The 63970-nt window shown below is 36.4% G+C and overlaps 2 protein-coding genes across 3 annotated transcripts; one reads left to right on the forward strand and one right to left on the reverse strand.

The window, feature by feature from the left end:
- Positions 1–17683: 17683 nt before the first annotated feature.
- Positions 17684–27850, forward strand: LOC142617775 (ferric reduction oxidase 2-like). 2 transcript variants are annotated; one of them, XM_075790730.1, is made up of 8 exons: positions 17684–17958; positions 18064–18166; positions 18363–18557; positions 18687–18921; positions 25333–25660; positions 26038–26281; positions 26625–27313; positions 27501–27850. In XM_075790730.1, the coding sequence occupies exons 1-8, from the start codon at positions 17754–17756 to the stop codon at positions 27638–27640; spliced, it is 2139 nt and encodes a 712-aa protein (XP_075646845.1). In that variant the 5' UTR covers positions 17684–17753; the 3' UTR covers positions 27641–27850. The 2 variants fall into 2 exon arrangements, with proteins under 2 accessions (XP_075646845.1, XP_075646846.1); XM_075790731.1 differs by having other exon boundaries at positions 18366–18557; positions 27501–27849.
- Positions 27851–28598: 748 nt separating this feature from the next.
- LOC142615814 (uncharacterized) lies at positions 28599–43123 on the reverse strand. The gene is made up of 23 exons (XM_075788658.1): positions 42703–43123; positions 42411–42518; positions 40966–41114; positions 40115–40196; positions 39542–39957; positions 38102–38534; positions 37790–38013; positions 36452–36647; positions 36154–36299; positions 35906–36080; positions 35726–35779; positions 34782–34961; positions 33893–34005; positions 33178–33357; positions 32572–32629; positions 32043–32102; positions 31860–31901; positions 31622–31749; positions 31384–31516; positions 31222–31299; positions 30118–30234; positions 29192–29254; positions 28599–29095 (listed from the first exon to the last, which is right to left on the reverse strand). The coding sequence occupies exons 1-23, from the start codon at positions 42847–42849 to the stop codon at positions 29012–29014; spliced, it is 3366 nt and encodes a 1121-aa protein (XP_075644773.1). The 5' UTR covers positions 42850–43123; the 3' UTR covers positions 28599–29011.
- Between the last annotated feature and the right edge of the window lie 20847 nt (positions 43124–63970).

The raw sequence follows: 63970 nt of genomic DNA on the forward strand, positions 1-63970 counted from the left end.
GTCATAATATAGGTTCCGTTTCGACCTCCAACCTCTCGGTTCCTAGGGTCTTTAATGTTCCTGACCTTTCTTACAATTTATTTTCTGTGGGACAATTAGCTAAGTTGGGTTATTGCATTATCTTTGATTATTCTGGGTGTATTATGCAGGATTTGAGGACGGGACAGGAGCTTGGGACTGGTCCCAGAGTTGGGCGTATGTCTCAAGCTGGACTCATTGATAGCAAAACTGTTGACACTCTAGTTGAGCTTAATGCGCATCTAACTCCCTCAAGGGGGAAACCATTGTCTAATCCCTCTCTTTACAGACGCTTGGTTAGCAGCCTAGTTTATCTCACTGTCACTTATCCAAACATTTTCTATGTTATTCACCAGGTGAGCCAGTATCTATCTGCTTCACCATCAACTCACTATGCTACTGTTTAGCGTATTTTTCGATACCTAATTCCATGGTCTTTTCTACTCTACTCAGTCTCCTCTTGTTCCCCATGCATTTTTTGATGCTGATTAGGCAGGAGATCCCACTAATTGTAGATCTACCACTAGTTATTGCTTTCTTCTTGATTCTTCTTTAATTTCTTGGCGAAGCAAGAAACAAACTCATGTGGCCCACTCCAGTACTAAAGCAGAATATCGTGCCCTTGTTGATACCACATCTGAACTCCTTTGGCTACAATGGCTTCTCAAAGACTTAAGTGTGTCCACATCCTCTACTACTCCTCTTTATTGTGACAACCGGAGTGTCATTCATATTACTCACAATGATGTCTTCCATGAATAGACTAAATATATCGAATTTGATTGTCATTTTATCCGTTATCATCTTGTTTATGGTGCTCTCAAGCCAATCTCAGTCTCCTCTAAAGATCAACTTGCAAACATCTTCACTAAGGCTGCGTTTGTTTCAACGGTAAATAACTTTCGGAAAATATTTTCAGCATTTGCAGGTGTTTGGCAACACCTGAAATTTTGGTCAAACGGAAAATCAAAACCATTGACCGGAAAATAAACCCTCCCCACCCGTAAAACGTTTTCCATGTCTATTTTACCTGCAAATTGAAATTTTTCAAAAAACAAAGACACAGAGCACGAAGAGAGAGAGAGAGCACGAAGAAACAAAGACACAGAGCATGAAGAGAGAGAGAGAGCACCCAGCCCGCGCCGGTGAGATCGCGCCCCAACCCACGCCGGCGAGATCACGCCCCAACTCGCGCCGGCGAGATCGCACCTTCGCCTTCGCCATCGTCATCGCCGCGCCGGCGCGATCTCCCCTTCGCCATCGCCATCACCAGGCCGCGCGATCTTGCCTTCGCCGTCGCCATCGTCGCGCCGCGCAATCTCGCCTTCACCATCTCCATCGCCGCGCGATCTCGCCTTCGCCATCGTCGCGCCGCGCCGGCGCGATCTCCCCTTCGCCATCGCCAGTCGCCTCTCTCTCTCTCTCTGTCTTCGTTCTTCTCTGACCGGATTTGGTTTTTGATGATTTGTATTGAGAAAAATTGATGATGAGCTTTTTTTATTTTTGGGTTTTGTTGTGCTTCATTGAGAAAATTTGATGAGTTTTTTTTTTTTTTTTTGGGTTTTGTTGTTCTATATCAGGAAATGATATTTGTTTGGAAGTTGAGAAAATGTAAGCAACAAATAGAAAATGCATTTTCTATAATATTTTCAAGATCACAACCAAACACCTGAAAATATTTTTCAAAGTATTTTTTTAAATGTTACCAAACACCTAAAAATATTTTATTTTCCCGAAAATATTTTCAGCTGAAATTGTTTTACACCCGGAAAATATTTTACACCCAACCAAACGCAGCCTAAGTCACATCTTAAGAGATGCCTTCGTACTTTGGTTGACAACCTCAAGCTGGTCTCATATCCACCTTGAGTTTGAAGGGGGTTATTAACGTGTATCTGGACTTTAGGCCCACCTTGTTTACTTGTATTGCACACTTACTTGTACTGCACACTTTGCCGCCTATATAAAGGCACTCATATATATTCTATAACTTGAGAAATACAATATACTTATTCAGTATTTCTAACAAAGAATATAATAAAGCTAATAATGCACCTCTCCACCTGGCTAATGACTATATTTTGTATAATTTTGAAACCAAAATTCTCAGGGGTTAAGATTACCTCACGATGTATTTTCGAACTCCCTCTAATTTACATTTATATAGATATAATACGTGTTAAATATTAGCATTGATTTGTGTATATATATAAATATATATATATATATATATATATATATATATATATCATATTGTAAATGTCAAAGTAGATGCAGAAGATAAAGCATAAAATAGGAACACAAGAATACAAGAGTTACGTGGTTCAGCCTTGTTGGCCTACGTTCATATAGGAAACCTTTAAAGGCTACATCATAGTACAAAATGTATATTATAATGAATTATAAATGAGCATATATAGGAGGCCAAACCAAGGTAGACGATTTCGTACCGTACTGGCCGGTACCGCTGGAATGTTCCGTTTTGGCACCTTAATCAGTTCTAAAACAAGGCTGAACTGTACCACTCCAAATATCGGGGTGTACCAGCTCATTTAGGCGGATTTCGAAGCTTTTCGGTGGTATTTGCATTTTCGGCCGATACAAATTTAAATGAGTTTTTAAAATAAAATAAAAAACTTTATACTTACAGCAACTAGTGGCCATCATTGAAGCATCAGCTTACCAGATCATCAAAAAAATCATCTTCTTCTTCGATTTAGCCGCTTAGATCTTCTTTTGAGCCACTGTAATCTCCTTTCGTCTGCTCTGCTTGTCTTCTTTCTTTACACAATACACAAGCTTGGAATGTTTTAAATTTTACATTGACGTTGTACTTGCACTAGTCAAGTTGTGGTGCTGCTCACCCTATTTTCTCTTGGTTTCTCCACCAAAAGCTTAAAAGGCTTTTATTTTATTTGCTATTTTCAAAGCCCACGTGACTCCTTGGTTCTTATCTCTTCTCTTTAATGCTTATTAAGCTCTCTTTTTTAGCTGAATGCTTATTTTGCTCTTTCAAATTTTCAATTACTTTTTATTTTTTTGGTCAATTGCTTAGATGGGCAAGTGTCAACTCCTAGTGGCATTTAGCCATTTAGTTTTAATTTACTCTATTTAATAAATTGCATGGATCATAGATGGAAATTTAGCTATTCTTAAAATGTATTAACAAATTCTATAAGTCCCAAACAACATAAAAGGTATAGGCTTTAAGAAAATTATTATTATTAGCGGCAACTCCGAACCAGTATCAAAATATTTAATTCCAATAACCAAAGCGAAACAGCTTCTGGTACGGTATTGACTCTCTTGGGCTAAACCCTAGACTACTAGTACAAGTAAGAGACTTGTCTTACGTATATTGTAAGTGAGTTGCCTATTACATTGAGCTAACAGGGTAGCATGTATGACCAATGGAGGACAACAAGCCTAACAGGGCAATGCATGTGACCGATGAAGGAGCTGCACATGAGGAATTTGTTACGGGGCATGGGATGGTCTCTGGAAGTCAAGGCCGCGAAAAGGGGCTCGTGTGGTAGCTTTTGGTGACCAGTTTTCAAAGTTTTGGTCTCAAGAGGCCAAGGATCATGTCTTGCACAATATTGTGCGGTTCGTTTCATCAAGCGAAGGTTCAATTTGCACAAATCTTAAAAGTTAAGACATGGCTTTGCTTGGTTGTTGGATCTTTGGGACTCACTGACAAGGCAACGATGGTTCTGTGGGAGGCTATCTGTGTTAGGCTGTTCAAGGATATACCGGCACTGACAGAACTAGTCTAACTACACCGCCCTGCCCCGCTCAAGGCTCTGCCGAAGGTTTCCGACACGGTGGTCGACAGTAGATCTTCAGTACCGACGTCGGACCGGATCGAACCAACCCAAGCATGTTTTATATATATATATATATATATATATATATATATATATATATATATATATATATATATCATAATGTTCTAAGAAGAGGCCTAACGTTCTAATCCATGAACAGGGTCATTCTTATCAACAAAAAAAAATTGAATTAAAAAATAAGTTAACGAGTGTGAACTTTCTCAGTCAAAAAACATGTGTCAAGAGGAATAGTCTAAGTGGTCTTGTCTAGTAACTCTAATGTCTTCCCACTTGCATTTTTTGAAAAAAAAATATTAAAAAAATAATGATGTATGGCCATATGGGTTACAGTCTTGCCACTTGCATTTTTTGAAAAATTAAAAAAATAAAAAATAAAAAACAATGTCTGTCACTGTTTGAGTCACTGATGGAGTCAGTCACTATGCAAGATTTTATTTTTCTCTTTTGATCTCAGCCACACACATCTTTTATCTTGAGTTGTCTCCTACTCAGCTACTCTCGTTTCTCCTCTTTAGACTTCTGCTCCTCTTAAGTCTCACCTCTCAGACTCAGAACTCAGTCACTCATCAGTCATCAACCACCTTCATTTCTCTTCCAAACCCTAATCCCGCCGAACAAACATTAGTTTTTCCCTCTCAATCTCAAGATCTCAGGCTCTCATCTAACCACTTTTCTCTTCTTTTTTGCTCTCAACCACATAATGTTTCTTCCAAACCCTAATCCCGCTGAACAATTAGTAGTGTTTCCCTCTCAATCTCAGATTTTCAGGCTCCTACCAACCATTTTTCTCTTCTCTTTTGCACTCAGCCACATAATTTTTTTCCATACCCTAATCCCACCGAACAAACATTAGTTTTTCCCTCTGAAATTCTCAATCTTAGGCTCCGACCTAACCTTCCACTATTTAAGAACACAAGCTGTCAGTCTCACTCTCAAGACCCATCTCTAATTCTCAGTCTCATTCTCTCACAAAGAAAAACTTTCCTCTCAAGGTCTCACGAAATTCTTAATACCTAAGTCAGTCAGTCTCCTTCTCATCTCCGTTCTCCACTGTTGCTCTACCACTATGTAATTCTATCTTTGGTAACCATAACCCCTACTTTGTTTTTATTTTATTTTATGGTCACTAAATGTTTCTTGTTGATTCTAATTTTTTTTTTTTTTTTTTTGGTTATTTTCTTGTAATTTCAAGGGTAATGTAAGAGATTCAGCTTCAGCCTAGTGAAGGAATAAATCTCAAAGGCTTAAATAGTTCTTGGGTATTTTCTCATACTATTTATATTTGTTCTGAGTTCACTATTTTTTCTTTTCTTTTTTTCTTTTTCTTTTTTTTGTTTTAAGGGATATTTTTAATTTTGTTTTCAGTTCACATGTTGTGTCGAACTTTCATGTTTGTGTTTGATTTTGCTTTTAGTTTTAGTGTTTTTTTTTAAGGTTCACTCATGTTGTTTGCTTTTTGGTTTTGTTTCTAGAGTTCAAAGACTGTAAATTTATTTTTTGATCATCCTGTTGATTGATCATACTGTTGTGATTTTAGTTTTGTATATATATATATATATATATATATATATATATATATATATATATATATATATATATTTCTTTTTAAGGTTCACTCATGTTGTTTGTTGTTTGATTTTGTTTCTAGGGTTCAAAGATTGTAAATTTATTTGTTGATCATCCTATTGATTGATTATACTGTTGTGATTTTAGTTTATTATATCATGCTAATATGTTTTGATTTTAGTTGATTATCTTGTTGTTGTGATTTTAGCACTGAGAAAGTTGCTTGTATAGTTTTTGTTTACTAATATTTTATTGAAATTAGTGTATGACAGTGGGTTTAAGTTAAAGGTTGCTTGCATAATTTATTTGTTGTTGATTCCTTAATTACTATGTATATGTAATTGTTATTTATATTGATGTAATTAGATCATGGCTGCTTGTGCTTCTTCTTCCACCCCCTACTAAGCCTACTCCTAGTTCATATACTGAGGCTAATCAACCAAATACACAACCTCCCATTCCACCATCAAGTGTTGCACCCCCTCAAACACAAATAGAAACTCAACAAGCTACTTTAATGGTGGTAAAGAGTCTTCTAAGATATGGGATCATTTCTCTAAAATAGAGAGATGTGACCCCCTTTTACCCTAAGTCACAATGCAACTATTGTCAAAGGAGTTATAATTGTCACCCCAAAAAGAAATGAAATCTTTGCCATGTGGTCCCATATAAAATTTGGTTGTAAGAAGTACCCTTATAGGCATGATAAAGGCCAAACCACTTTGAGTTACCAAAGTAAAAACAAAACAAAACAAAAAAAAAAGGGGGAGGGAGAGGGTGGTAATGAGCTAATGTTGAGGAAGTTTAGTGTGGAAAGACTAAGGATGGCCTTGACTAGGATAATAATTGTTGATGAACTACCTTTTAGGTTTTTCAAGCATGGCAAGTTCATTGATTTTATGGCAGAGGTAGAGCCAAGGTTTGAAGTTCCCTCTCGTGTTACTGTTGCAAGGGATTGTCTTAGACTTTACATTAGGGAGAAGGAAAGTTTGAGAAAGGTTTTAATGGCTGGTCAAAGAGTGTGTTCGACAACTAATACTTTGACTTCAATCCAAAACCTTAATTGCCTTTGTTTAAGTGCACATTATATTGATATTGATTGGATTTATCATAAAAAGATTTTGAATTTCTGCCTAGTACTCAATCATAAGGGCGAGACCATTGGTAGGGTGGTTGAGTCTTGTTTGCTTCAATGGGAGATTGATCATATTTTTACAATTACTGTTGATAATGCAAGCTTAAATGATATGGCCATAGAATATCTTAGGAGGAAAACAAAGAATAGGTTGGGTAGCCTCTTGGGTTGTGAGTTCCTTCATATGCGTTGTTGTGCCCATATTTTAAATTTAATTGTGCAAGATGGGTTCAAGGACCTTAATGAGTCAATTTTTAAGGTTCGTAATGTAATGGGGTATGTGAAATCTTCTCATAATAGATTTGAGAAGTTTAAGGCATGTGTTGAAAAAGAAAAAATTCAAAGCAAAAGTTTGTTGTGCCTTGATGTGTCTACTAGGTGGAATTCAACTTACTTGATGTTAGAAAGTGCACAAAATTTTGTGGTTGCATTTGAAAGGATGGAGGAAGATGATGGGCATTTCCTTCATTATTTTGAGAATCTATCTAGTGGTCCCCCTCGGTTTTTAGATTAGGAAAATGTAAGACTTTTTACAAAGTTTCTTAGTATGTTCTATGAGGCAACTTTAAGATTTTCTATTCCTTGTTTGTGACTACTAATGTGTATTTCCATGAGCTTGTTACTCTCAATACTAGTTAAATCAATTGTGTAATGGTAGGGGTAATCCTTTGCTAAAGGAAATGGCACAAAGAATGAAATTGAAGTATGATAAGTGTGGGGGGTAAAAGCTCTTGAATAAACGTTTGGGCTTTGGGCCTGATTAACTGGTACCAGTTTGTTTTGATCAGGGCCTCTAGGCCCACAAGTCAGTCTGCACTGTAGAAGTCTGAGGAGTTGTCTGAGGAGAAATGTCTTCTCGGACAGGCCCAGCAATGACCCTGGGACTTGCTAAATGGGTTAGAGGCAGAATTCTGGAAGAACTGATGGGTAAGAGAGTGATCCAAGCACCCTTTAGAAGCAGGAACATGTGAGAAATATCTAAGGAAAAAGATGCTACCACCACATTAAAGGCCTTGTATCTACCTCCCTGGCCGCATTAATGGGGAAATGACCTCTGAATAGTAGAATCCAGTCTTCATGCTATTATTTGAAGACTTCAAGAAGGTGGTGGATGGGACAAGTATCTAGGGGGAAGATTTGTATGACACGTGGATGAACCAGTGAAGAAGAAGAAGTATATAAGGAGACGAGAGAGGAAAGAGAAGGGGACCGGCTACTGAGTTGACAAATAAGAACTAAGAATTGTAACATTTGGCAGAGAAAGGGAAGTAATATACAAACTCGCCCTTGGCTTACGTCCGATGAAGTTTCTTTGTCATACTTATTTACCATTTGCATAGATTGTGGCACGCTAGCCTGTTAATTAAACTTCCAACATCCCAAACCTAGGTTTCAAACCCATACTCTACAAATTTCATTGTATAAAGCTCATTGGGCCTGAGCCCAATACTTGTTTTTGGGTCCGGGTACAATTGTGCACTTACAATAAGTATTGGGGAAGTGTTGATAGGATAAATCTAATGTTGTTTGTGGCTGTTGTGGTTGATCCTAGATATAAATTGAAATATGTGAAGTTTGGTTTAAGCAATGGTATGACAAGAAGAAGGCTGATGAGTTAGGATTGAGAGTTAGGGAAGCTTTGAATAAATTGTACAAGCACTATAGTGGAGCAATGGGGACCCCATGTGGTGCTAGTGCTAGTGGGACTAGTGAGTCTAGTAGTAGTAATGTTGTTTCCATGTCCTCCATGCTAAGTGGCTTTGGTAGTGCAGAAGAGAGGATGAAGAGGTACAATAACATATAAAAACAGCACTTAGCAGATAAGGATAGTCTAGAATGCAAATCTGAATTGGACTGATACTTGTTAGAAGCTAGTGTAGATCTGGAGACAAAAGGCTTTGATATTCTTGATTGGTAGAGGGTGAATTCTTCAAGATATAGGATCCTTTCTCGAGTTGTCCGTGATGTTTTGCCAATTCTCGTCTCTACCATTGCATCAAAATCTGCATTTAGCACAAGGGGTCGTGTTTTGGATCTTTTTTGTAGCTCATTGTCTCCTAATACTATTGAAGCTTTGATTTGTACACAAAATTGGTTGAGGTCCAAGGATTCAACTAAATCAATTAACCTACGAGTGGCAATGGATGAAGTGGAAAACTATGAACTTGAATCGTGTAATGTGTTTATGTTCTTTTCTAATTTTTTTCTTCTTTTGTTATTTATAAATTCTCTTGTATATATATATTTTTTTTGTTATTTATTTATTTGTGAGTTATTATTTATATACAATTTCTTTCTTTCTTTCTTTTTCCTTTTAGAGCTTGCACCAAAACCCACTGTGGGTACAATAACATATAAAAACAGTACTTAGCAAATAAGGATAGTGTAGAGTGCATATCTGAATTGGACTAATACTTGTTAGAAGCTAGTCTAGATCTGGAGACGAAAGGCTTTGATATTCTTGATTGGTGGAGGGTGAATTCTTCAAGATATAGGATCCTTTGTCAAGTTGTCCGTGATGTTTTGGCAATTCTCGTCTCTACCATTGCATCAGAATTTGCATTTAGCACAGGAGGTTGTGTTTTGGATCCTTTTTGTAGCTCATTGCCTCCCAATACTGTTGAAGCTTTGATTTGTACACAAAATTGGTTGAGGTCCAAGGATTCAACTGAACTAATTAACCTACGAGAGGCAATGATATGATCACACCGAAAGGGGGGATACTCTCTGATATGATCCTAGGATTAACTAGTATTGTGGGGAATGCTGGATGCCTAACACTATGTGCTGGAAGCCTCTCAAATTTGTGAGTAACTTACAATTGAACTGACTAATATGTATTATAAATGAACTATTAAGCTATTGAGAAATTATAAGAAAAGTATGATGATAAGAAAAGTATGTTGAATGTGTTACAAGTCTGATGAGAAGTGTATGATCAAGTATTTTATAGTCTATTTAAATATAAGGTTACTGAATTATGTTTAAGTTCCTTATTATGTTCTTTTATTATTATATGAAAGGAAAATGAAGTATTTTCATCTTAAAGTTTATAAGTTATTTTAAGAACAATAGGGATAATATGAAAGCTATTTTATCAAAGCTGACATATCCATAAAATATTTTATTTACATGCATTTTTATTAAAGGCCCATGGAGCTTAAAACCTTACTAGGCTTCATAACTCACTTTATTATATTTCAGTGCACAGGTTCTTTCTTAGAAGCAACAAGATTATTAGAGGTGGCAAGGATTTTGTGATTCTCGTTTGTTAGAATGTATAGTTTTTTGTTGTACAGTAGTTTAGTTCTTTTATTGTATAGGAGGAATCAAAATGAACTTGATCTTTGAGCACAGATGTAATTTAGAACCTTAATTTGTTTTGAACCCCAGTTGTATGTCTTTGGGGTTAGGTTTGTAAATAAGAGCTTGCTAAACGTTTAGCTATGTAATATTTACACAAATATCTGAAGTTTCAGCCAAGTGGTAATCTTGCAAAGTTCAAATGAAATGAAGTGTAAAGGTTTTTATCATTTTTGTATATTATGACTTTTATGAAAGAAAATAAGCAGGAATAAAAGAAACAATTCTTGATAAGCACCTTCAGTTTAGGTTGGTTCCTGTTAGTACTAAGGTAAACTTGATATTAACATGCCGGTCATGCTCTAAATTCTGAAGTACAGGTTTGGGTCATGACAATTTGCATTTACCTTCCTTTTGCTTTGTTTCCATCAAAAACATAATGGATGGTTTTTGTGATTGGAAAATCTTGGAGCATAGAGAAACTACAAAGGCATTGCCTAGACCCCTACAGTTCCATGCCAAAATCCTCATGGTTGCTACGGAGGCCTTTCATGGGCTACCTCCAATAGCCCCAAGCTGGACAGAAGTTGTAGAATTTGGGAAAACATGGAGCTTGCTTGTTGCTACCGAGAGTGTGGTTTGGTCCAAATGAAGTTTGGTTCCCTGTATTGGCTACAATTGTCTAGGATTATGATTCTAATTATAAACTCATTATTTTTCAACGCCAATGTGTTGTAGAGATTTTACTATGTTAGACACTGCCTCTGCTTGGTTATAAAATTCCCCTTGAGTTTCAATACTAGAAATCCCCTGGTGATGGTTGATTCTTCTTCGGCATGGACTACTTATACCTTGTACTTCATCACATCTCTACCGTTTGGATGAAGACTTTTTTGGCAGTCGGTATTGCAGCTTGTTGAAGGACAACTTGGGGTCGTACAACATAATCTCTATGCTTGTTTGCTAGGTTCTGAAATTAAAGTTTGTGTTACAAGTTTGCTGGTTGACCAAAGTAGCTTTAAAATGATTCCTAAGATCATTTGGTTGCCTAATGGAAAGTCCATGTAGCTGCATGAACCTTTGTGCTAGCCCTTGAAATTAATTTAGAAAGGAGGCAGGGCTTTGGGTTTTGCAGCAAAGGGAAAGAAAGACTGATACTACTATTTGTGGAGTGATCTCCCAAATGTGTGTGCTAAGCTCTAGGTTGCCCACAGTGCTGTTTGTATGCTGGCAAGTAAGGTTATAGGCCTTGCTTGTGTTCTCATGTTGAGCCTCCCTAGGAATCATTCTAGTGAGAGTAGCCTCAGTAACTTGTAAATCCTTATTGTCATGAGCTGTTCCACTACTTTCTCCTGTTTGAAAATTTGAAAATTTTGATTCTTCTAATGAAGTCTCAACCATGGTGACTTTAGGGATTTCTGCAAAAATCGTCCCAAAGTCAAAACTTGAGAACTCTTCTCTTGTAAACCTTGGATAGCTTAAGTAGGATGCCTCCTAATCCATGAAGACTAGCTCTGCATTAGTCAACCCACAAAAACCTTCTTTTACTTCCACCAAGCCGATATTTGAGCCTTTAGGTAGCATTTGGATGGTCATTCTCATCATCAATATCAGCAAGGAAAATTATTTCTCAAAGGCTGTCATTTGTGGGACTCTTAAGGATTTTGAGTATCCAAGTTACTTAAGTCTCTTACCATGAACCTGTCAAAACTCGCGGGACCAAGCGTAGTCCTCTGACTTTGAAAATGGTTCCTAATATTTTCACCTAGATAAGGTTGATTGTTGTTTTGGAGTGGCTGATTTTTGGGTTGTTAATGGCGGTTGGTTTGATGTTGGTTGTTTGGTGGTTAAGGAACACCAGGTTGTTGGTTGTTAGGGAGGTCTAATGGGCTAGGTTATGACTTAGCTCTTATGTCTCTAAGTAGCTCTTCCACGTCCATCAAGTCCATATGACATTGGCTATAAGAATGTCCAATCAAACCACATTTTTTGCAAAAACGCCTTAGAATGAACCTAGCAACTAGAAGGAACCATGGATCAATTCTCACTAGCAATCTTAAGAAACGGATGTTTCGAGGGAAGGTGAGCTGCCAATCTATATAAACATATTCTCCAATTAAATCATCCATAAAATGTGCCAATTTAGTGTCATGATACTCCAATGGTTGATTGTTCACTTGAACCCAAGTTGTAAAGAAATTTAGCTAGATTCTATTTAGAGCTAGATTGGGAGTCCACTGCTCCACTACAAACAAAGCACCATCAACAGACCAAGGTCCCTCACGGATGATATATTCCTAGTCTGTTGGATATTCAAAGTGGATAATGTAAAAACTCTTTTGTATGTCTACTATTCAAATGCTACCTCTAAGTCTCCAGGCAGAGTTTAGAATGGACTGCATTCTTCTTACAAAGAAACGAATTCTATCAAGAAGATATTTCACCAAACATTGCCTCTAGAAAGCTCTATTCCTCTCTAGGGAATCTCTGTCTACTTGAATGATAGGTCCCCTACGAAATATGGTATTAGTAAGGATGTCATCATTGTTGAGGTTTTGTGTGTCACCCATTTCTTCATCATCTTGCCAAGCTTCAGAGTTGTTGGTATCACTCCATCCGACTTCTCTGTTGTTCTAACTTGGCTCTATAGGTTTAAAGTAGACGTGTGAGGGATAGATTTTTGGGGTGGTATGTGGGGTGAGTTGTTTGTTAGGGATTTAAAGGTTTTATCTGAGTGTTTGTAATCCAATGTATACTATTATTCAAGATGTTCAGAGATGGGTGAACCTTTGAAGTATTTTGTGGGGTGAAAATCATCTATATGAGGGTGGTGGAATGATTGCTGTTGAAATTTCATTGGTTGTTTCAACAGTGGTTTAGTGGAGTTTGCCTGACTAATGGGATAAGACTAAAACAGTTGGATTGGGGAGCAAGGATCGCGATTATGCATGTGTGGAGAAAGAGACACTGTACCCAGTTTGATTAGCTATCAAAATGGATGTTTAAGTTCCCCATACACAGCTATCTTTGGGTTTCGGGAGTTTAGAGGGTAATAATATAGAGGGGGATCTTACCTAGAGTAGGCATGGGTTTAAAGCCGCTTGAAAAGGGGAGAAAAATAGTAGGCAAATAAAATCTATAAAACTTGGTTTTGTCTGTAGAGATTATCCAAATCACTCTAGGCCAATAGCAAAGCATAGAAGGTGATGATGGACACTTGAATACACGAGCTCAAAGAAGAAAAAAAGTTTTTTAGGGTTTGTGATAAGAAGAACTACAACTGAAAAAGGGGTTTTAGGGTTTTGGATTTCAATGATTATCAATTAGGTGGATTAAGAATGTACGTTTGTCTATAAGTTTGCAATAAATATACCTTTTATACGTAGATCTATAATATTTTACTAAAAAAAAGTTTTAACATTCATTGTACTCTACTCTAGATAATGACTAAATTCAAAACGCAAACTCTTTTGTATTTTTCAACTTTGACAAGAAAATTAAATTAACTACCAACTCATCATTTTTAGCATTTAACACTCTTTTCTTCACTCTTCATTGTATCAAGACATTTATCAAGTGCCACATTAGAGATAAGGACTAATTAAAATTTAAAAGATAAGAACTCTTCATTTTCTTGGATCCATTATTTCAAAACTTTCCTCTCTCTACAAATTACAAAAATTTTCTTGTTTCCATTCACCATTTTCACATCTTGCACTTCTGCTACTTTCTATATACCTACCCATAGCCTTTCATCTTCATGGCAAAACTCAAGGTATTTTCTACCTTTTATTTTATTCTCTCCTTCTTATTCTTAGTTTTGTCATCTACTTGAATATCAAATAAGTATTTTAGTATTTGCTACAACAAGTTGGACCAAACTATTTGCGTTGCCTTTGAATCACAGGTGATTTATTATTTTCTTACTCACAAAAGCATGAAAATGGTAGGCTCATCATAATCATAAAGATGATCATAAGTTAAGATATTGACAAAAAATTGAAATACTGCTTTCATAGATTCCAATACCATTTGTCGCTTTTGAAATCTAAACTATTTATAGGATTCTAACCACAAAACCTCAACATATAATCTATGATGCAAAAAATAAGTTTGGTATCCCATATGGTAGAAACTAGAGACGTCTAAGTAAACTTTTTGTTAGATGCACACCAAAAAATTTTTTAAAGCCTTCTTGTAGTATTTTATGGCTTGGCTTAAAGTAGAATTTCATTAGAAAAATCAATTGTATGTTCATTCAATCAAATCCATGAGCAACAAGGGTATGTCATATGTGATATTTTTACTATAAATGTTATTTCACTTAGCTTTTTAATTATGTATGTACTACTTTTCTTAATTTTTAGTTCTTGATTTATATTGTTTTTTTTTTTTAATATTGCATCTAATAATGTTCTTGTTTTACTTATTAAAGTAAATTTATGTTTATTTTGATGTTCATTTCTATGTATCATGTTCAAGCTTTCCCTGCTTACTCAATTTCTATTGACGTAGATAGTGATGATCAGAATCCTATAGAAACCACGTTTTTTGTTTTAGCTTGAGACCAACATAATTTAATTATAATTTTATGCAAAACTTGAGACCGACATACTTTTAGGAAAAATTTTCTCATGCATCCCACAAGTTTCTAATTAGTTATTTTAATAGTTCAAGAAATACAGCATTATATTAAAGATTATCAAGTGTTTATGACTCCATAATTATTTTCCTTCTATATCCATGGTAATGAAGCCTAAGCCTTTAGTTGAATTTGTCAAAAGCTATGTAACTTGATTAGCACTTCCTTATACATATTGTAACTATCTTTAAAAAAATAAAAATAAAATAAAATAACCATTCTTTAGCCGACGAAAATTGCTATTTTGTATCTTGATGGTGAAAACCGCGATTTTAACTCAAATTAAGAGCATAGTGCCCTCAAATTCTATGATGGCCTATTATGATGCCGATTTCAGGCTAGATTAGTTTTGGAAATTTCAAAATAAAACTTTATAAATATATATATATGACCATTTTTGCCATGTAAATTTGTTTGTTCAAAAAAATGGGATTGTTATGCTTATGAAATAAGATGTCTACAACATACATATGGGTATATTTATGACTTAAATTACATCTTTTACTATATTCCAATTAGGTTGAAAGAACAACTATATGTGTCTTAAATTATCTCTTTTACTATATTCCAATTATAGTACGTAATACATATGATAACAAAAAAAAAATTATGATATTATAAATAAATAAATAAAAACTAATTTAGCATTTAATATATTTAGTATTTTTTTTTCCAATTTTTAACTATATCGTCAAGAAAGATATATAACTAATGAATGAAGAGATGATGTTTAATATATTTCTTCAGTCAGTTAACCAAATAAATTACAAAAGTATTTATTGTCTCATTTTCTTATAATTTTAAAATTCATTCAAATTGCAAGAAAAAAAATTCAAGTTCTTTATGAAATGATTTTTATAACTTTATTATATTTGTAAAAAGACAATATTATAGTATATAATGATATATCTTAACAAAATAAATTATTATTATTGTCAATAAAACATTAAAGTTCAAACAAGTTGAAATATTTTTATACATACATAAAAGGAGAAATGTTTTATATGTTATTTATATAAAAAAAAAAAAAAAGTTTTATCTTTTAGAATAATTTTATCTTGTAAAGGAAATTGGGTTTTTTTTATCTCTCTCTCTCATATAGTTTCTTACAAAATATGCAATATAGTAATAAATAATATTAGTCACATAGGTTCAAATCTGAAGTAGAACAAATTCTCAAAAAAAAAAAATTATTATAAAATCAGAAGTAGAGCATGTGGCAGGCTTGTGTGGAAAGTGTTCCCCTTAGATCAACCACAAGCAGGGGGCACGCAGGCACGTTCTAAACACACGCACACCTACATAAAGATCCAAACAAACACGAGCCCACATGCATTTAGTCAAGTCGATGTCATTTAAAACCAAACCTAAGTTTCAAGTAAAACTAACTTAAACTTGTACCTGTGAACAACTATAGTCGCTTGTTATTGTAAAATTTATTCCAAGTATTCTTACAATATGTATGCTCAACACATCTATTGGATTTAACATCTAACGGTTTCCACACTATTTCACGTTAAGAATAAAATGTGGATATTTGATTGGTATATGACCATTTTACATCTGAAAGCAGCGGAACAATAGTTAGCCTTCTTTTGGCTTTTTACCATGCTTACTCAAATTACAGACGTATTTTGTGTTTTTCTTAAAATAAATTTTAGACCGAATTTTCTTATATTCGATAGTTACAAGGAACAAAATGAGATTTAAATCATAAATATATCATTAATTGAAAATGCCAAAATGTGCCAACTAGCTGAACTATATGGCTTTTGACAATTGCGGGCCAATTTAATTGCTCCAAAATTAGCTCATCCTACTTTATGACTCCAAAGTCCAAACTGCATACTAACTATAGGCCCCTTTTGGTACAGAAAAAGGCCTAGCCACCAGGCCCACCACGTTTGTTAGGCCCCTTTTGGTACGGAAAAAGGCCTAGCCACCACGTTTGTGCGTACTATAAAACTGGTAAGGTCAACAATGCCATGTACTGTGCCTTCACTAGTTTGAATTGGAGGGGGGCCATTACTATTACGTCATGCTAGCTGGTCTTTCTTTTTTCCCTTTGTATTTGGCAAAACATTTAGTACAACAATTGTTGAAAAATCAATAGTGAAGTAAAAAATAGTGAGTCGATATGTGCAACCTTGTATGCTACAACTTTGGTATACCAAATTATAAATAGTGAAGTAAAAAAATAGTGAGTCCATATGTGTGAAAAGAATAAGTTGAAAAAGCTGCGTTAATTCTTAATTAATTGTTGTAGTCTTAGAATTTTTTTTTATTTTTTTTTATGAGGGGTCATGCTGTTTTTAATTCTGGAGAGTTTGAGTGGCTTTCTTGTATCTGCAATTTCTACGACGTATTATTGGCATGGACTTTCGTTAAGTAATCTCAAAATATTTATTTATCCTTTCAAAAAACACAATTATTTAATCTTATCTGTATGCATTATATAACTATTTCTCCGATTTAGAAGAGTAACGACTTTTTCACTTCAAGCAATTTGATTATGACACTATGAACTCCAAGTTTGGATTAAAAACACAAAAGATTATGATACTATTTCCAGTCCTTAATTAACTACTGCATGACCCTTGCAATCATCCCGTGCCCATCATTCATAATACATATATTTTTTATATTGTTGTAATCATCCCATGCCCTGCCATAATGTTTGATATTGAAAAGGATCAAATTATCAATTTCATTAGCATATTAAATATATATATATATATAAATTAAATATATACTTAATGCTAAGTCACTTAAAATTTTATATTGACACTGTCCACGTACAATTAAAGGATTTTGCGATAAAACGAACTCCTTCACTGAAAATGTAAAGGATTTTGTTCCTATTCGATCTTTGGTACCTTTGTTTTTTCTTTTTCTTTTTCTTTTTCTTTTTTTTTTTTTTTTTGTAATTCTATAGGGCCATCTTTTTCTCGTTTATTTTTTTTGAGAAACAATAATAGCGCCTTATTTGGTCCACTAGTGTTAAAAAATGTGCCATTCATTAATTCTAGCTCTGTAACAAGTAACAAGAGACGTGAACCATGCTTCTTTTCCTTGTACATTCACGCAAACATGATAAAGCTAACTTTCGCATCTAATATTATATCATTTGCAAATTCTTCCCTATAAATATGATAAATTCCTCTCAGAATATCATCGATATATAGAAGAATCTCGGAAGAGTTACTGATTTGTGAACGTGTAATTGTCTGCGAGAGAGAAGATGGATGCAAATCATGTGGTTAAAAAATGTTCTTCTTCCAATGAAAAAATCAGCACAGTTCAGGCAGCCCTAAGGCTGCTATTGGTGGCAGTGTTTTTGGGGTCTCTTCTGATGTGGATCATGGCGCCTACAAACACCTTTAAGCAAAGTTGGTTGCCGAGTATCCAAGCAAAGCTTAACTCAACATATTTGGAGCCCAAACAAGGTTGCTCCATTTGCATTATTCTTTTCTCTTTCGTTGCTTTTGTGTTCACGTTGTATATAATGTTGTTTTCTCAAATCATTTATTTATACTCTTCATGTGTTACAGGTGCAAGACTTCTGATTTACACTCTTCCCATTCTGTTTGTTGCTGCCATGGGCTGTTTCTACCTGCATATGGGAAAGAAATTGAAATATGATAAAATGGCAAGGTAGTTTATAGCTTTCTATGTACATTTTATAGACTAAATGGTTAAATTTACTATTTTTTAACCGTTTAAACTCTTAAGATAATTGATATTTTTTCAACTACTTTTTTTATAATATCACTAATAATCAATTTCATTTCTTATGTAATCAAATTGTTTTTTACAAGAATGAAAACTTGGATCTTACCTTTTTTAACAGCAGCTGCAGAAATCCTCGGTTTGCCTCATGGAAAAAGCCGGTGCTCATAAAAGGCCCTCTGGGGATTGTTTCCAGAGTAGAGCTAGCTTTTCTCATCATGTTCATTGCACTGCTATCATGGACTTTTGCAACTTACATTAGCAATTATTTTGCTAAAATCAACCCAAATTCAGCAGCAGAACAAGGCGAAAAAGTGTAAGAATTTCTTAACAAATTATCAAATCCAATGCTCGATGCGAACTCTCATTTCAAACGATATCATCATCATAAAAAGTCGAACTAATAATTTAAAAAAATGTTAAAGCTTGTTGGTGCTTTTGGCAGATGGCAGTCTAAACTGGATTCTGCAGCCTTAACCCTAGGCCTCGTTGGGAACATATGTTTAGCATTTCTGTTTTTCCCGGTGACTCGCGGTTCATCTTTGCTGCCACTCTTTGGCCTCACCTCTGAGAACAGTATCAAGTACCATATATGGCTTGGAAACATCACCATGACTCTCTTCACAGCTCATGGTATTTGTTTCTTCATCTATTGGGCCGTTACCAATGAACTCTCCCAGGTAATTAAGAATTTATTCATGAAGCATTCTTGTATCTCTTTTTTTTTTTTTTAATTACTAAAGATGTACACTTTTTTTATGGTGTGTTTGGAAATTTTGAGAGAGAGAGAGGAGAGCAGAGGGTATGAGATTGAAGGAGATGTAAGGGAAGAAAGAATAGTTTTGTCTTTCTCTTGTTGGAATATTTTAAAAATTAGGTAAAATGAGTGGAGTAGATGTACATCTCTCTCTCTCTTTTTTAATTAAGAAGAAAATGATAAAATTATCAAATAAATTGACACTCATATCCTTGTTTTGATCAATTTAAAAATCTATAAATATAAAGGGTCATGTTAACGAGTGTTCTTAGAATAATTGTTAAGAAACTATATTAGAAAATTTTTTAAACAATTTTTATAGGATATATAAAAAGTTATCAACGAAATTAATTGTTTTATCATTTTTTCATAAAATATTATTATAAATAGGTCTTAAACTAATATCCTTAAGATATTCGTTAACATTTTTCATATATAAATTATAAAATCATAATGACAAAACTGTCAAATTAAAAAAAAATTAATTGCAAGAAAACCCTTCTCCCTCCAAACAGAGTGACGAAATCATTTTATCTCATTCCTTCGAGTCTCTTCTCTAGTTCTTTTCCCCCCACCAACCTTTAAGAAAGGCATCAACTTTTTTTCCTTTTTTTTTCTTTTTGATATAAATAGGAAAGAGGCATTGGGTTGGGATAATTAGGTTTTCCCGTTAAGGGCTCTTGACAAGAAAGGTGTAAGAAGGCATCAACTTTTTTTCCTTTTTTTTTTCTTTTTGATATAAATAGGAAAGAGGCATTGGGTTGGGAAAATTAGGTTTTCCCGTTAAGGGCTCTTGACAAGAAAGGTGTAATCTTTCTACTCTTTCGCCAAATCTTTTTTCAAATCTTATACAAAGAATTTACTCTTTTCCAATTATTTTTTGTATTTGATAGAAATATAGAATCACAGAAAAGCTCTTTTTGGGATGGAGGGAGGATAATGGTTTTAAGAAACTGAAAGCTGTCATGGTTTGGAATGGATATAGAGGAAACTTACCATTTCTCTTTCTTTTCTTTTCTTTTTTTTATGCACACTATGTACATACAATGTACATACTTTCACCTTAGGTGTTCACAATTTTTAAAAATGTCCATATTTAACATATGATGACATATTATATGTATGTGTATACCCACGTCTTGAGAGATACTTGTAATCTATAAATGAACCAAATTGTTTATAAATAACTTAAGTTTAGCTCAGGAAAACACTTGTTTATATTTATTTGATTAGAAATCAATCTAAACTCAAATCCAAGTTAATGCTTGACTATTAAATGAGCTAAACTCAAATATAATAATATGTTCATAAACAAGCTTATGATTAGAGTTTCGATTTAGCTTTATATAGTACTATATCTTTATATACAAATTTGTTTAAAAATATACTTATATAGACTTGAAATTAAATTATATAAATTTATAAATAGATTCATATGATATCAAAAAAAAAATTTCTTTTTTTGCTATTTAATGATTGTAAATGCAGTATATTTATAATAAATTCTAATAAATTTGTGAATGACCAAATATTTTAGTTATAGTTTTACTATATATATAGGAACTAATTAAATAACTTAATCAAGCAGTTCATAAGCAATTTCGAATTTGATTGATAAGAAAATGTACCAAACCTAAATTTAAAATCTAGTTTGATAAAGAACTAAAACTTAGCTCGTATTCAGAAGAAAATTAAATGAATAACATTGAACTTCTAATATACAAGTATACAACTCGACTTGACTTGTTTACTACCATACTTTCAGGCAAATTATTTTTGTTATCTAATTGTGAAAGTAATTTTTTCTTTTTTTTCTTTTTTTTTCTTTTTCTGGGATTGTGAGTATAATTAATTATACAACAAGAATATATGACTCCATGTCAAAATCTTAATCTTCCTCTTGCCTTGAAAGACTATTAGCACTAGAAGTAACAAAAATAGAAAGAGTGTCAATGTTTCTAGGAGATGAACGCGTAGGTATGATTTTGTTCATGAACCGAAAGTAGCAGATGCAGAATCTAAAAATGGTGGTGTTCACTTCATATCACATGGAAATCGTGGTGCTCTCCTCCGGTAGTGGTTGGCCCCACTCTTCAAGTTCTGTGGTTGTTCTCCTATGTAGATTAATATTGGGTATGCAGAGAGAAGATTGTGACTATTTCAAAGTTTGAGAAGGTTGAACTTATGTTGATCACTAAAAGAGGTTCATCGTGAATGGAACTAGGTTGACTTCATGGATGGGAGAGAGCTGAGTGGCACATTTTCAAAAAGATAGTGAGTGCGGTATTACTAGTTCGTGTACGTACGGTAGAGAGTTACTTTTTCTTTCCTTTTTTTGTACTTTGTCGGCTGTTCTTTACGCGGGATTTTTTGAGGAGGATTATCACTAACATTTTTAGAAATGAAAACTAGATAGTTAACGAACTAGAAATGAAATGTTTTTATCGGAAGGCAAATGTTTTTATTTCAATTTCAAATTTTTCTTATATCTTTTTATTAGATACTGGTCTCTGAGTACACGCATAAACTCGTACTCATATACTCTTCTATTATTTTGAATAATAGTTAATAATTTACATTTATTATAATTTAAAATTTTTTTTTTCAAATAAATAAAAAAGATAAATTTTAGAGATAAGGAATAACTGTAATTTCTTTTTTGAATTTGAAAGAAAAAAAATTTTAATAATTTGTATATATTATAATTTAGAAATTTTTAATTTTTCAAACGAATAAAAATGATAAATTTTATAAATAAGCAGTAAATGTAATTTCTTTTTTGAATGTGAAGGAAAAAAAAATTCTAAATTTTAGGAATTTTCTTTTTAAATTCAAAATGAAATTTATTATTTGACATTTATAACCTTATTTCTAAATGAAATTACCCTTCATTAATGAGAGTATTTTGAACCACATAAAAATCCATTTAAAAGAGAGGAATCCTCTTATATATAGTATAGATAAGTTTTAAAAATATAATACTTTGATTGCATATTCTCATTATATTCTCTATGCTTGCAAAATTTCATGAAAATCAAATATCAATAGCTAATTATCAATTAAATGTTTAGATTTTAAACTTTTGTGGTCTAAAATTATGCATGTTTATTAATCAAATAATAAATAATATCTAATTTGAAAGAAATTTGACATATATGTTAAGAACATAAAGAATATGCAATTTAATAATTAAATTTTTAAAATTCACATCTAATAAAAAGACATTAGAAGAGTCTGAAATATTTCTCTCAAAATTAGTTTCAAGAGAAACATTTTATGTGTGTGTGTGTGTGTGTGTGGATGTATGTATATATATATATATATATATATAGACACACAATCAGTCCTATGCATGACTCTGGTGGTAAAGATATCTTCATACCACTTGTAGTCTCCTAGGGTTTTACATCTAAGGTTACTTAGCTGCTCGTAAATCCTAAATGTAATATTGTTGGGCTTTCCTATGAAGTGTTTCATGATTGTATAGATTAGGGTATTGACTCCATCAGGAACTCCTTGTTCAACTTCATCGATGATGGGGGTTCCTTCCTCATCTTTTTGAACTACATGCTTGATGTCTTCCTTAGACATTTCAGTTAGGCAGTTATTCCACCACTGTAGGAGTTTTCCTGTGAATCCTAAAGCCATCATCTCAACGACTTCCTTATGAGGACAGTGTTCATCCAGGTAGTTGTTGGCTACCATAGTCATATGTTGGATTTTGTTTAGGATTTCCTGTTCTGATATATATATTTCATCTGCTAATATATTATTATTATTGTCTTTGAACATAAGACTACCTATTCTGTTATTTAAAACATAATACTGACTATTAAAATTCAAGGTTTAAACTAAATAATAGAGTAAAATTTTAAATAAATAAAAAAGTACAAAATTGTTAGACTTCAAAAATATATATGTGACAACATAATATGAGGTCATCCAAAAGTCTAAATATTTGGGTTTCATATATATTATAAATTATAAATACTAAAGTTATTATAAACATTAGGAAAATAGTATACAAATTAAAGTGATAATAAACATGATTGATATTAGTGCAACACAAAAAATTAAATATTTTAATTACTATTAAGTTATAGGTATTAACTAAATTTTTAATATTTAGGTAATAAAATTGATAATGTCCGAAATGATCAACATTAAAAATAAATAAATAAACGTTCGCTACAGCTCCACAATATAGTCAACGTATTGTTAGGCGTTTCGAATGTGATGTTGATTTAGTGTAAGAGATGCTACTTGGTATCAGCCTAATTGTTAGGAATTTGGCAGCCTTTCCTGCAAATGTTGGTGGGGAATACTGAATAGGGATAACATGGGATTGAGATCAGGTTGTTATTGCATCCTATCCAAATCCAAAAACGTGTTGTGCAGTTGGGAGGAGTCTTCACCCTACCTACACTAGAGAAATGTTTTTTTTTTCTTTTTTTATGGGAACTAAATAAATGTTATTGTTACTATCCTCATCACACGCTTCGCGCATGAGATGAACCTTTCTTTTTTAACAAAAAAATGCGTGTAGTGAGACTTTTGTTTTTTAGCACCAAAAAAAAATAAAACCTGTATTTTTATTTTATATATATAATTTTTATTTTAAGAATTTAATTTATAAGTGAATAAAACAATTTGAAAATTAACAAGATAGTGGTTCTATTTTTTAGGCAATGTTTTAGTGGGAGTTAGAGTTGCATTTTTACCGGATTTTCTTTAATTTAGTTTTGTCTCTACTTAAACATAAGGATGTAGGAGCATTTTTGAACTAAAAAATAAGGAATTCAAATAGGAGAAGCCCCTTAAATAGTTGTATAGATGATACTTTTACAACTAATTTTAAGTAGCACATTGTTATTGACAGTTAATAATAGGTAAAAATGTGTAATTTTAATGGTGTATTTAACTTAGAATCAATAACACATTCGTTGTAAAAAGGATTTCTTGATTGACTAACATATAAATATTTAAAAGTGATATTACATTTCTACTCTATTTATTTTTAAGAAAAAACAAATAACAAAAAATTGATTGTATTTCTATTTTTGCATCTATTATATTACTAATGATATAGTGAAATCTTATCTACTCATTTCAAATTAGATTTGATAAAATTTTAGAAACTCAACGATGGAGTTATCTTCATCAGGCATTGTTAACTAAGGAGATTTTAAATTGGTCTTTCATTGATTTTAAATTGATCGAGCATTCAAATAGGTTAAGGGATAAGGGTGTCACTGGTTGGGTTGATTCGAGTTTGACAACTAAGGTCTTAGTTAATCAAACTCAAATCATCCCATCCAATTAGACTATTGAATTAGGATCCATTCTGTAAATCAATTTGAGTAGTCGATTAGATTATTTAATAATATGACTTAATCAAACCCAACTAGATCTTACGTTTTTCTTTCTTTTATTTCCCTAACCAATTCAGCCCAAATGGCCAGTCCTGTAGATTTTTCTTTGTTTTTTTTACTTTTTTTTTTTTTACCTACTTACAAATTACAATTACTTATCTACCTAATTTTTAAAAAAAAATTTCCTATAATTAACTTGTCATTTTGATCTTTTAAAAAAATATATATATTAAGGAAAGAAATCAAGGAATATCATATCACCATGTCTTGTTTGCCATTATTTCCCTAATTATTCATATTAATTTTGTATTATGGAGAAAAATCATAAATGTTTGAAATGATTTAATATATTTTAATTTTAAATTTGTTGAGATTTTCATAATATTTTGCTTAAACAATGTTTTGTATCTTTTAAAATTGTTCACTATATTCTATTTAATTCACTTTTACTTTTTTAATTAATATCTCTTTTTTATTTTTGTTTTAATTAAACCTACCGCTCGATTATTAACTTACTATTTGAACATACCCTTAATCCTTTGAGTCTTGGCGTATACCAGCGATTACGACTTTTAGTTTATGCATCTTAAGGTACTTCGGATTTTCAACCCAAAAAAGAAGAAAAAAAAAAAATGAAACCTTCTTATGCGCTTTCCGAGACCTAAAACAATTCCACCCGATTTCAAATAAACTACCAAGTTCTAATAAAACCTTCTTGAGTGCTTTCCAATAAGTTTTTACAAATTTGCTACGAAAATCTTACAAATTGATGCTGATAATATATAGGATGTACGTACACATATCCTATATATATGTCTGTCTTTGAAATGCAAATGGTAACACTTCATGTCATATATATACCCATTCGTGGAGATAATTATATATTGCAATGATGTTTTTCCACTGTAATCTTCATTGAGATGTAAAGATTAAAATGTTATGCTATTGTTTCATTAATACAGATGCTTAAATGGGACAAAACTGGGGTATCAAATTTGGCTGGAGAGATTGCTTTGGTAACTGGATTAGCCATGTGGTTAACAACCATCCCTCGCATACGACGGAAATTATTCGAGCTCTTCTTTTACACACATTACCTTTACATCATCTTCATGATTTTCTTCATTCTCCATGTTGGTATCTCTTTCTGTGGCATGATGCTTCCCAGTTTCTACCTCTTTGTTGTCGATCGTTACTTGAGGTTTCTACAATCACAACGGAATGTTCGATTACTCTCTGCCCGCGTTTTACCATGTGAAACTCTTGAACTTAACCTTGGCAAGAGCTTAGGTAATGCTACTATATACATATGATCGGTGCTTATATTTGTATTGTGTTTAACTTTATATCTTACTAATCACAGTCTCTCACACATTTTTTTTATAAAATAATAATAATAAATTTTCACACACGACATACTAGCATTGATGAAGCATAAAGCAGAACATCAAGAGTGAGATATAAGATTTTTATTCAGGCTCATACACACTAAAAAATGAATTTTTAAAAACTGTTTGAATATAACTATTCTTGAATAAAAGGAAATGACTTATTTTTAAACTTATTCAATGAAAAAAAAATTCTTCGAGAACATTTTACCTGTGACTTTTAAGATTGATGTGAAGGTCCATTTTATTTTAAGTTCGTTTTCTAATCTATCCTGCCAGGTCTGAGCTATAATCCATTAGGCATTATGTTCATAAATGTTCCCAGCATTTCCAAATTGCAGTGGCATCCTTTTAGTATCACTTCTAGTAGTACTTTGGAACCTAACAAGATCAGCATTGTCATTAAAAGCGAAGGCAGTTGGACCAAGAAGCTCTACCAGATGCTTTCATCACCTTCTTCACTGGATCGTCTTGAGGTCTCAGTTGAAGGACCGTATGCGCCGGCTTCTAAAGATTTTTTAAGGTAAACGTATGCACATGAATAGACTCAGAGCACAAAATGACATGCCAGCTAAGAAAGTAATAGACTGTAACTTCAAATAAAACAAAATGGTAGAAAAAAAATACATGTAACCAACCATAATTAGTCTGTTGACAATGCATAACTGAACCTACAAATTTTAGAACTATGACTTGGTTATTGTTCTAACTTTTGCTTTTCAAACAAAAGTTTGCTTCTTTTTTTTCTTTTTTTTCTTTGTTGACCAAATAAAGGAACAGAAACAAAAGTGTACTTCTTTATGCAAACTAGCTATATAATAGCTTAATATATTTCAAATAATTAATATTAATTATCGTTTATGCAGGTATGACACCCTTGTGATGGTGAGTGGAGGCAGTGGCATTACTCCATTCATCTCAATCATTCGAGAGCTCATCTATATGAGCACAATGCTTAATTACAAAGCTCCGAAAGTGATCCTAATTTGTGCATTCAAGAACTCCTCAGAACTAACCATGCTAGACCTCATCCTTCCTATCTCTGGAACCCCCTCTGACAATTCCAATTTGCAGCTACAAATTGAGTCATTTGTAACAAGAGAGAAAGAACCCAAAATAGATAACATAAAGCCTATAAAAGCCATTAAGTTCAAGCCTCATGCAAAAGATGCACCCTTGTCTTCTATTTTAGGCCCCAAACACTGGCTTTGGCTTGGCATGATAATAGCCTCTTCCTTTGTCATTTTCCTTATATTACTTGGCATTATTACTCGTTACTACATATATCCTATTGATCATAATACCAATAAAATATTTTCAACCACTTGGAGATCTGTGATAAATGTGTTAGTCATGTGCATCTGTATAGTCATGACGGCTAGTGCAGCAGTATTTTGGAAGAAGAGGCAGAATGATATTGAGAGTAGTCAGGTTCAGAACATGGTAGGGACAACTGGGACTCCAAGCTCGTATGATTTGGAATTGGAAAACCACCCACGCCAGTCTCTTTCCCAAGCTACCAATGTGCACTATGGTCGAAGACCTGACCTAAGGAGTGAGTAACTTGTACTCTCATATAAACATCTAATATCTGGATTGGCCTTCAAATTTCGAAGTTAAGACAGCATGCTCTAAAATTAAAATCGATTACCGATTATTTCAAAAGCTTTAAAGTGTGGAGAAATTATAAATTTATTTTTTAACTATAATTCTAACAAATGTAGATAAATTTTCTCTTGCAGGAATGCTACTTGAGTACAATGGATCAAGTACCAACGTTTTCGCATCTGGCCCAAAGAGGTTGAGACAAGAGGTTGCAACCATTTGTTCATCCGGTTTGGCTGATAATCTGCACTTTGAGTCTATCAGTTTTAGCTGGTGAGTTGTCTATGTTGAAATTTCTAAGGGGTACTAGACGTGTGCAGCACTGTTGTAAAATATTGGTGCTTCTGGTTGCTGGCTGCTTCTCTATGCCTGTATCATTATGACGTGTTTGTTGAGGAGAATAAATGCAACTACGTAAGTGCAAATGATTTCGTATGCTTTGTTAAATATGTAACTGTGGCTTTAGTCTCTCACTGCTCAATAATAAAATGTATATACTTATGAGCAGAAAATAATGACTATCTTTTGGATGACTTATCTCTGTGATTGGATTTTCTATCATTGCATGAAGTAGTGAAAGGCTGAGAGATTCGTGCTTCATAAAATGCAGCCAATGTCAAAAATGTGTACAGCAAAAACCTTCCCTCACCAGAACATAGCTTTTGCTTAAATGGCAGGCAAATGAAACAAATATACAAAGCATCGGAATTTTCTTTCATTTTTAAGACAATCAAATGCACCCAATCTAAACTCAAGTAGCCAATCCAGTACATTCCTTTATGAAGAATCAATTGGATCGTTTCTGTATGTAGGAAACCAGTAAATGAGATCACATTGCAATGAATTTCTTGAATTTTCTCATCTGAAGGGCGTGCAATATTTACCACTTTACATGTCATTGGTTACATTCATGTAATGGCATAAACAACATCATTTGTAAACATCAATGTGACTACCGAGTTTTCCAATAAAAAAAATCAAGTTTAGCCACATTTCCTCACTAATTTTTTTAATAAATGTTGAGGTAGCAGGTTGTTAAATGGTTGGCTCATTGCGTGTGTGTGTGTGTGTGTGAGAGAGAGAGAGAGAGAGAGAGAGAGAGTTGAAAATGAGGCTAAGGAGACACTTCCATTTCCCCTATCCTTGGTTGGTAGTTTAGTAGACTAAGCTCTCTAACGTTTACCATGTGATAAACTGGATATTGGGGTAAGTGTGTGAACACTGAACCAATAAAATTGAAGAAACGCCTACACGATCAAAGGCTCTTTTTCTATATATAGAAATTATACATGTGAATAAATAAACAATTTAAAAAATGAAAATGAAAACTCGGGAGGCAGTTAACTGCGCATAGGTCTCCCCATGTGGGTTTTGTTCCTCCTTACCTATAAGAAAGAACAATTCTATTATTCCAATGAGACTAGCAATACCATCATTTTAATTCAAAAGATTAGATACAAAATGGACAACATGATTTATTTCCTGGTGCTCATTGTCCGCTCCATTCAACGGACCGATGGATGCTTTGGTCATTTGTATGGGATTTGACAGATATTTGCTCCGGCCAAGGAAATGTTCCCATTGAATTACTCCAATTAGCAACAATCTGTTGCCAAAGTCTAGGCTTGGAAATCCAAAACTGCCCTCGCTAATCTTCCAAATTTGTGACTGATGAAAGTTTCTCTTCCAAGTCTTCAAGCAGATCATGGTATTCAGCAAACACCGGATGTGACTGAAAATCATTGATCAACAAAGAACCCTGAGATATGCATATATGACCAATTTCAAGATTATTGTTAAAATCAAGAAAGCATTGAAGCATACATACCTGCAGGGTAATGCTATAGGCTTTCCATAACCGCATATCATGCCGGAAAAGATCAAAAAGGACCTGGGCAAATTCACAAGGAACATGGGTTAAAAAGGGTCCAGAGTTACTTTAAGAACAAAGATAAATCCCCTGGAATTAAATCCTTCAATTCCCTCCAATTGTAATTTAGATTTAAGACGTGACATTTAAAATCAAATAAAAGCCTAGTGTAACACATCTAGCTAAAAATGTGAGGCAATTGGAGGATTAAATTGAAGGGGATCATTTCCCCTTTAAGACCAACCTAGATGAGACATAAATATTGCTCTATTCTACCCTATCTTTCACCGAAAATTCCCTTGCCACTTATACACCATTTTTGCATGCATGTATCCATGCGGGATAAGGTTAAGCACTATTGCTTTTCTGCACATATTAGTCAAAGACTCCTCTATTGGCACAAGGCTAGGATGACAAAAAACTATCATTTAAACAAATTATAATCCTACTTTTAACTTCCAGTACTGGCTTTCCTCAGCTTTGCCACCATTAATCACTAGTACACAAATTTTGAGAAGTGAGAACATTCAGCTACAAAATGTCAGATGTATATGGTATATATAAGAATACAAGCAATTCCAAAATCGTTAAGTAATTGCCTTCAAGATATTCGTGAGATCTTAACCAAAAAAGAATTGTTTACTTTACGAAATTTCCACAAATAACTCCCCTTCAAGAGTAAACATAATAAGAGTTATCCTTGTTGTTCGAGATTGAAAATTCTTGCTACAGAAATTACAATCCCAATAATAAGAGCTTCTTCATTAGTTTCTCATAATTCATGAAAGCTAATACTGATCTCAGACAAGTAATACACCAACAATGCCTATGCATGAACCAACAATTTTAGAGACTAGAGCTTGTAAAAAGGAATCTAAGTGCACCTCAGATCGTCTTAGAAGTGTAGCCAATACAACTATCCACTCTTTGAACTTGACAGAGCACATATGAGCCAAAAGGAATTCCGCATCCAACCGGCTCTGCAAAGTACCCATTTGAAGCTGGAAACACAAAGAATGGATTTAGTAAGGGGAGAGTCCAAAAAACGAAAATAATACAGCAAAAAAATATTCTGGAATTAAATGCATTGTCATGGTTTGTTCTTTAAGACACATATTCAAGCCCCAGCATCAATTCCTCTCTGTTTACACTACAACAAATACACTAGGATCCATTGTTCCTTACATGGAAAAACCCACCAGGATTCAACATTTCTTCTAGACATGTGATGAAACCCAAACTACAACAAACTGAGCCTAGCTGCCCTACCAAATTAGAAAACATAAGATCCCTCAGCTCTAAACGAGGATAGTTTGGAAACTATGACTAAGGCTATTATTAGTTAGCCAGTCAGCTGAGAACTTCCTCTTTGCAAATGATGAAAGAGACAGCCCCAACATCAACTATTTGCAGACAGGGAAAGTTAGGATAGCAAGTTGCCACCTCACCATTCAATAGCAGGAGCAAAGTTCCTGAGTCTATCTTTACCCTTGAGCAGCCTTCTATTTTAATACAGGTAAGCCACAGCATAAAGCCCATTGCTCAGTCATAGAGCAAATCCATGTATAATATGAAAAGCCTGCCAGTCAAGCTTCGTAGATCAGTCCTGCCCCACTAGCTCGTCACCCATTTAATTTGACCCACCCCCTATGAGATTCCAATTGTTCATATTCATAAGAAGCTTTATCTTATTCCAAATTTCAGTATAAACCATTGCAATTGATCAACCAACACATGACCAGAGGACAATAACAAATGGTCTCAGTTTTAACCTAATTTTTATGACAGATAATAATTACTTTCAGCATATACCCATTACAAAGGCTGAATCAGGATAGGCACCTAGGAAACTAACATAAAAATGGAATAAAACCAAAAGAAAATGGCAGAGAGAGAGAAGGGTGATGCTAGGCTGTTAATATGTGACTTTAAAATTTTTAACAATAAATTAACAAGGATTTTGAGCATTTAAGAGTTTCCAGTCATGCCTTTTGCCCAATTAGTTCAAGCCCTGAAGCAAAGTTTTCCAAGCGAGCAGATCCATATCTTTCTCTTTGAAGATACTCCTGCAACATACAGTTGTCAAAAACTTAAATCACTTCACAGTAGGACATAATAACACAGGAAGAAAAAACACAACCTTCTCTTACCACTAAATCAAACTGAGTGCCTTTTACAAACGCAACAAGCTTAGAAAGTTCTTTCCCTGACATTAAATAACTCGCGTGGTTTTCTAAGATACTCTTAACAGAAGCAATATGAGCACTCTGCTCCTTGAATGAGCTGATAGGAGAAATAAGATGCTTAGTTTGTATCATTTGGAATGCCAAAGCTTACGGGGACTGGGAATCATTAAAAAAAAAAATATTACACATAAAAATGTACAACCTTTTCTCCGAGGACTGCCTCCGGTAATTAGGACGGAAAAGAAAATAGCCCAAGATTCTAGGAGACAATTTGTCTGAATCTGTAGATGCTTGTTCGTAATCCCTTCCTGATCTCAGCAAGAACCTTACCTAAGAACAACAAAAAATATATTTATATATATATATATTACTATCCCCCCTCGAGATACAGGTATCAATGTTGAAAAAAGCATATAATAATAATCATGTCGAACTCATACCAGCTCCCCAGCAAGTTCATATAATGATTCATCAAGCGTTGCCTGCAGAGGGTTTGACAATCACTGTCAAAGATAACTCTTAAAGAAAAACAATAAAGCAAAAAGAGGGGAAAAAAAAGGGTTTGAAAACAGAATTAAAAATAAAATAAATAATAATAAAAAAAACCTACTAATAGTCTCTACCTGTAATAAGCGTAAAGCACAGTACTGACTCACGGCAGGACCTTCAAGTTTAGCAATTACCTGAAACATTCAAGATGAAATAAGTCAATAGAGTCTCATAACCAGATACAACGCAAAAAATGGGGGGCATATACTATGTACTTATGCATGGCCTGGTAACCCCAGTAAAAGGGATTCAAAAACTTTCATCTCCTTCCGCAATACATCAACAGTTCAGTTGCAGGGTTCAAAGTTTCTTCTTCCAACCAACACAAGGCACAATTGTCTCACCATCCAAATTCTATATGAAAAACACCCTAAAAGACAATTCTTGGAAACACAATCACTTGACAAAGCATTGGATGATCCATGGAAAGTTATCTAATCAGGAGACAAGATTGATAGCACTATTTTTTAGTGAAGGCACGTATATTGAAGAATGGTACTACCTAACCCTTATTTCACAGTTAATCAAGAGAAAAGAACTGTTGGCAGAAAATAGAGGAAGAAGAAGAAGCAAAACCATGATAGTTTCCAAACAATTTCTTACAAGTATATAGCAAGCAGCAGTACGGTACCATCTCCGCTGGAAGCACTCCTCAAACAACCTAAACAATGAAAAAAAAAAACACACTTTTGAGATTTTAAGGCATCAATGTTAAGCAAACACGGAAACAAAATGAGAACATTTAAATTCTAGATTGTTCAATTGAGCTTATGATGTAACTGACACAAGTGATGTTTGCAAGACAAGAGACCCAACAACTGATAGAATAAGAACAACAAATCAAGGCAACTTGCGGACCCCAGACGTGTGGGAATTGGTTTTTCAATGGTTGAACTTGGGCCAAGAGGTGCCACTCAAGCTAAATGGCTCTCAGCATGAGGAAAATGGTATGTTATGTCCACATAATAACTTTTGTCTTGATGAGGCACAAACTATGGACTAATCAAGCACAAGTCTGGGGACCAAAGGCCAACCAGGTCTACCAGCACAATCTGCAGGAAATCTGAAAGACTTCCAGACCACATTTAAACAACATTTTTTATCCTTGTTACACATGTTCCTAAATATACACGATTCTAATACACTTCAAATGTGAAGTAAAATTATTCAAGAAAAAATAAATAGAAAAGTTGAAGTGAAACACTGAACTCTGTAGATCTTCCAGCAGCAGAAAACAAATCTGCCCAATGTCGGCCATCCGTTTTTCTTGCTACACTTACAACCACATCAAAATACTCGGGGAAACTTCTGATCAAATCACAGGTCTTCTCCAGAAGAGAGAATTCAGCATATTTAGGGACTGAGACATGGTTCTTGCTTACATTTTGCCTGCAATACAGTTAGCATAATCAATGACATAGTTCTTTATATACACTGATAGACAAATACAGCAATCATTATAAATTTAAATACATTGACAAATAACCTAGAAAGAGAGATTAATTAATGCAAAAGGTCAAGCAAAATATACCCAACCACTTTGTATAGTGTAGCTCTCATAAAAGTAACCTCTGTCAATTAAAAAATAATGCTAGAGGTCATATAATTTAATAGCAAGGAAAGCATTAAGTAATGCCAATGAAGAATACACTTGATTAAGGTGCCAACTAGCAGGTTGATATAATAATATCTATAGTGTTCAAGGACTGGGATGAAATTCAGCCTTTATAAAGATTTAGGGGGTTTTATCATTAGGGAGTCTACCCACTTTGACATTGTATTGCCAAGTTGCCAACCATTCCCAATGATATACAATCTATAGGAAGCTATTTTGGACACTGATCTTCTACAACTCGTTACACCATAAAAGTATTCATGCTCAAAGTCAGACTCATTCAATTTCCCTTCCTTTATTTGAAAATACCTGGTTATTTCTGTATCAAATACAGTGAATAGAAGCCACTCCAGACAATGTGAAAAATGAGGCTTTTCTGCTGATAATTGTGCCAACCTTAAAGCCTCCTCCCTTTTGTCCCTCTGGCAGACACACATACAAAAACCGAATTAGAAGAAAAGCATCTCAAATATAATAAAAAACACTGTTATTCAACCAACATGAACTTCAAGCATGGGGTATTGGATTAAGCCAACAAAATCAACCAAAGAAAGTAAATAATCCTTGCTTAACAAGAGAAAACTTCATTCCAAAATCATAGGAATACTAAATGATGTCAGATTCCTACCAACCAGCAACAAACAAGACACTACATATATTCTTATGACTTTATCAACATTTTTGAATTACAAACTTTTTTAAGAATAAGTTTTCGAAATACAATTGTCTAGACCAGCCCTGCTAATATCCTAAGCACCATCCAAGGGCCAACTTGGTTGAGAGGACTCTAAATTACACAGTAATTTTTAGTTAATGACACATCTATAAGGGATCTATTGCTTGTGAATATACTGAAGCAAGTATCAATCTACTCTGACCAAATTTTCTCTTATTGGACAAGCAAAACATAAGGCAAAGTCCTGAGATTGGGAATTTCCAAGTGAAAGCATGAGGTCAGGGAATTCATGCTATCTGCAGTAGAATTAGATCTAGGTTACTTTCAAACAGTCCTAACACGCTTGTGTAAAAACATTCACCTCCCACTGCCCCCCCCCCCCCCCCAAAAAAAAAAAATCAAATAAAACGTGCAGAGAGGGGTGTGGGGAGTTTCCAGTTCAGGGAAAGAAAGTTTGGTTATGGTTTCAGGAGGAGACATTGGACATCCATATCAAAGAATTTAACAAGGCGAAAGTAGTACCTGAAGAAGGTGACGAAGTAGGCAATGCAGTATAGTTTGAGCTTGAGGAGTAGGCTCAAAACATGGAAATTCAGTGCATGCTGAAAATGACATTCTCTGGGAAACGCCAACAACAACACCAGCATTTGGAAGAAGCCCCAGAGGGTATACTTCGCGATCAAATTCCAGCTCCGGATCCAACTAAAAATGAAGACCGAGTTACTTTACCAACTCAAGGTACATGGACCAAATACCAGATCAAAGTTCTTAAGTCCCACAAATTCATTTTTGAATATGAATAAACATAAAGTTGAACACTTGTTTTTTTGAAAAGTAAAATTAATAATACATAGGTAAATCGAACACATCACCAATAGGTTGAAGCCATTTAACATCTGGTCTTAATTCAAACAGAAAATTTAATATCTCATTACCAAAGGTATATACATTTACAGGCCATATTTCTTGCATGAAAGACAGACCAGAACAGAGAACAGAACTAAGCCCATCTTATAAATTCAAAAGAACAAGAAAAAGAGATATGTCTCTTATAGTATCAAGTAAAGGCAATCGAAAACATTTAACACTGAACTCCTATATGACAAGAATTAGTGGAACTACTATCTTACCTATAGCCTAGCCGATAGCTTTGCAAATGAACAAATCAGTAATTGAATTATCCAATATACAGGTCGTATCTAGTGCACAAAGGTCTCACTTTTACAAGGTTTGGGAGAGGTCATGGTAGGCAGCTTTACTCCCAATTTTTGGAGAGGCTGATTCCCAAACTCAAACCCACAACCTATGGCTTTTGGTGGAAGGCACTTGCCATCACACCAAGGCTTGACCTCAATTGAATTATCCAATATGAGGAAGAAAATTACACAACTGAAAACAAACTTAAAAAAATCACATGTCCTATCTGCCAAAAAACCCACAATATAAAGTCTCGAAAACATGCATACCTGCATGAAATCCTCCTGCTTAAAAGGGTCAACACCAGGAGATGGATACCAAACCTGTAAAAATAAGCTTCCAACCAGAATCTATATCAGACAAGTACAAATGACCAAAACTAATGGTAAATCATAATAAACAAGATGATTAAGAGTATTAAAACTCAATAGACCTCAACAGTTCATTACCTGCATTCCTCGGTGGCCATAATCTAACCACGAAACTTCCTCAATTAGATTTACTTTCTCCTCTGATTGACCACAAGTGACCCAAAATAATTCAACAGAGTCGGTAAGCTCCCTTTCACGTCCTTCATCCAAATCAAGAAGTGAAAGCTCCCCATTCACCCTCAATATCAAACATCTAGCAAAACATGTGTCCATTCAGAGGCTTATGTTTGTGAAAGTTTCTAAGTATCACTTTGGAGGACACATACCTCGCAGGCTCACTAAGTAACAGATCTGGAGAGGAAGAAATATGATTGTTTGGGATGTTATCTCTGGGAAGCTGATCAGGGATAAAGCGCATAGCTGCAGGATGGCTCTTTGCAGTCATGATTGAGAGTTCCCGTACTGTAGAAAGCTGTTTGTCATTTTATCACTTAAAAATGTATGAAGTATAAAGTTTTATTAAAGCACTCATTCAGAGTGCAAACAGAAACTTCAAAAGTACAGAAAGTAGGATCATTTCCAATGATATACTTAAAGAAGAACAGCTGAGAAACAGGCCTTTACCTGTAAATCTGGTGTATTAGAAGGCGTCAATTCACCTAATAATTTCACATGGAATATGTGGACATCAAATGGCCGATACGTAACAAGAATGTACTCTTGATAGACATCCATCACCATTGGCTTGGCAAGCAAAGGTTTCCGACCAAGCAGTGAGCTCTGATCAAGGTGATATCTAGGATAAAAAAGCAACTCATACCTGCAAAGGATCAATTATTTTAGATTTATATACAATGATGTCCTGCAATACAAAATAAACAAACAATGCATTTTAGCTATTGGAGGAGCAAAATGCAAACAAATAAAGCCATAGAAATACCATGAAGTGAATTACATATACAAAGGGATAAGGCCTATAGTGCAGCCTTTGTTACTACTTCGAAAATTTCATCATTCAAGATTTATTTTATGGGGCCCACAGTGAAGTCCACTAAAATAAAAGTCATGTGGTTTTAAAGTCTTAGTACATGTCCTAGGGTTAAAAATGTTTTTTAATTTGGGTTTTAATTTAACAACTTATGATTAATTTTTTATTCAGGGGCAAAACTATAATTTCCACAATCCCTAAAAAAAAAATCAAGATCCCTAAGAATTAAGTGTATTTTGGTAATTTAATTTGAGTCAAATTTATATGATATCCCAAGTATCTTAGGCTTCTTTTGGAGCCCTAGACAGTATTTTATTAGTTATTACCTTATTTAATTTTTAGTTTACTATTTTTTTATATAGGTATTAAGTTTTTAGTTTACTAGTCAAACTAGGAGTTCTAATACTCCAAGTCCAGATATATTTTTGTGCTAACTGTACTCAAAGAATTGGTGGAGTGATTAATAAAATAATTGAGTGTTTTTAGCATTGAGGCACATTGTCCTTGTTCCTTTTCTCCCTTTCTATTCTCTCTTTCTTTCTTTGTTTTCTCTTTCTTATGGTACTATTCATGCAAACGCTATAAATTTTTTTCTGTACTTATTTCCTTACAACCCCAAGTCTTCTTCTTGCCTATCAAAATCATCAAGTCCCACATACTTTCTCGATCAAATAACCATATTTATAGATAAACAAAAACGAAAAAGATACTCATCAAACCCTAGCCAATTTCGAGCACTAACCCTTTCTTCTACAACTCTAAACCTTAGCCCACCATAAGCGCACATTGAAAAATTCCCCAATTTGTCCATCCTACGGCTGCCTAAGCAATCAGCAAGGTCAGTGAATAGGCTTACCTCAATGTAACATACATACAGCAATAGTTCATAAATTATCATCATTTTTCAAACAGATTAAAACAAACTTGGAATAGACTATATAAATGAAACATGGAACCATGGATAATCGTCTCACGTGTTAGAAGCATCAATGTAGTTGCAGACAACAACGATCTTCCCCAGCCATAACAAACCTTTGCACTGAATCTTTTGCTCCTGAGTAATATCTCCAAAGACTCTCCATTTTTTCAACCGTATATCATATATGATTAACCCATGGAGACCAGAAACTGCCAAGTACATTCCATCCTTGCTAGCAGCCACATGTTGAACTGGCCAATTTTGGGAGATGTATGAAACCTGAGCCAAGGCAAATCCAAATCAGTAAAATCCATATTGCAAGGACGTCAAATAAGGATTTTCCAAGTTTGTAAGTTGAATGCGTAACTGGAAGGTTAAGATGTAGCATTTTAAGATCGTCGGTATCTTCAGACTGCACAACAAGCAACCGATCTTCCCCATAAATAACTTGACGAACATGTGTTGTTCCTGAAACTCCTCTGTTTAGGCAACATTTGCCAAAAGAAAATGCAAGAATTCTCTCAGAAGATCCTTCCTCAATAGCATAAAGCCTATATCCATATTCGTCCCACTGCATCAGTGAGGTGCCACCCATCAAAGGTTCATACTTACTATCCTGGTTTGGCTTAACCATTGGAGACGAGACAGAACTTAAACCAATTTGACGGATCGTCGACATCAAACGGCACCCAGAAACAGACCAAACTGTAAGTCCTCTTAACTTCCACCCAACTGCAAAAGCTGAATTATCAGGTGTCCACGCAATACAACTGACAGAGCCAGTATCATCCATAGAATATCTGCAAGATAATTACAGCAAGACATAGAAGCCTATCATACTTCATGATCTATACCTAGACCAATAAGAGTATATGATAAAGACATCTAAACAAACTAGTAAATACTTTGATTTTTATAAGTCAACAGGAAAGAGCATTCCTCAAACTACTCGCAAATGCAGGTATTAATCAAAACTTTTGGACTCGTCTTCAGAAACAGCAATACGAAGCAGATATTAGCAAATGAAATAAAATTCACTGTAGCATTTTGGTTTATCAATTTGAATGAACTGATCAAAAACAAAAATTCACAAACACAAACTTTGACACAAAAGCATCTCCAATATGAGTAATGACTTATAGTATATAACTAAATATACACAAAATTACAAGTTACAGATTTAACTCTAGTCCACTCCAGCCAGTCTCATCTACTGATTACAGGAATTGAGTCATTCTACCCTTCCTCAGACATACTGGTTACTTGGAGCAGGACTCTTCTTTTTCCTAACCCTTGTGCAGGTCATAGTGATGAAAGAAATATTAACCATGCAAGGGGAAAACAATCACTTTTTTGATAATTCGATAGTTCAGGGGTGGGGGGATTTGAATCCCGGAGGTCTTAGTTGAAAAAGCCAGGAGGTGCCAACCAATTGAGCTACTAGGCTCTTGGCAAGGGGAGAACAATCACATGAAGATGAAAAAGAACAGAGGCAAGGGTAAGTTGATATAAACTCAAGATGAAAAGGAACGTTATTTTGAAAATCTTAGGTGACATAAATGTATTTATAGAAGCCTCAGAGTTTTCAGTATCTAGCCCTACAAATTAAACTTTAAAAAAACAAAACAAAAAAATTGATAAGTACACATGCACCCAATGGGTTTGAATCCACGACCATACCCTCCACCCATTCTTTTGAGAGAAGGAAGAGGCATCTGAGCTAGAGCTCAATGCCTACAAAGTAAAACCAAAAATTATTCAATTTTGCCTCAAAATTTCTTGCTTTACTAATTCTATCAAGGCTTACCCCCAATCATACAAAGACACAGTACGAATAAGCGATGCAGATTCTGTCAGGTCATATAACTCAACAACTCCTCTTCTGGTACCAACAGCAAGAAGCTCTTGTTCTGAGGCAACTGAAGTACATACAGCATCACCAGAACCCAACCTTTTTTCAGCTTTGATAGATTCAGCTTGCTTTACACCTTTCTTACTGACTGAACATGACACCAGTTGCCCATCAGAATATAACACCAATAGCAACCTCAATGGAAGACAAAGCTCCAGCTGGATAATAGCAGACTTGCTGGAGATATTATGGTCAGATACAATAACTCCTGGAGCCACTCCAGAAGCAAAACCATTATCAAGAGAATTTGGTATTTGTGTAACTTCACTGCTATCACATGGAAAGGGATCAAGTTCAAATGATCCATAGAACTGTCAAGAAGACAATATACAATAAGATGACCAATACAGGTAAAATAAAAATATCACTCAATACTAAATAGAAGTTATGACACCAATGCTCAAAAAAAATGTGCTAAACTGAATCGAAACAGCTAAAAAATTCTTGTGCCTATCAATTTAACAGTACCTCCCCCTTCCAAGAGATGTTGTATAAAGATCCATTAGAAAGTCCAACTAGCATATGTTTATTATCACATACAATATTGCTCCTGGCAAGACAAATAGTACCAGAAAAGATATCAGTATGAAACTAAGAACAGATCATGAGACCAAACCACAAAAATAAAGGGCTTACATCATGAAAATCAATTTTTAACATAACATCAAAATTGAACTAGCAAATACTAATGTTATCAAAAAAATTTAAATGCAAGTCAGTCATAAAATCAACAATATAAACCCCATTATAAAGGAACAATTTACTTATTGGATATAAATTGGCAAAAATTCAAATTAATGGAAAATTTGAGCAAGATAGATTCTTTTATGGACAATGTATCATTTATCATACAAAACTTCTTTTTACACTTCACCATACTTTTTTGTTTTTCTTTACGAGATACTTGGATGAGAGGAACGAAAAAGTCAAACAACGTACTGACACTCTGGGAAATGTCAATTGAGCCTAAGTTACTTCCATTCAGTTAGTTGTATATGCCAGTAAAGTAAAATTTGGAATCATTTACTACTAACTCCATTTTTTTTAGACTAAGAACTATAACTTAAGTAAAAGTTCAATTCCACGAAATTACAGTCAAAGGTTCAGTTGTTGATGCCGGTAAAGAAAAATTTAGAATCATTTACTGCCTCTCCATTTCACAAAGACTTTATTTCTGCTTACCTGATTACTACATGGATTTTTTTTTTATGACAATTGAATTTTGTAAAGTCTCAGGATATCTTTCCATTTTATTGAGATTAAAAGCTGTAACTGAAATAAAGTTCAATTTTACTAAGTTAAAGTCAAATAGTACTTACAATGCCAAGTCCTTCTCCGCAAAAGGCACCTGCTCACTGAGAAGAAGAGATATAGAAGCAAGAAATAAACTAGAAGGTTGCTTCCCTCCAGTGTGTATTCTTTTATCTGTAAACTGAACCTTAAAAATGTGAAGAAAGAAAGATGACGTCTGCAACAACCAAAAACAAAAAAGCATAAGCAATCTAAAAAACTTGTTAGAACCAAATCTGAAGAAAGAAACAAAAGGTATGCATTCAACACAAAAGTGCTACAGAAAATCACATTACATACCTTTATCAAGACAATTAAAATTTAGTTCATAATGAGGGCTTTTTATAATCCTAAAAGATTAATGGTACGCAGTGCAAGCACACTTGTGAATGGTGAGATTAAGCCAATATTCCTTGGACCAAATGGCTTCTCCCCCAATAAGTAAGTGGTGGAGGGTGAGGCCACGGGTTCAACCCTGTGTTCGTTTGAGGTGTATATTTGCCTATTAAAAACACTCTTTCATTAATAGCATCAGGTCTTATTTCCAGATACATTGAAACTACTAATGCCACACAAAATATTAAACATCAATAGTAGCTAATGAAAAGGTATATTTAAAGTCACGGGATCTCATTAACAAGTTATAATAATCAATTAAAATGAATCTGCTGCCATTCTTTTTCCAAATGTGTACACAGACAAATAGGCATGGCTACACATAAACACCTTTATCAAGACAATTAAAATTTAGTTCATAACGAGGGCTTTTTATAATCCTAAAAGATTAATGGTACGCAGTGCAAGCACACTTGTGAATGGTGAGATTAAGCCAATATTCCTTGGACCAAATGGCTCCTCCCCCCATAAGTAAGTGGTGGAGGGTGAGGCCACGGGTTCAACCCTGTGTTCGTTTGAGGTGTATATTTGCCTATTAAAAACACTCTTTCATTAATAGCATCAGGCCTTATTTCCAGATATATTGAAACTACTAATGCTACACAAAATATTAAACATCAATAGTAGCTAATGAAAAGGTATATTTAAAGTCACGGGATCTCATTAACAAGTTATAATAATCAATTAAAATGAATCTGCTGCCATTCTTTTTCCAAATGTGTACACAGACAAATAGGCATGGCTACACATAAACAGCACAATGTAAGAAAACTGACTTTGATTCCCAATTCCCTATTCCATTTGACATAGTGAGGCACTTTGTTCATTCACTTCCAAACATAATGCCCATCACCTTAGTGCTAATTCTAAACAATGTCATTGTCACATCAGTCAACAAAGGCAGTTATATAAGCAATCATCCAGATGTAAGCACAGTCAAGACATAGCCAAATACCTCCCCCCATGAAAGATCACGTGCAGTAGAACTCAACACCAGTAGACTCTATATCACAATTTTACTAAACTCACTGAAACACATTAATACAATAAACACAAGTAAAAACAATGAAACACTTACAAGAACGGCTATTAATTTGCCATCAGGACTCCACACAGCCTGCAAATTCTCTCCCTCCCGTTGCAGCGAATCCGAACTCCTCTTGTACTTCCCCAATCTCACTTTGTGCTAAAAAACCCAAATCCCAAAACCAACCAAAAAAACCATAAAAACAGTTAAAACCCAACAAAACACAGCATACCCACATCAAAAAACCCCACACCCAGAAAAACCCAGTTGGCAAAAACTCAAATACACACAAACCCACATACATTTCCACACGAATATACCCAAAAAAAAAAAAAAGGGGTACCTGGAACGAGCTCCATAGCTCTATATGAGAGGGGGACACGACCAAAAAGAGACGATTGATGACTTTAAGGTATATGATCTGTTGGGAAGAGGGGTAAAGACCTTGTTCCAGTGGGATCACCTGAGGCCATCCATATGACATATACATCTTTCTTCTTGGGTTTGGGCTATTGTGATTTGGAATGGGATCTGAGAATTAGAGGGTTTGGAATGAATTGGATTTGTATGAGACGGGAGAGAGATCTGATGCAATTCATTTTCTGTTGAAAATAGAGAGAGAAAGAGAAAGAGAGAGTGATGCTGATGCACCCATTGATTTCAGTTTGGATCTCTCAACCTTCACAACAACCAGCTCTTCTCTTTTTTCTTTTTTTTTTTAATCTGGGTGGAAAATGTTAGTTTTTGTTGGTGCAAGATAGGACATTATACCAATGCACAACGACAAAATAAATAAAGAACTGAAGAGGACGCATGGTCCTACCGAATGGAACTGAACATGAGGACCATGGTGACCTGGATTATGTTAATCCTAGTTTTTTTTTTTTTTGCTAAAAAAATCTTTTATATTTTTATTTTTAAAAGAAATTATAAATTTCGTTCTTTAACTTTGTCTATATTTATTCTCAAAAACTTTGTCGATATTGTTAACAAGACAATGAATTTTATTGACACTATCTTTTATTCGCTTCAATTTGTGTGCTAAAATCCTATTTTTTATAAAGAAATACTAAAATCATTGTTGTAATCATGGGCTGGCTCTACGTTTAAGTGGGATGGTCACAAGACCTAAATACCACATTGACTTGCAAAAAAAAAAATCTATATCCTAACAGTATGTTTGGTAAATTGTTATAAGCGCTGTAAGTGCACAATTGCACCTGGACCCAAGAACAGTTATGCAATGAGCCTTAAACAATGAAAATTTGTAGAGAGGCTTAAACCCAAGTTAGAAGTGAGTGAAGATTAAACGACAAACTAAAGATTGCCCGTATTAGAACGAAGAGTAATGTAAATAGGTGCCTCCTGACGTAAGCCGAGCGTTTATATTATCTCTTTTTGTCTTTTTCTTTCTAGTGTTACAAAAAGTTTCCGTCCCCATTTCGTTCAGTTCCTCTTTAAATACTCTTCTTCTTAATACTTTATACACGTGTTGCCCCCACTCCTCTCTTAGTATAGATATTTCTTCTGTTGCCTTGAAGCGACTAGAAGTTTCCCTTCCACGTTAAGTGTCACCTCCCCATTAATGCGCAGAGCATAGGTCAGGGTCTTTAATGCTGCGAGGTAGCAGCCTTTTGTCTTTGACATTTCTTCAACACTGGTGCTTCTGGGGCATTCAAGGGTTCACCCCTTTTAACCATTGGTCTTGACCGAGTCATTCCCTAACCTGTACCATGAAGTCCCGGGTTCTCTGGTGTCAGTCCTCGGACCCTCGGCTTGGTCCTCGGACCCTCGGCGCATGGGCCGACCCATAGTATTAACAATTTCCAAACCCAGGGTCAGGTCGGCCCTCCTTAACACGGCCCAAAAGGCCCATGTTCCCATCAGGATCTTTTTACCCCCCACAATAGCCCCTCAAAACTCTAATTTTCCACGTCCGAGGAGAAAAATAGGGTTTTGATCCGACGAGAACCTGTTCTACACACTTTATAAGTGATGGCACGTGTGGAAGTCGTTTTGCGTCCCAAAAGATGACACTTGGCGGTTTTATTTTCGAAAACGCGCGCATTTATTACTGTAAGTTACTCTTTATCTCCCACGTTCAACGGTGACGGGCATCCAACGGTTCTCATTACTCCACGAAATTTTAGGCCTGACAGCATAATTTCGAGGCCGCCTTTTCGCACGTCGTGACGCTTCGGGAACCCGCACCTTCATTTAATTCCTCGTGGGTAATCCCATCAAGACATCGCCCATCATATCTTACTCCGGTAAAAAACCGTGGAGATTTGCACATCTTGAACCTTGTAAGTTCTTGCTCCCCGTTCTAAACCTTTTCTCCTCAATATTTGTCCTCGCTATCAATACAAACACTCTCCCTTTTAAAGTTTAGTCTATCGTCTCTCTGTAATGGGAAAATTCAAGTGTCTAGTTGATACCGCCGCGGGATGGAAGGCTTTAGAGCCAAATACCATATTCCCGCCGACGTAGGGTTAGGACACGCCTGGCAACAGCTGTGGCCGGTTCTCAGGAAAGAGGGAGAGGTTATCATCCCCTATGATAGCCTTCATAGAGGGTGGGATGACCCTTCCAATGAAACCCGTAATGAGGAGTACCTTCGCAACCACAGGTTGTGTCCCGACCAATGCCTTCCAAACGTTTTTAGAGTTCTAGGTAGTGTAGATGCTCTAAACGAGCAGATGGGTTTAAACCTCACATGGCACGATGTCGTGTTCCTATATGAGTCCCACAAACTTTCTAAAGTAGGTTATTATATGAAATCTCGGTCTAGCACCGTTAGGCTAATCTCCGTCCGCCCAAATCAAACAAAGGCATGAAGGACGACTACTTGATCGTGTCCGGAACTGGCACGATGGCTTTCACCGCCCAGGCCCGCGGGGATCTGTGCGACGCCGTAGGATTAATCTCCCCACAGCACAACTTCTCCTAACACACACACAAAAATGCGTATTTGTATTTACTTAGACTTGTTAAATATTTGTGTGAATCTAACCAGTGTTTGTTTGTTTTGACGTCTTTTTTGAGATACAAAGACGACGTCCCCTCGCCTTAGTCACCGTAACGTTGCCGATTTAAACCGGTGTACTTCGCTTCCGAGGTGTTCGTTAGCGAAGACTTACAACTCCGGGCGGCTCACCTCATTCTGGATACACTCCCCTTTCCAAAGACTTCCAAGAGATAGAGGACGCCATTATTGCAGCGACCGAAGACTCGAAGAGGATCAACGTAGCTCGCGCCATTTTTTGGACGACCGTGACCTCCCCGACGCTTCTAACACCGTTCGTACAACCGGGCGATAGAGCCAGTCCCCTTGCCGTGCATGCACAAATAGCTGTCATTCCAGAGCAGTGTCTTCTTCACACACCCTTGACGACGAGATAGATCAATTCCATCTCGAAGACATCGAGAGACCTCGCGGAACCCGCCAGGTAGTGCTTTCCGACGAGGAAGAAGAAGCCACCGAGGCCTCCGGAATTGCAGGGGTTTGTAGTTGCCCTTCCCGAGGACGAATCCGGAGAAGACATGGGACGAATGGAGGGTCTTCTCACTAATAGGGCTGCCAAAGTCGAGAAGAGAAGAAAAAAGGGACGTCCCAAGTTCTCCCAGCTTTACCTCCCTCCTCCTCCTCCACTCGAGCCCAAACCGCTAGCCGAGGATCCCAAGAAGAAGAGGAAGGGGGATGATGAGGGGACGACTAATAAAGAGCCCAAGAAGCCACGTCAACAACTCCCCCCGCCCCAGGAAGAAGCCGGATAAGGGCAAGGGTAGATCCCGTCTCGCCTGAACTCGGGAAATCGTGGAGGGATTAGGCTAGTGCACCGAGCACCGCCACCTGGTCCCCCGATCTAAGGCCGGACGGCGCTCCTATCTCCCCGCTATCCGCATAAGGGCAAGCTCAACAAGGCCACGCCCACCACCCGGCCGAGGCCCTAGAACGCCTCTTCGCCGCCCAAGGACATGGAGACCTTGGAAAAGATGGGCCAACCACAACTATTCCTCTCTCTAAAAAGAGACTTAGCGCCGGTAAGTGTTTCTCCCTTCAACAATATTTATAATTAAATTGGTTTTTGTTATTCCTAACTCCATCATGCTTTTTTACAGGTGCTATTCAGAGGTCTTTGTAGCCGAAAAGTTTATTGAAGACGCTCGGAAAGTAGCCAGGGTGGCCGAGCTCGAAGTTAGGGGTGGAGACCGAGAAGACCTTAGGTACAGCCTTTGCCGAGAACGAGAAGCCGACCTTGGAGGTAGAGAGCCGAGGAGAGAGAGAATGGGGTCGAGTCAAACTGAAGACCATGGAGACCCGTATAGAAGGACAGCCGCAAACTCCTTAAGGAAAGAAATGAAGAGCTCTCCCAAGCTCAAAGGGAGTGCTTGGATCCGAAGAACAACTTGGCTTTCGATGAAGGAAGAAGCCAGCTCCTTCCAACTCTCTCTTCAGGCTGCCGTACAAGTTTTGACGAAGGGGTAGCGACCGAGGAACAGCGTACAGAGAGGAATTCGCGGCTTTATGCCGCGAATACGTGCAAAAAGTATGGGGGAAGCTTTAACGTAGCAGAGTTCCCAGTTCGGATTTGAGGAAGTCCGAGAACGTTTGGCTTCCCCTAGAAATAGGAGATTGAAGAAGCTCTTGCCGCTACTCCTACCCCGAGACAAGTTCTACCTCCGATGGTCCCACAAACAGACTCGATCCTACGTAACCTTTTGGTTCCAATAAAGAAAAGGAAGGAGGAGTAGATGCAAAGAAGGACTTGAACCAGTATAGTGGAACCCAACGTCCTTCCAACAAAGACAGCGATAAAGGAAAGCAGGTTATGACTCCTTTTGAGCCGGAGCCGAGAAAGACCGAGGGCACTGTACCTCAGCAAGATCCTCCTCCAACAAACCTTAGGACTTAGCTTAGGGCTTCTCTTTTTCCATTCTTTTTGTTTTTGAATTATATATTGTAATGTATATTCAACTTGATTAATGAAAGACAATTTCGTTTGCTTTTCACTTGGATTGTGTCCTTTTTCTTTATTCTTTGGGTACTTATTACAAAAGTTTTCCCATTAAGTCATATCAAAAGTTTCTAGGAGTATAAAAATCTAACTCCAAGGATTGCACAATTGTAACTTCCACATAATCATGCGTATATTACTAAAGATTTAATACGAGGTGACATAGTTAACACGTTTGAACAATGCCTTGATAAAAAAAGAAAGAGGACTTCATATAACGATTAAGCCCTTATAATGCATAACACCGCTTCTAGTAGGATGTAAGATCCGAGGACCATTCCTTACACAAATTCACCCAATACTTAAAGACATAAAACTTAAGATTCGAGTTAATAAACATAAGGTATTAACATCCGTACACAATCGAAGTTAACTTCAAGCAAAGTCATAGTCCGAAGACGAATCTTTAAGCAATCTTTCGTTTAACTCGCAAATGCTAGTTTTTCCCAAAAGTAGGAGGTCCGAGGACCCGCATAACTAAGGTTCCGTTTGAATTCTTAAAACAATAACTTCAAATGTTAATTTTCCCAAAGTAGAGGTCCGAAGACCCGCATAACTAAGGTTCCGTTTTAACAAATGATAAGACATCAATTTCCACAAGGTTTGTGGTCCGAGGACTACACTTAACCAAGTTTCGTTTGATTCTTTAGAACAAGTAACTTCAAATGTTAATTTTCCCAAAGTAGGAGGTCCGAAGACCCGCATAACTAAGGTTCGTTTAACAAATGATAAGACATCAATTTCCACAAGGTTTGTGGTCCGAGGAGTACACTTAACCAAGTTTCTGTTTGATTCTTTAGAATAGTAACTTCAAATTTTAATTTTACCAAAGTAGGAGGTCCGAAGACCCTGCATAACTAAGGTTCTGTTTAACAAATGATAAGACATCAATTTCCACAAGGTTTGTGGACCGAGGACTACACTTAACCAAGTTTCTTTTTGATTCTTTAGAATAGTAACTTCAAATGTTAATTTTCCCAAAGTAGGAGGTCCGAAGACCCGCATAACTAAGGTTCCGTGTTTAACAAATGATAAGACATCAATTTCCACAAGGTTTGTGGTCCGAGGATCGCACTTAACCAAGTTTCTGTTTGATTCTTTAGAAACAGGAACTTCAAATATGAAAGCCGACTTATAACTTTGAAACATTAATTGCCAAAAGCTTATTTGATTAATAATAATACCTTCTAAGATTATTTACATTCCATGGACGTGGTACAACTCGTTCATCCAGTCAACTAACCTATACGACCCTACGCCGCTATTGAAACAATGCGGTAGGGGCCTTCCCAGTTAGGTCCTAGCTTACCCCATGCCGGGTTCTTAGAAGTGCCTACAACTTTCCTTAATACAAGATCACGTGCGCAAGTGGCCTTAGTTTCACGTGGGCATCATGTCCTTGTTTTAGCTTCGCCGATGATAAGCCATTCTGACCATAGCCGCCTCACGCCGTTCTTCAAGTAAATCAAGATCCCTCTCTAGAAGTTCCTTGTTATTCTCCGGACTAAAAGAACTTGTCTTTAGAGTAGGAAATCCAGACTCCAATGGTATCACCGCCTCGGCTCCATAAGCCATAGAGAATGGCGTTTCTCCAAAGGGACCCGCGCGAGTGGTCCGATACATCCAGAGGACATGAGGGAGCTCTTCTACCCATCTCGCCTTTCGCATCATCCAATCTCTTCTGAGCCCGTTGACTATGACCTTGTTAACGGCCTCGGCCCGTCCATTTCCTCGAGGATAAGCCGGGGTAGAGTATCCGTTTGTGATGCCCATGTCACTACAGGACCGCCCGAAGGCGTCGGCTCAAATTGAACGCCATTGTCCGAGATAAGAGTATGTGGTATACCAAATCTAGTAACAATATTCTTCCAAATAAACCTCTTGGAATCAACATCTCTGATATTGGCTAAGTGGCTTAGCCTTCGACCCATTTAGTGAAGTAGTCTGTCCCTACGAGCAGCCATCTTTTGTTTCCAGCAGCCTCCTCAATGGCCCTACAATGTCCAAGCCCCATCGTGCGAAAGGCCAAGGGCTAGACAGAGGATTAAGAACCCCTCCGTGTTGGTGGATATTGGGGGCGAACCTCCGACACCGATCACACTTTCCGGCATAATCCCGAGCCTCCCTCTCGCATATTAGGCCACCAATAACCCCGAGTCGTGGGCTCTATGGGCTAAGGACCTTCCCCCAGGATGACTCCCACAAATCCCTTCATGCAATTCCTCCGCAATGATTCCCGTTGATTCAGGGTGTACACACAACAAATACGGTCCCGAAAAGGATCGTTTGTATAGCTTCTGGTCCTCTGACAACTAAACGCGGCGCCTTTCGACGTACCTTTTCTCGCTTCAACTTTGTCTTCTGGAAGGATGTCATTTTTGAGAAAAGATATGATTGAATCCATCCAACTAGGACCAGCCTTATTAAATGGATGCGAGGTGCGTTAGCAGGATAAGAGAAGGTTCTATCAAATCCTCAACGAGAATCACCCTAGGTAGACCTTGAGCCGAGGATGTGGCCAATGTAGCCAAAGAATCCGCATGAGTGTTTCCACTCCTGTGAGACACGAGCTAAGGCAAATGAGTCGAATTCAGCTCCGACGTTTAACCTGGGCCAAATATTCTTGCATTCCCCGGGGGTCTCTAGCCTCCATGGTCCCCATGACTTGGCCGACCACTAATTGAGAGTCCGAGAACACATGGATTTCTTTGCCACCCATTTTATGTACCATTTGCATGCCTACCAAGATCGCTTCATACTCGGCCTCATTATTAGTAGCCGAGAAGGCCAATCTCAAAGATTTTTCAAAGACAATCCCTTCAGGGGACACTAGAACAAGCCCAAACACTGCACCCTCTTGATTAGCAGCCCATCCACGTGAACTCTCCAAATCGAGGGTGATACATCCGTGATCACACCAATCCGATTTTCCATCCAAGTGTGCTTCTTTTGAAGTTTCTTCCGTCAATGGTTCGCAAACTCGCCACCAAATCCGCGAGGACCTCGTCCCTTCACCGATGTGCGAGGCCCGTACTTAACATCAAAGGCTCCCAAAATGGTTCCCCATTTTGCCACCTTGCCGAATAATCGGCACTACGCAACACACCTCGCAGGCAGGCGCCAAAACAACCACAGGAGATGAGATTGAAAATAATCCGAGGGAGTTTGCGAGTGGCGTGGACTACAGAAGTGCTTTTTTCCAAAGCGTATAGCGCATCTCGGCCTCATTCAAAGACTTACTAACGTAGTAGATCGGTCTCCGTAATCCATTTTCATTCCTTATGAGGACTAGGCTCACCGCGTGAGTGGCTACGGCCGATAAGCGAATAAAACCTCGTCCACCTCGTGGCGAGATAAAATGGGTGGCCGAGAAAGATATTGCTTAAGCCGTTGGAAAGCTACCTCGCAATCCTCGGTCCATTGAAACCCTTTCCACTTGTTCAACAACCGAAAGAAAGGACGGCACTGGCTACCGACCGAGAAATAAATCTATCGATGGAATCATTCCGGTCAATTTTTGAATATCTTTTGGGTTCCGAGGCGGCCGCAAATTTTGAATAGCCTTAACCTCGCACCGGGTTCACCTCTATGCCCCTATGAGTGATCATATACCCTAGGAACTTTCCGGATCCCACGCCAAAAGAACACTTGGAGGCGTTAAGGCGGAAAGCTTATACTTTCTTAGCATTTTGAAGGTGTCGGCCAAATCCGTCATGTGCGAAGGTACCGTCTTACTCTTCACCACCATATCATCCACGTATACTTCTATGTTTTTCCCCAATTGCGTTCAAACATTCGGGTCATCATTCTTTGGTAAGTAGCCCCGCATTTTTTAACCCAAATGGCATGACCTTATAATGATAGTTCCCGCTGGAGTAATGAAAGCAAGTTTTCCCCGATCCTCTAACGCCAAGGAATTTGGTGGTAACCCCGGAAGGCGTCCAAGAAACTCATCCGAGGATGTCCAACAGGAGCATCTACCAAGCTTGATCAATCCGTGGCATTGGGAACGAATCTTTAGGACAGCCTTGTTCAGACCAAGAAATCTACACACACTCTCCACCTGCGTTCTTCTTAACGACAACAAGATGAGCCAACCATTCAGGGTAGAAAACTTCTTTGATCGCCCCCGCCCCTTTTGAGTTTAAGAACCTCTTCCTTCACAGCCTTCGAATGTTCCTCGGGAAGATCGCCGAGGTGGCTGCCTCCTCGGGACAATGGCCGGATTGACGTTTAAACGATGACAAATAAAGCTTGGATCCACGCCTTGGAGCCTCATAAGGGTCCCACGCAAAGACATCTATATTGTCCTTTAGGAATTCCAACAACTCCATCTTCTCTTGGTATGGCAAAGTATGCCAACTTGGAAGAATCTCTCTGGATCATCCGCTATTACAAACTTCTCTAACTCTCGCAAAATGCCTCATCTTCTCGTCATCGCTCCAGGTGCCTCCGAGAGCCGTTAATTGCTATGACTCTGGATGGGCAAGGTTGATAACTCGACTTCTGACCGACGAAGTATTGCCGCCGATATGCATTGCTCGGCCACTCCGGCCGCCGAGGATCTCCTCAACGTGTTCCCGAGGGGAATTTAACCTTAACGTGCAAGGTAGGAGACGGCTCTCAGAGCGTGCAGCCATGGCCCGGCGAGGATGGCCCGTATATGAGAGTACGCGTCAACCACAATGAAATCTACTTCAACCGTTTCGTGCCGCATTGAACGGGTAAACGGACCGTCCTTTTGGCACAACGGCTCTCCCTTCAAAGCCGATAAGAGGTGAGTCATAATGAGTTAAATCTTCCAACTCCAACCTTAACCCCTTAAATAGATCAGGGTACATGATATCTGCACCGCTGCCCTGATCTATCATCACCCTCTTCACGTCATAATTCCCTATTCTGAGGGTAACCACAAGAGCATCGTCACGGGGCCGGATAGTCCCTATTTTATCCTCCTCGGAGAAACCCAAGACAGTAAGGTGCTCTTTAATCTCTTCGGCCTACCACCCACATCCCTCGGCCTTCGGACGGAAACCGCCATGACCCGAGTGGGACCTGAGCCTGCCCCGCTGTGTGCGGCGAAGATAACGTTAATGGTTCCCAATGCCGGCCGAGATGAACTGCTACCTCCGGTTGTTTGAACCAACTTGACCGACTCCGCCAAAGGGGCTCGACACAAATGCCGCTCTCAACTTTCCCTCACCGACGAGCCGCTCTAGATGGTTCCACAGTCCGACAGCTCCAGTGTGGCCCACCTCTTGATGGTACCGACAGTAAAAGGTTTTGATTTCTTCCTCGCAGTGGTCCCCTGCCATTCTTACCGGGCCATCCGAAGAAGGGCTCCTTGCGAACTTTTTCTAATAACCGATGCATTGGTTCTCGGAACACGCATTTGCCCGGGTGCTGCCAAGCCGGTTTGTCCAATGTAATCCCTCCTCGGCTTGTTGTTGTGATATCCGTCCGACCCGAAATCCCTTCTCTCCCGCGGGATAACCTTCTCCTTCCCTTTTCCCCGCCGCGGTCTTCCTCTACCCTTTTATATTCATCAATACGATCCATAAGACGGCCGTACGCCGCGGACGGGCTTTTTCGTCAAAGATTTTCGTAGGTCGTGATCGCAGGGAGGCCCACCTTAAAGGTATTAAGCGCCACCTCATCAAAGTCGCCGTCTATTTCATTAAACATCTCCCGCATATCCGTCGGAGTATACTTTCGTGTCTCCCCTTCCTTCATAACCATGGATAGCAACGAGTCCAATGGCCGAGGGACTCGCTACACGTGATGAACCGCGAAGCAAATGCTCTAGTTAGTTCCCCAAACGAGCCTACACTCGATTCGAGACCGTTGAACCATCTCATAGCCACAGTCTCCAAGCTGGAGGGGAAGACTTTACACATCAAAGTCTCGTTGTGTGAGTGCACCGCCATCCTTTGGCCGAAGTGACTCACGTGCTCCACGGACTCCGGCCATTATAGATGGTAAACGTGGGCTGGGTGAACCTCCTGGGAAGCTTCCCCCTCTCAATCCTACGTGAATACGGAGATTTAGAGAGTTGGTGCAACGCCCTACTCATGGTATCGTTGCCTAAGCCCCTAGAACGAAGCTTCTTACGTCTGCGAGTTGATTGGTCGTCCTCCTCGCTAGGATGTTGCACTAGCGGGGGAATATGACCTTGAACCGTAGCCAACTCCCCTATCCTTCTCTCGAGGAAGAACTAGATGAGGACGGAGAAACCTTACGTTTAGCACGGCGTAACTTCCTCTTCAAACGATTAATTTCCTTCGCATGGATTTAGGAGCCCTCATCGTGGGTAGTGCTACCCCCTCCTCCGAGTATGGCTATCCCCTGGGTATTCTCGTATGGACGCTTCCCTCACGATCCCTATGACGTTCAAGACGTTCGAAATGATCTTCCGGTTGTGATCCTTGTGACTCGCATGGTGAGAGCCTAAGCCTCGCCATAATATCTCTACTACTTCCAGACTAGATTTTCCCAGACGGCGCAAATTGTAAGTGCACAATTGCACCTCGGACCCAAGAACAGTTATGGGCTCGGCCCAATGAGCCTTAAACAATGAAAATTTGTAGAGAGTGGGCTTGAAACCCAGTGTTAGAAGTGAGTGAAGATTAAATGACAAACTAAAGATTGCCCGTATTAGGAAACAAGAAAGAGTAATGTAAATAGGTCTCCTCGACGAAGCCGAGAGCCAGCTCGTTCTTATATTATCTCTCTCTTTGTCTTTTTTCTTTCTAGGTTACAAAAAGTTCCGTCCCCATTTCTGTTCTAGGTCCCTCTTTAAATACTCTTCTTCTTAATACTTTATACACGTGTTGCCCCCAACTCCTCCCTTAGTATAGATATTTCTTTTCTTAGTGCCTTTGAACAAGAACTAGAAGTTTCCCTTCCATCGTTTAAGTGTCACCTCCCCATTAATGCGCGGCTGTGGTGGTAGGTGCGTGGTCTTTAATGTGGAGGTAGCAGCCTTTGTCTTTGACATTTCTTCAACACTGGTGCTTTGGGCATTCAAGGGTTCACCCCTTTTAACCATTGGTCTTGACCGAAGTCATTCCCTAACCCGTACCATGAAGTCCCGGCTCCTTGGTGTCACCCGAGGGTAAGTTCACCCTCGGCTTGGTCCTCGGACCCTCGGCGCATGGGCCGACCCATAGTATTAACAATTTCCAAACCCAGGGTCAGGTCGGCCCTCCTTAACACGGCCCAAAAGGCCCATGTTCCCATCAGGATCTTTTTACCCCCCACAAGCGCTCTAATATAATATTTATTTCTATAGCTTAGTTATTCTTTAGTTTGGTTATGTTTTTATTATAAAGAATAGTCATTCTTTGTGAATAGCTACTTTTTAAAATGAGGAATAATTATTCTTCTTTAAAATGTTGTATTAGTTATTCCTTAGTAAGCACAATAATTTCAAAATTTAATATATTCCCAATAAAACAAACTTTCCATATACATCTAACAATTATAAAAATAAAAAATCATAAAAAATAACACATATCTCTCTTAAATTTAAAAATAACAATTTTTAAGGAAATATAATTGTATGAGTAAGATATTTCCTAAAATAAATGTTAAGTTTCATTTTAATGTTATAACTCACAACTAAACTAATGAATAGGTTTAGTTATTACATTAAAACACATTTTATTACTAGTAATAAAGATTGCAATTCATGTCGTAATCCTCATTCAATGTACCAAACGTACCCTAAATTAAGTTATTATGACCACCTTAATAAAAATATTGAACACCCTAACTTGTGAATCATAAAAATTTGAGTTTAACAAAAATAAAAGTAATGTTACATCCATAATATTTTCATAATAATTTCACAATAAATCTTATATGGTAATATTATAATTTGGATGCAATCTGGCATCACTTTTTTTTTCACTAATAATTACTGATGGATAATCAAAAAGTGTTTATCATCCATGTGAGTCATCCACAAGAAGAAGATTCATCCAAGATAATGGGCTGGAAGGAAGAGGGAAAAACACTAACACCAAGGAGATAGGTCGTCTAAGAAAGATAGATTGTATATGCGATGAAAGACAATAGATGACCAATGAACACTTAAAAACTCTAAGGTGTTTTTAGCAAACCAAGTCCAAATAGATATCTCGCATCTCCACCAGCCGTCCAAATAGACATCAATCGTTCATAGAGATATAGGTCGTCTACACCACAAGAAGGTGTGGACGATCAACAAATACTTAGTAAAATTTTAAGTGTTCTCCACTAACCACAAATTATCAGACCACGATCCACTATTCCAAGACGTGAGGTGAATTCTCCAAAATTCGCTCCATTCTCCCCACTAAGTTCACACATCTCCCACGATGTTAGTGGCACCTAACAAGTAGACCCACTCCAAATTCTTTATAAAAGGGACCAATCTCACCAACCAAAGGTAGGTTCTTCTACTAATCCATTCATTAAACATGAGGCCTAGAGAGAAAATTGACTTAACAGTTGAAGAGTCCTCGGCCGGTTCATCCCATTCACCTTCGATAGCCTCTTTCTTTCTTTTCAGGTCATCCAAAAACCGTTGAAGCTCAGAATATTTAGCCTACTAATTTTCATGCATCATCAATAACTTTTTGTATAAGATTTATTGTAAAAAAAATTGTGAACATAGCATTACTCCAAAATTAATTTTGGCCTGTCAAACATAATCCCTAACCCCTTAAACATATTTTTTCTTTTTAAATGCTCAAATGACATCAATAAAATTAGTCCAAATAACTAAAACAAAAACAATACTAGACCAAACAACAATAACAAGTGAACAAATTATTCAATAAAAAGTCTATTAAAAAATAAAATAAAAATCTCTAATCATTCAAATTTGTAACTCATTCACTCATTCAATAAAAATAATCCATAACTTCATTTTTTTTTTAAATGTGTATAGAACTTGATACTTTAGAAATTGAGCTTTTTCTTAATAAAAACAAAATTGTACAGCACTCGATTTTACTAAACTCGAGTGGTACATGGCCTTTTTTAAAAGGAAAGTGACATCAACTACTTCTACAGTGGCACAAATCACATAGAACTCGAGTATAAGGAAATTGAGTTCTACAAAGAACTCGATTTTCTTAAAATCGAGTTTTAAAGGATGGTAATTTTACTAGATAGTTTCAAAAGAAGAACATTTTGCTACATAGTTTTCAAATTAATGTTATTTACCCATTTTGGCCCATGTACATATATAAGTAGTGTTTTCCAAAAAGACCTTTTTCTAAGAATAATGTTTATTTTGAAGTTTGTCTTTAACTTGGGCTTTCCACCTATAAAACCTTTTAGGGGGGATTTATTCAAAATAAAAACTCATGATTTGTAATCAAGTCACGAATTGTTCAAAATGCAAAACCTATGAGATTTCTATATATCCCCTTTAATTACTTTTCAAAACTTAAAAACCATGAGAATTTTAATTAAATCACTTCTTGGGAATTTCTCTAAATCAAAAATCATGAATTTCATTTTGGGTGCTTAAAAGTTGATGCTTGGGCGATGGCTTAAATTCATTAAGTCCATGGGCCCCCCTAAAGCCGAACATAACCCCTCACCCCTTTAACTTATGCTCTATCTTCTTGTTTTTGCATGAGAATAAATTTGGTGCCTAAGCGGTTTGATTTTAATGTAAAGGCAAAAGGTATATATTTTGTACATTTTATTTAATTTCTTATACATGTTTCACATGCCCTTCATTTGCAAGTCATCATATTGTACAAGCCATCCTAGGATAGATTGCATGTCATCTCATTTTTACATATCATTCTAGGATAGATTGCATGTCATTCTAACATGTCATCCTAGAATAAATTTTACCTTTGTTTCATATCACATACACATGCATATCATTCTTTAATTCTTATGTTTTTAAGCCAAATGCCAAATATTTTAGCCATTCTTTAAATAATGCTTTTGAAGATTAAATTTGAAATGATATACTATCCTTGGGACAGATGTTGTGGAATGCCTAATACCTTCTCCACACATAACCGAGTTTCTAAATCTTTGATTTATGTTTCAAAATATTCTTTTACTTCTTGGTTTAGCTTGGGAGCCTTAGGGTTAAATTTATGAAATAAAATTAATTAGACTTAAATGACCAATCACACCTTAGAATCTCGGGACTACTCAAAAATGAATATAAGTATATATATATATTCACTCACATGTTATACAGGCGTCACACACATGATGGCTTTTATAGCCAACACACGTTGCCAAAGCAAGTTTCCAAGCCAATGGGAACAAAACATTGTGGAACAAGGTGATAATTTAGGTACGACAATGTTCATAATTTTTTTTTGGAACTAACGAATTGTGGGTAATGTATTAAATAAATAATGTTAGAGCAATCACATCAATTCGTTCAAATTTTCTGTCTATTTTACACCAAAAAACCTACTTTTTCTATTTTACACCTCCACTTTTACAAAACACCCACATCAATTTATCTATTCTACACATTTATTCAATAAAATATTCATTCTTTTTACATTTTTTATTATTTCCTTCCCTCCCTCACTGCTCCTCTCTCTCACAGACCCGCAGTCCATCACTACCAACGATCACTCCACCCCTAGCCACCATCATCACCACCCAGCCACTATCACCACCATCATCACCACCCAGCTACCATTATCACCACCCAACCAGCATCATCAAGGAAAACCAACTCACTCAATCCAAAACCCATTAATCACCCACCCAACCCGAAACCCAGTCAAGCCAAATCATCACCCACCTAATTACCAGCAAGATCATCAAAACCCACAAATGAACCAGAGAAAAAAAAAAAAAAGCTAATCAAGATCAAAACCCACCGATCAAAATATTCAACCCACCCATCAAAATCCCAGCTACCATCAACCCGATCAATACTCATCAAAACCCACCATCAACCCGATACCCCATGGATCAATACCCATCAAAACCCACACATCACGTCCCTGAGACCTCCGCAACGGTGTTGTTTCTAGGTCTCGTGCAAGTGAGATCGTACCATCTAAGCTCCATCACGGCGTTTCTGAGCTCCGCTACGGTGTCGTTTGCCTATTGAGATCATATCGGTGGTGAGTGAGATCGAAGAAAGTGAGATCGGCGAGAGTGAGTGAGATCGAAGAAAGTGAGATCGGCGAGAGTGAGATTGATGGCCTGAGGTGAGATCGGTGGACTAATCGGTGGCTTGAGGTGAGATTGGTGGACTGAGGGAGAGATGAAATGATTGAGAGGTGAGAGTGAGAAGACACGGTTGAAAGAGAGAGCTGTGAGCTGAGAGGAGAGAGGAGAGAGGAGAGAGAGAAACAAATAATAAAATAAATGATAAAAGAACTACTATACATGTGTAAATATACACGGGTACTGTAACTTGTGGATGATTTTGCACATTTTTGCACATATTTACACCCACTAATGTGGATGTTTTTTGCTCAAAAGGTGTAAAAATTGTACTTTCTTCTATTTTAGAAGATTATAAACTGACTGATGTGGATGCTCTTAATAGTAGGCTATTTCATCAAATTGTGGAAAAAGTAGTGATTTTTTTTTAATGGTTATAGCATTATTGAATAAAAGCAGCTTTACAATCCTTTTATTACTTAAATTCTTGCAACTCATAACCATGGTCGTAAAATTGTGAGTCGATCTATCAATTCAATTTGGCATTATTCCCTCAAAATAGGGTTAACAAATTTTGATTAATCAATTTGCTTCGCTAGAAGACAAGTTTGATCTTTGTGAAGCGAAAGTTTTCGAAGTCAATCCCAAACTGATCTTATTCTTCGAAAGCCTGTCGTCAATTCATTCGTTAGACACTCAAACTTTGTTCGTCTGTCATCATATCTGAACTAGAAGAGATAATTGTGGTTGATTATGAATCAACTTTTAGTACTGGAAGTAAAATCTTCTTTAATATTAATCTTGTCATTTGTTCGAGAATTTGAAAGTTTCTGTTTGCACTCGATTTTTAAAAAAATATTTTTTATGGATTAGTAATATTTAATACATTTATATAACGGTTAACCAAAACTTTTTGCTACCAATGCAACAAACTATATACATAATAATCATTAATCTCTAATGCACATGTAGGGACACTGGAATTAATCCCGGTGGAACACTCCACAGAATTTTCGTTACAATGATCCTCACAATCAATATACAGATAAACAATAAGGAATAAATACTCTACAATAGGAAACACAAAAAGTGGATTTCATTGACCATTAATAGGCTACCATAACTATTACAAATGCTAAAATGACTACAAGAAGCTTAAATCTTTATTCCCATGGTTTCACACTTAAAGTTTCTCACTCTCACTTTGTTTTTCTTCTATGTTTGATCTTTTTTTCTCTCTTTTTTCGAATCCCCCAACCTTTTGCCTTCTCCCTCCTTTTATAGCTTCAATTCTTGTCCTCATCACTACAGCTGTCTTGCTCCCATTCAGAGTCATAAGGATATTTTCCTTTACTTTATCGGTTTCATCTCCTTCTTATCTTAGAATTCTGACTGTCCAGAGGTTGCGTATACTGTTTAGGTTGTCTTATGTGCAATTAATGCGGCAGAGGTTAGGTAAGAACCCCTTCATTAATGTGGAGGTAAGAAAAATCTTCTTTCTTCTTGCTTATTCCAGAAGTTTCTCGTGGTTACTGCTGTCTTCTAGAGGTCATATATTAATTATCCGTGCTCCACGCCTCAGATGAGCTAGTGCTTTCCCTTTTCCACAGGAGTAGGTTGATTGTGGTACTAAACCTTATCCTCAACATCTATGATGATCCATCTTTCGGCTCCTTCATGGATTATCTTCTTTTGAGCTTTCCCCTTTGTACAAAGGTCAAACTCAACTACTTTCTCATGGCCCAATAACTTCTTGGGCTCTAAATCCGAGTAGAGACTGTTCCACTCCCTACAATATATGATAGTGAGCAAAAGATAAATTCAACTAACTTGACAACCTCCCAAACCCATGGCAAACAAAGTTAAATTAGTTATGAAAAAAAATAGTGATCAAAATGTTTTTGGAATAGGAGTGATAGTGAGGGACTGCCATAGGATTTTCGTTGCAACATTAGTGGTGAAGGCCTATTTAGGGGGTGAGGAGCTTGATCTTGAGGTATGATTGATCCGTGGTTATATACTTTATTGTTGAGAATTGAGATTTAGATATGTTGCAATCGTTAAGGGCAACCATAGAACTTATATCTCATTTGTAGTATTCAAATTGTTTTTTTTGAGAGGTGCTACGTCCACAACATTTTTACAACAAATCATAGGTGGTTAGTTGTTATTGGTTCAAATTTGAACCTAACACTAAGATTACTTTTTTGCCCCAACAATAACAACCAGTAACATCCTGTCACTTAGGATTTATTGTAAAAATGTTGTGAAAATGTTGTGGACATATCATTTCTCTTTTTTTTTTTTTTCTCATTTTGGGTTTCTATTTATTTATTTTCGCAAAAATAAAGGAGTATAGTTTTGTAAGTTTCACTAAGATGTCAAATAACTTGCCAATCCAATATTGAGAAAGTTTTACCAAATACTTTGATAAAAATCCTGGCTTCCAATTTTTTTTTGGAAGATGGGAAATGTAATTGCAGACATAAAAGATGTAGCTCATCAGCTTCCAAGTTTTACCAAATAGTTTTGTAAAACTGGGTGTGTACTGTGTAGAGACTTAAACATAGATTCTCATAAATTAGGTAGGTGGGCTTGGGAAAACTCTTTTGAAGGATATCCAGATGTTGATAATTGCCTGCTAAGTTTTGTAGAAGCTCCAAAAGGATTCATGTTCCGTAGTTGGTTCTTTGGATCAACAAAACAATTACTAAACAAGCCCACCAAAAAAAAGTGAAAGCCCAATTATTCTAAATGGGCCATATCACTATTTTTTGGGGATGTAGAATCCTGATCACAAGTTGTAATGTGGCTGCATGGCCAGTTGCTCCATTAGAAATCGATCACGTGTAGTAATCGGGCTTATTATCAATATCGATCAGCTTCATAGGCCTGGGCAGTTGGATTCAAAGTTTTTGACAGCCTTAAACCCACATTCTCAACAAAAAAAAAAAAAAGTATAAACCCAGGCCCAGAATTGGGATGTTATACTTCAATGCTGTGGCTAGTTTCGTTAAAGGCCTAAAAGGGGTGGGATAATTACATGAAAGGACCACAAAAAATTAAATATACTGTTGAAATTTAATAAGGTGTCCACAAATGCAAGACATAGTACAAAGATTTTTTTTTTTTTGGTTACAAAAGTAATGCTTAGGAATGAGTGGAAACTGTAACCTACCCTACTGTAAAGAACGACTTACTTGATGGTCTTTCAAAGCTATTTTTGTCAAAAGGCTCAACAAAAAATTGAACAACAAAAATTAAAACATTGGTCAAATTCCTTATGACCAATTTAGTCAAGGTGATAAAATATATAAAATATAAATATACTTTGTGATGAAGTAATTAATCTAAAGTAGAAACATAAAGTAATTAATCTAAAGTAGAAACATATATAAGTTTTAGAAGTCAAATCAAAAGAGGTAAGACTTGGGTCTGTTTGGATATCGCTTATTTTACTGAAATTGAAAACTTATTGCTGAAAGTAATGTAGATAAAAGTAAAAGGTAGCTGAAATAGTATAGTGGAACCCATGAATAATCCCAAAAAGTGCAGTACGACCTATAAATAGTAAAATAATTTATAATTTTCAATTTCATCCAAACAGAGAGAACTATACATATCACTTACTAGGTTTTGCCGCAATCAAAATCATTATATGTTGGGTCAAGTCCACTTAGTAGAGTGAAATTCATCAATCAGAAATCTAACTCAATCCAGGAAAAACCAACGTGGAGCATTTGGGTTGGGTTGGGTTGATTTTATTGGATTGATGGGTTTAATTAATGCATGCCCCTAATCCCAAAATATATTTATGAGGATTGTTAAACTAGATTAGGAGACAGATATAACACTAACAAATTAGAGTAGGACAAATATAAAAAGAAGGTCATCAAATTGAATCAGCAACCAACAGAAAAAAAAGGCATAAGAAAAATGCTTGTCAAAATTGAAAGGACACAAAAAAGTATAGAAACATGTTTACATCAAAAATCACATACATACATGAGTTCCGTAAAGAAAAAAGGAGTTTAAGAAAGGGACTAAAGGAGGTGATGACTGATGAGGACCACATAAGAAAATCCAAATCAAGGGTCAATGAATTAGAAACCACATTTTAAAGAAGATAAGATAATTTTTGAGTCAGTGGGTGTGCATGCTTGACCCCATACTGAGAGAGAAGAGACAGAGATCAAACATTTTGTTTAGCATTGGGTCCCTTGACATTGGTGATTATGCATTAGGTCCCTTCTGAATGAGTTACAATTGACATAAAGTGATTCATTTTCTTTCGAATCGACACTTTTTTTGGGAAGATTTACATGCATAAGGGGTGCACATATGAATCTTAGCACTTAATTACCTGTCAAATCATGGTTGGTATAGGATTAGACGTTTCTTGAAGTTGAAGGTTATACATACAAATACAATGTACAAAGCTTTCATTTTTATGATTTTTGTTTTTGTTTTTATTTCTTTTTATGAAGTTTATTTTAATTTTTATTGGAAAGATTGATTCTTAAACTCAAACCCACAACCTATCACTTTTCAAGTGAAAAACACTTTCCTCTGAGAATAGTCTCCACACTCTTGCAGGTATTTCTGTAATATTAAATTTTCAGTTATTTTTGGCTTGGCTTTTTATCTCATATGTTCTTTTTTCATAATTATGATGAGTTCATTATGATTTTGGACCATCTTCACATAACTCACGGTTCCACAATTTCTGACTAATTTATTTCATATTACTTCAGAGAAGTCCAAAGTTACTCGAGTATCGGGATTAATTTAAGAATTAGTTCTAAGTATGGGTTGGGGATGATATTCATTTTTTAAAACACTTCCACTATAACTAGATTTGGTTCACTAAATGTGACGTGTGACATTCATTTCGTTAACAAAAGTTCTAATCTTATTGCGGTGGGGGCTAATAAAAGAAGAGTTCTATTCGCAAAAAAAGTTTAAAATGTCACCCTCCATTCGTTAACTAAGGACCTCAATTATTTCTCTACCACTATTGACTAATTCTACAGAAAAAAACAAGAATAAGGAAAACTACTTCATATAATATTGTTTCATGCTGAAAAACACACGTCATTCTTTGGCATTTATATTCCATTCCATCATATTTGCTAGAAGCCAAACCAAAATTACTAAATTAGTGTAACATAGTCATTTAATTTTAGCCATAGTAACAGTTTAATATCAATCGAATGACAAAGTAAGTACTACACATAATATAAGATTCCTACAAATTGTACACTCTTTCAACGAGTGACAATAGCTTGAAGCATTTGGGACCATGAATGTCTTGGACAGGCCAGGCACACAGCCAAAACTAGCAAAGCTACAAGGGAATATATTGTTAGCTGACATTTCATGTTCAAGGTGCACCCTTGACTAACTTGGTTTTCAGTAGTAGATGGTTTTACTAAT

The sequence above is a fragment of the Castanea sativa genome, chromosome 11 (assembly GCF_040712315.1).
Source record: "Castanea sativa cultivar Marrone di Chiusa Pesio chromosome 11, ASM4071231v1".
In the NCBI taxonomy this organism is placed as follows: Eukaryota; Viridiplantae; Streptophyta; class Magnoliopsida; order Fagales; family Fagaceae; genus Castanea; species Castanea sativa.

What these genes read in the sequence shown, in the direction of transcription:
- LOC142617775 (XM_075790730.1), top strand. Translation starts at nt 17,754, where the DNA reads ATGGATGCAAATCATGTGGTTAAAAAATGTTCTTCTTCCAATGAAAAA. An exon ending in TAACCTTGGCAAGAGCTTAG is followed by an intron (nt 25,661 to 26,037) that starts GTAATGCTACTA and finishes CTATCCTGCCAG; the next exon opens with GTCTGAGCTATAATCCATTA. An exon ending in GCTTCTAAAGATTTTTTAAG is followed by an intron (nt 26,282 to 26,624) that starts GTAAACGTATGC and finishes TCGTTTATGCAG; the next exon opens with GTATGACACCCTTGTGATGG.
- LOC142615814 (XM_075788658.1), bottom strand. Translation starts at nt 42,849, where the DNA reads ATGTATATGTCATATGGATGGCCTCAGGTGATCCCACTGGAACAAGGT. An exon ending in AGCTATGGAGCTCGTTCCAG is followed by an intron (nt 42,519 to 42,702) that starts GTACCCCTTTTT and finishes TGGGTTTTTTAG; the next exon opens with CACAAAGTGAGATTGGGGAA. An exon ending in CACTTCTAAGACGATCTGAG is followed by an intron (nt 29,255 to 30,117) that starts GTGCACTTAGAT and finishes GAATTTGCCCAG; the next exon opens with GTCCTTTTTGATCTTTTCCG.